This window comes from Mya arenaria, chromosome 12, assembly GCF_026914265.1.
Source record: "Mya arenaria isolate MELC-2E11 chromosome 12, ASM2691426v1".
NCBI classification, from domain to species: domain Eukaryota; kingdom Metazoa; phylum Mollusca; class Bivalvia; order Myida; family Myidae; genus Mya; species Mya arenaria.
In genome coordinates, this window is record NC_069133.1 from 45,057,968 (window position 1) to 45,117,618 (window position 59,651).

At 33.8% G+C, this 59,651-nt stretch overlaps 1 protein-coding gene and 1 long non-coding RNA gene across 4 annotated transcripts; one reads left to right on the forward strand and one right to left on the reverse strand.

The window, feature by feature from the left end:
* Nucleotides 1-20,232: 20,232 nt before the first annotated feature.
* Nucleotides 20,233-57,658, forward strand: LOC128210392 (protein mono-ADP-ribosyltransferase PARP12-like). The gene is made up of 14 exons (XM_052914733.1): nucleotides 20,233-20,333; nucleotides 39,786-39,934; nucleotides 41,467-41,584; nucleotides 42,340-42,570; nucleotides 44,716-44,876; nucleotides 45,560-45,656; nucleotides 48,725-48,870; nucleotides 49,625-49,679; nucleotides 50,317-50,433; nucleotides 51,027-51,226; nucleotides 52,099-52,311; nucleotides 53,275-53,480; nucleotides 54,986-55,210; nucleotides 55,528-57,658. Exons 2-14 carry the CDS (start codon nucleotides 39,863-39,865, stop codon nucleotides 55,952-55,954), a joined length of 2,268 nt encoding a protein of 755 aa, XP_052770693.1. The 5' UTR covers nucleotides 20,233-20,333; nucleotides 39,786-39,862; the 3' UTR covers nucleotides 55,955-57,658.
* On the reverse strand, nucleotides 23,313-30,364 carry LOC128210395 (uncharacterized). 3 transcript variants are annotated; one of them, XR_008257157.1, is made up of 4 exons: nucleotides 30,104-30,364; nucleotides 26,981-27,063; nucleotides 26,531-26,654; nucleotides 23,313-24,935 (listed from the first exon to the last, which is right to left on the reverse strand). It is a non-coding gene; the product is annotated as an uncharacterized LOC128210395 (long non-coding RNA). The 3 variants fall into 3 exon arrangements; XR_008257156.1 differs by having other exon boundaries at nucleotides 26,952-27,063; XR_008257158.1 differs by lacking the exon at nucleotides 30,104-30,364 and adding an exon at nucleotides 30,057-30,092 and having other exon boundaries at nucleotides 26,952-27,063.
* Nucleotides 57,659-59,651: the final 1,993 nt, after the last annotated feature.

Consider the following 59,651-nt stretch of genomic DNA (forward strand, 5'->3'; position numbering starts at 1 on the left):
TCTGTTTATGGGGTTATAAAAGTTACCCCTTTCTCTCGTGATTTCCCGAAAACATTTCTTAAGCATCAACTAATTAATTAATGACATTACGAACATTACATCATTCAACGAGTGTGATAGCACTATTAAAATAATCAGATTTAGTTTATATTTTATTGTTTCTGTTTTGATTCTAACCGGGTTTCTCCTAGTATTTTTATTCTCTTTTTTCAAATGAAATCGAAATATCGGATATATGTTTATTTATATTGTTTGTTGAGTGCTTAGTTTGTAAAAAACAACATACTATACATATTAAAATCTTGAGAACCTATTTAATAATGCGTACATGTTTTAGAAATAAGCATACATTTATAGTAAAATAACGTATGGATCCTTACCATAATTTCACTGTATGTTTCAGAATCTATTGTCAGTTTTAGTCCAATAACGCAAATAAAACGCAACACAAAATGAAAGCAGGTACAATATTGCCGTTTTATTTCATGGAATAGCGGGCTTTGCAAAAGACGTCTAAACATGAAGTTTCGAATGCACTTGTAGATAATAAATGCTATGTATTCTTTATTTGTACCAAATGGAAAAAAACTATGCATGCATTGCCTATCAGTTTAAACTTTCATGCTCGGTATTATATAAGTTGTACACAAATTTTCGGTTGTTTTTTTTTTCAAAATATTCTCCTCGATTGTTATTGTAAAAAAGAGCGCAACCGGTCGTCTGTTGTTGTTCTCCATGGTCGATCACTTTAATTAGTTAAGTAAAATTATGGCCCTTGTACATGCGTATCAAGTTTCGTTTGAATATATATTTATTTTGATCGGTTTCTGAGCAATGGCCAAAATTAAAGTTCTTGCACGCCGACGACTCCACCGACGACCACACAAAAGAAGTGAGAATACCTCGACCGATATTTTTCGAAAAAAAGATTAGCTAAGACTAACGACAGTTTGAGTCGTTTGCAACCTTTGAATTGTTTTCGTTCGAACGGAAGGAGTTTTGTACCCTGCATTTTGAAACATCTTTCGTCATTGAACAGTAATATATTAACAACTTTGAAACTGTCATTTTTTTATAAAATGAAGCTACTCATAGGACAGTGTTTACTATAATTCCTATCCTCATCCAATCTTAGATATGCATCAACGATTCCATTTAGTCTGTTATCCTGATATGTTTACAGTCCAGTGACAACACGCAGATTGTTATCTTTAACTTAAGTTAGACACGGACCCTAAAGTGGTACAGAAGGGAACTACTTCGATAAAATAAATGTCATCAAGTACTTCGTTTCATATCTTACTTTTTATAATTAACTTTTTCGAATACTTTTAGATTGAATTATACAACCAACACTATAGGGATAAGTTCAGTAGAAAAACAAGTATAACCCCTGTTTAGTATGGAAGGGCAGAGGTGTTATAATTCCAATCAACCTTTTGATTATTTTATTACTGTTGTTGGAAATTTCTTTGTGCGAAAAACTTTTTATTTATCAGATGTCAGAAAACCGTGCTTTTATGCTAATCTGTTTGTTGTTACATCAAACTTTCTCAACGCATATCGTTAACCTTTAAAACTATATGTGTTCGCTGCTTTGGGAACTTAACTTTATCTGCCTGTTAAATATATTTTCTAAAATGATTTTTTGGCATTTGAATTGTTATGAGTGAAATAACTTTGATAGTTTACTAAAGTCAAACTGCTAAGTGCAATGTGCTTTGTGCTAAATGCTGTTTCGCTATTTTTATTCCGCTTACAAACTTTCGGCTATAAATTATTTGCTCGCTCTGTCGAATGACGATATAATTTCATGTTGTGAAATTTGCTTTTTTTTTCACGTGTAGTAAAAGGTAATAAACAAACAAGTCATTCATATTGCCTTAATATTTTAACTTGAATTATAGCATCATGTGATGTTATTCAAACAATGTATTTTTACAGAGCACCACACCCCATGTGCACACGGTAATCTATAACAGAACAATCCTGTGGTTGTAGCTTTCATTCAATATTAAAAGGATGTTTTTAACATTGAAGTAAACCTAATTATTTTTGGAATAATCAATTACTTTAATATTGTAAACCCTGGAAAAACCTACTGATAATCAATAGCTTTCGGTTTACCAATGAAATTGCAAGCTCATGTATTCTGGCCAAGTCAAAGTCGGTACCTAACAATCCTTGATAAAAATACCTAGTTTTTATATAGTATATATGCATTGTGCTGTTTGTGGAGTTTTGTGCTGTTCTTCCATGTTTCTTGTTTGTGATATTTTGTTTTGTGTTCTATGTCTTTGGCGTTTACCCTGTGTCATTAAACGGGGTTTATGTTTAAACTTTTGGCTACTGAGCTTGTTCCTGTAGTTTTTTAAATAAGTTTTCACCAGAGATAATCAGCGATTGGTCTTGGCCACAATTCGTTTATTCCAGATGTTTATACAGAAAATAATTTTGATCAGCAAGAAACTTCTTAGATTTGTAAAATCAGATATTTTCCCCTATTTTGAGGATCTTTCGAGAGGCATATAAGTTATTATATGACATAACGTTTGTCCTATTATATTAGCATCAGAAAATAATATTTCTGATTCGGCCGGTTAGGTAAATAAGAAAAGATGGAAGTGGCATATATATCGTCCATTCAGTAAAAATAAGTTTACTTATCATATCCGTGCTTGTTTTTACTTATTTATGCAATGATATTGTATCATAAGGGCGAGAAGAGTGCAGCCATCTGCCATGGTGGTGTCATTTAACTAGACCATCCGTTGGCATATTCCATATAAAAAACTAACAACTAGTTATAAGGTCATGGGTTCAAGTCCAACATTGGGTGCATTTTTTCTCACAGATACTTCTGATCAATACACTACATACACACAAATAATTTAGAGGTTTGGATAGAAATACGCAGATACACATTCGATGTTGATGTTAACATAAGCAGAATGTGTATTTATGACATATCTGAAATAAAGAAATAACTGATTTGCAATAATCATTATATAATCAAACTATGTCCATTGTAACATTTGTTGCAAGTAACCGTGAAGGCCGCTGATATCACCAGATTTTTCGAAAATTTAAGCCTGTTTTCCTGAGGAAATTTATTGATTTGGCGGCAAATGTTTATTTTCAAGCTTTGCAAATACCTCAAGATATTGATTGCGCAGATTTTATGTTTACTCACGCGTTATCTGGCTGGTATGTTTTTGGCGTTGAAAACCGAAAATTTAATTCGGATATAAAAATAGCAAAGATAGGTGCATTTGCAAAGCTTACATAATAATTCAACAACTCTAGTGGTATATTTTCAACCATACACATGTCAGGTTTAGTGGTTCATTTACAGGCAAGTGAATATGTTTGTATATATATACTTTCGCGTTTTCACCATCGCAGTTTCGTGATTTCGCATTTTCATCATCGTTCTGTCGTGTTTTCATCATCGTACTATCGCGTTTTAACCATCGTACTGTCGTGTTTCTATCGTCGTAATGTCGTGTTATCATCATCGTACTATCGCGTTTTTCTCATCGTACTATCGCGTTTTCACCATCGTACTATCGCGTTTTCATCATGGTTCTGTCTTGTTTTCATCATCGTACTATCGCGTTTTCATCATCGTACTATCGCGTTTTAATCATCGTACTGTCGTGTTTTTATCATCGTACTATCGTGTTTTAATCATCGTACTATCGCGTTTTCACCATCGTACTATCGGATTTTTACCATCGTACTAGCGCGTTTTCATCATCGCACTGTCGCGTTTTCATCATCGTACTATCGCGTTTTCACTATCGAACTATCGCGTTTTCATCATCGTACTGTCGTGTTTTCATCATCGTACTGTCGCGTTTTCGCCATCGTACTGTCGTGTTTTCATCATCGTACTATCGCTTCCCGTTGCGCATGTGCATAGAAAAAATGTCTGTTTCAGGGGTGCTTATAATAAGTCATTGAATCATGTCTTCAACTGAAGCTTTTATCACGCATTTTGAATTGATCTGAATAAATGATAATTAAAAGTTTAAACAACAATTGACACAATAGTAGTAGTTGTAGCAATAGTAGTGGTTGAAGTAGCAGTAGTAGTAGTAGTAGTAGTAGAAGTAGTAGTAGTAGTAGTAGTACTAGTAGTAGTAGTAGTAGTAGTAGTAGTATCTTTTTAACGAATGATAATTCTACTACGACTTTTATTGCTTTTGCTACTGCCACTGCCACTACCACTACCACTAACACAACAACCACGACTACCAGTACCACTACTACCAATCACCACTACTACTTCTACTACTACTACTACTACTACTACTATACTACTACTACTACTACTACTACTACTACTACTACTACTACTACTACTACTGCTGCTGCTACAACTACTACTACCACTACTACTACTACTTCTACTACTACTATTGCTGCTGCTGCTGCTACTTCTGCTTCTGCGACTGCTACTGCTAACACTACCACTCCCACTCCCACTACCACTACAACCTCCACCACTACCACCACCACCACCACCACCACCGCTACCGCCACTGCCACTGCCAATGCCACTTCTACCACTACCACTACCACAACCACTACTACCACTACTACCACTACCAATACTACCACTACTACCACTACTACCACTACTTCCACTACTGCTACCATTTCCACTGATACCACCACCACCACCACAACCATCACCACCACCACAACCATCACCACCACCACCACCACCACTACCACTACCACTACCACTACCACTACTACTACTACTACTACTACTACTACTTCTACTACTTCTGCTACTACTACTACTACTACTACTACTACTACTACTACTACTACTACTACTACTACTACTACTACTACTACTACTACTACTATTACTACTACTACTACTGCTTCCACCACCAATACTACTACTACCACTACTACCACTACTTCTACTACCACTACTTCTACTACTACTATTTATCCATCGTTGTTTAAACTTTTAATGAACAGTATTTCAGATCAATTCAAAATGCGTGATAAAAGCTTCAGTTGAAGACATGATTCAATGACTTAATACAAGCACTCTTCTATGCGCATGCCCACCGGGAAGCGATAGTACGATGATGAAAACACGACAGTACGATGGTGAAAACGCGATAGTACGATGATAAAAACACGACAGTACGATGATGAAAACGCAATAGTACGATGGTGAAAACGCGATAATACGATGATGAAAACGCGATAGTACGATGATGAAAACGCGACAGTACGATGGTGAAAATCCGATAGTACGATGATGAAAACACGACAGTACGATTATGAAATCGCGATAGTACGATGGTGAAAACGCGATAGTACGATCATGAAAACATGACAGAACGATGATGAAAACGCGACAGTACAATAATACGATGATGAAAATGCGAAATCACGATATGACGATGGTGAAAACGCGAAAGTACGATGGTGAAAACACGATAGTTTATCGCATTATCATCACCGTACTGTCGTATTTGCGCGTTTTCGTTATCGTACTGTCGCGTTTTTATCATCGTACTGTCGCGTTTTCACCATCGTAGTTTCGTGATTTCGCGTTTTCATCATCGTAGTTTCGTGATTTCGCGTTTTCACCATCGTGGTTTCGTGATTTCGCGTTTTCACCATCGTAGTTTCGTGATTTCGCGTTTTCATCATTGTAGTTTCGTGATTTCGCGTTTTCACCATCGTAGTTTCGTGATTTCGCGTTTTCATCATCGTACTATCAAGTATCGCGTTACAGATCAATACATTCATAGGCGATGGCCCTAACGGCATTCCGTATATTTACACAATGGCATCTAAGTCATTGAATCGAAAGTAGATACGAACAAACGTCAGTCGGTCCGTATTACACGTCAATGCAATACTCCATTCGCAAATTTCTACAAATCAATTGAAAATATACATTACAAGAACATATAAAACGGTCGGAATGTTCGAGTATTTATTTTGATATAATTTCATTGTTTGACAAAACAAACTGACGAATCACATAAACTAAAAATAACATCAACAAATGACGAATCAGTTTTGTTTTTTTGTTTTTTTCAATTAGAAGATAAATTGAAATTCAAGTAGTTGAAACACCTGAACATCCGTCCGAATTTTAGATAAAATGTCGTGTGTAAATAATTGTTTTTACATTGATGATACCGTTTTTGGAACATGCTGGGCTGTTCATTTTCTCAAAAAAAATGACGTGACATAAAACGATGCATGGATTGAATCTTCCACGCACTTAAGAGGAGAAGTAGGGTCTCTGTATTATGAGTGCATATATAATGTTCGTCTTTTTTACTTATTATAATCACACTTGTTGTAGTATAATCAATTTCTAAACACTTCATACATTTGGTATTGATGACTACCTTTCACACTAGAGGTCGTGGGATCGATCCCCACCAGGAGCACGTGTTTTTTTACCTCCCATGAATAACGCATGTAAGTACTGGTTTCTACCCAAGAAAGAACTATTCCATGCAAAACTATTTATTGTATTGGAGTTGCTCATGTAAAGATATCGTTTGACTTTCTATTCCTTTACAGAAAATTTGTTTACGGTATTAGTTAAAAATACGATTTTGGGAGGAAACTAAACAAATCGCTTGCGGAAAGAATCTTTAGAATGCAGTAAATTGCACAAAGCAAAATCACTGATTTATAATACAATGATGTAAATGATTACTGACATATTCAGTCAGTTGAGATATACACAGTTCACAGGAATGAACTTTATCAACTAAGTAATTCACAGTCAGGGAGATGTGGCCACTTATTTGGAGCTCGCATATATGAAGCTGGATGATAGTCCGGAACACGCAACAGGGTTATACAGTTTGTATTGTACAACCAATTTCAAAACGAAACGAAAGCCTTTTTATGAATCACCGTTGGACGCATACTAAGCCGGGATACAATCCGAATACCAGACAGCCACTTGTTTTCTTTGTTTTGCGTAACAGGCTTAAACCGGCGCATACTTTGTTTAACGAACATAATCTTATCTGAAAACGGCCAAACTACAATAGATATAGCAAATAATAAAATACCATCAATTCCTTTTCAAGTACGTCTTCGGCGTACAAACGAAATAATTAATGTGTGGCAGTTTGATGGTTAAGCAACGCTAGCGTTACTACCTATAAAAATGATATTTCAGATGCTTACATCCCTCCACTATATATATTAATGAAATGGTGGAAATTTCTATTTGATTGAAATGCTATTTAACTGAATAAATATATAAAACAAAAGAGGTATATGAAAAAAAACAAGAACATCCGAGAGTATTATCTCTTAAAAATAAGTTAAACATTAATCCATGAAATGGCTGGTGCGTCAGAGGAAAACATGCTTCGAGTCAGATCAGATTTTCAATACTTGGGGTCGTGTCGTGTTAAATTATAAATCGTAATTGTCACTTAATAAATGATTTAGATAGGTAATGGCCATGCAGCTATGTTACCTATTTTAGATATGTATCACTGTATCAGGTTTGCCAAGCTGCCGTTGATGCTAGAAACCAAACAACAGGATACCTCATACATGATGAAAAACTACTCGGTTGCGTAAAAAAACATGGCAAAGGGAATTATCCCACTGTTGAAAATGGCTGCGAAATTTCATTGTAGTTGAAAAATTAGAAATGAGTCTCGAATTTCAGAAGTGCTCTATTTTGCTTCGATGTATCATTAATTGAATAACATTTGTTTAATATGGAAAGCATACATAGTTAAGGCAGGATTATCTACCTTACGCTGATGTTTAAAATCTTAGGGGGAGATGCAGTATGCTTTGACACATAAGAATCAAATTATATATCCAAGCAGTTTGTGATGATTTTTGATATATTTACTCAATCAACCAAATTGCAGAACGAACTTATGAAGAAGAAAGCTTTCAAACAAATAGAAGAGAATGTTGTTGTCATGAAATAGAAAACTAAGAAACTCCAAACAGGGTTTGAATGTAGTGGAACTAATTAGGCTCTGACCCTGGTAAAATAAGTGCTACAGCAGCGGATGATGGTTATAAAGAACAAATAATGAATACAAAACATGAAGCTGATGAGATATTCACTCACATGTTGGGATTTTTTTGAAACTTTTCTTATAAATGTTGCTAAAATATAAATAAAATAGTTCAAGCTACCAAAGTGAAAACTATCGGGCTGTACGTTAGAATGCGTTTTGCAACATTCACATAAAATTTGAACAAAGATGGATATACTATACATTGCTTATTAAACTCTCAGACAAGACAGTGTTTAATTGTGCTTAAGTAATGGCTTTAAGTATGTTATAGTCAATAGGGTTTTATTTGCATATTACCTTTCCACATCGTGAGAAATTAATCAAAATAAAGGATTATGGTCACCAAGCAACACAAGTGGGTTTCCTTCGGATACACCGGTTTCCGGCAGAGTACAAGCCCGTGCGCTCGGCAATGTTTTAAAACAAATTCGGGGTCGTTATGCGGTCCAATACCCAACGCATAACATATTAATATAAAACATAAAAAACATCAAACCGTTTTCGCGTTTATGGGAGAGTTTTATTCTTAAAGAAATAAACTTGAATACATTTTATTTTACTTTTCTGTCTATTTTTAAAGCATTCTCATTCATTTCAAGTCAAAATTTAAATCCCCAATTTTAACCAAATTGATGCATTTTTACCAGGCCCCATTCCAAAAAAATGGTGCAAAAAGACGGTGCATCCCATGACAATATCCCAACGAAATTTATGGATATAATGTTGTAATAAGTTGTTTTACAATTCAATCAGGTTTAACCACAACAAAAGAGAGATACAAAGGGATAAAGTTGGTACCGTGTGCTTACATGAAGACACATAGAGCAGGCTCGAGGTGGAAATGCACAGTGCTTTGGAAAAACTGATCTTGCGGAGAAAGCAGTGAAAGATCCTGAAATGATTGTAGAAAAATCAACGGAAAGAACGGGACAAAGCTTACAGGTATGAACGCCTGATGACATATGCAATTAGCTATAGTATTGTCATAACAGATGTTTTCTTAACGAATATATAAGTATTTAAAATGAAAACAACAACAACAACAACAACAACAACAACAAAACAAATGGTGTTGAACTAAACTAGATTTCAATAAAACAATAGAATCTAAAGGAAATAGTCTAGTAGACAACCATTTAACAAATACACTGTTTAGAGGCACAGAGCTCAGGCCTGACATACATTAAACGACAAACTAACAACGTCTCGAAACAACACAGACAGTTTACACATGCATAAAAATACCTTTAAAAATAGAAATTTGGGTATATTTTATTTTCTCAAAAGTAGTCTTAAGACACGATTCAAGATTGAGTACATCAACTGGCCATAAAGGTACGTACCTGCTTTCGTAATGAGTCGTTAGACACGATTCAAGGTTGAGTACAGCAACTGGCCATAACGGCACGTTCCTGCTTTCGTAATGAGTCCTTAGACACGATTCAAGGTTGAGTACAGCAACTGGCCATAACGGTACGTACCTGCTTTCGTAATGAGTCGTTAGACACGATTCAAGGTTGAGTACAGCAACTGGCCATAACGGAACGTACCTGCTTTCGTAATGAGTCCTTAGACACGATTCAAGGTTGAGTACAGCAACTGGCCATAACGGAACGTACCTGCTTTCGTTATCAGTCCTTAAACACGATTCAAGGTTGAGTACAGCAACTGGCCATAACGGTACGTACCTGCTTTCGTAATGAGTCCTAAGACACGATTCAAGGTTGAGTAAAGCAACTGGCCATAACGGCACGTACATGCTTTCGTAATGAGTCCTTAGACACGATTCAATGTTGAGTACAGCAACTGGCCATAACGGTACGTACCTGCTTTCGTAATGAGTCCTTAGACACGATTCAAGGTTGAGTACAGCAACTGGCCATAAAGGTACGTACCTGCTTTCGTAATGAGTCCTTAGACACGATTCAAGGTTGAGTACAGCAAGTGGCCATAACGGTACGTACCTGCTTTCGTAATGAGTCCTTAGACACGATTCAAGGTTGAGTACAGCAACTGGCCATAACGGTACGTACCTGCTTTCGTAATGAGTCCTAAGACACGATTCAAGGTTGAGTACAGCAACTGGCCATAACGGTACGTACCTGCTTTCGTAATGAGTCCTTAGACACGATTCAAGGTTGAGTACTGCAACTGGCCATAACGGAACCTACATGCTTTCGTAATGAGTCCTTAGACACGATTCAAGGTTGAGTACAGCAACTGGCCATAACGGCACGTTCCTGCTTTCGTAATGAGTCGTTAGACATGATCCAAGGTTGAGTACAGCAAGTGGCCATAACGGCACGTTCCTGCTTTCGTAATGAGTCGTTAGACATGATCCAAGGTTGAGTACAGCAACTGGCCATAACGGAACCTACATGCTTTCGAAATGATTCCTTAGACACGATCCAAGGTGGAGTACTGCAACTGGCCATAACGGCACGTTCCTGCTTTCGTAATGAGTCCTTAGACATGATTCAAGGTTGAGTACTGCAACTTGCCATAACGGAACCTACATGCTTTCGTTATCAGTCCTTAAACACGATTCAAGGTTGAGTACAGCAACTGGCCATAACGGAACCTACACGCTTTCGTAATGAGTCCTTAGACACGATTCAAGGTTGAGTACTGCAACTGGCCATAACGGAACCTACATGCTTTCGTAATGAGTCCTTAGACATGATCCAAGGTTGAGTACTGCAACTGGCCATAACGGAACCTACATGCTTTCGTAATGAGTCCTTAGACATGATCCAAGGTTGAGTACATCAACTGGCCATAACGGCACGTTCCTGCTTTCGTAATGAGTCGTTAGACACGATCCAAGGTTGAGTACAGCAAGTGGCCATAACGGCACGTTCCTGCTTTCGTAATGAGTCGTTAGACATGATCCAAGGTTGAGTACAGCAAGTGGCCATAACGGCACGTTCCTGCTTTCGTAATGAGTCGTTAGACATGATCCAAGGTTGAGTACATCAACTGGCCATAACGGCACGTTCCTGCTTTCGTAATGAGTCGTTAGACATGATCCAAGGTTGAGAACAGCAAGTGGCCATAACGGCACGTACCTGCTTTCGTAATGAGTCGTTAGACATGATCCAAGGTTGAGTACAGCAAGTGGCCATAACGGCACGTTCCTGCTTTCGTAATGAGTCGTTAGACATGATCCAAGGTTGAGTACAGCAAGTGGCCATAACGGCACGTTCCTGCTTTCGTAATGAGTCGTTAGACATGATCCAAGGTTGAGTACAGCAAGTGGCCATAACGGCACGTTCCTGCTTTCGTAATGAGTCGTTAGACATGATCCAAGGTTGAGTACAGCAACTGGCCATAACGGCACGTTCCTGCTTTCGTAATGAGTCCTTAGACACATGATCCAAGGTTGAATACAGCAAGTGGCCATTACGGCACGTATCTTATTCGTATTAATTCCGCCCGAAAGTGAGGCAATCAAACACGCATCGGAAGCTAACATATTACGACAATAAATACCAGCAGAACTATGCGGGTTTGTCGCCGTTTGCATGACAAGAGGTTTAAATACATATTACAACTTGTGTAATAATACAAGACAAGACAGATGTAGGCCAGTCCGGCCCCGAAACAAGAATACGTATATTAGAAAATACTGCACTGTGGATAACAGTATACTTATTGTGTTATAGACGTAGTTATAGAAGCATTCACACACTAAAAGTTATTTTATTTAATTGTAGGGTCTAGAGGTCTATACAAATTGAAGTCATTTGACGGATCGTGTTATATATGATTCATTTTCTTATCAAGTATGTTATGCCTCAAATGGGGTCAAAGATGTGTTGCTTTCTTGTTTTTAGGATGTAGGCCGCAGTCTTAGTACCGCAAATCGAAATCAAGTAGTTAAAGATCTATTTTTTACATGACATGTTTAAATAATTATTGCGTCGGGGTTACACATTGGAACGTATTGTGCTATGCGTTTTAAGATCATGGTGCAAACTAAAAACCATTTTATTTAAATACGTTGATAAGATTGCAACGTGAGGGTGAACTTGAAAGCAAGCCAAATAATCTGAAATAAAAAATTGGTAGACCGAGGGGAAAAGATACATATAAATACGCAGAAAATGGAAATGTGTTGACAAAAGACCACGCCTTTCTTAACGTAGTACAGATAGAACAAACGTCCTCATCCAATATCGGGTTTTATTGAATTATTTTTACTCTTACAATAAACTTGCGATATGAAAGAAATGTTCATATATCCAAGAAAATAGGTTTATCAATTAGCTAATTGTGTTAAAAACTATCAATGTACATCTCATATTCTTAAGTAATGACAGGCACTAATCGGTTGTAACCATACAATTTGGTTTTGTTTGGTCGTAACGCACTATCGGCAACTCTTGTCATTGAAAGGCGTGGTCAGGCCGTACAGGATCTCCATGGGCTCCATAGCCAATGCACTCCTCGGGTTTCACTGACAGCTTTCCCACTTAAATCAGAAATATGCGATCATATATTGTACGTCCAATCAGCCTGTCCAATCATTCGACCAGATTGTGTAACACGTATAACACACACACTGCTTTTTCTAGGATGTAAACCAAAATTCACAGAAGTGTGTAGCATATAGAAAAAGTAAGTCCGGTCAGCAGATTAAAGGGCCAAACTTTTGGAGTATATGTCATTTTTTCACTATTTTCTTCTTTTATGAAATGTGTGATATAGGTTGATAGTCACGTGTGCTAGTAAATAGAACAGGTATAATCACATCTATAGATTATGTAAAATGTCTAAACAGCTTATTTGGAAAACGACAACAACACAAAAGCAAATGTCGTCACAATGAGAGTGCACTTTGAACTTATAGTTCCTGCCAAATTAGTGGGGAAATTGTCTGCATTTGGCTTCGTTTAAAATACAATATTTTTAAATTATGTTTTCATCGAGTTTACAATATTTGGTACATATACTTTCTGTAGCTTGTACTCTTTGACTAAGAACGCCAAAGATCAACACTGTAATTAGAATAGTCATAGAGCGCATGTCAATGCAACAACTATTTCCAGTACATACGTAGAAAGGCTATACTCCACACATAGATTTGAATGTATGATACAGATCCCAACAGCTGCCCTTGACTTACTTTAAGTAGTTGCCTGTGGCCTCAGTTGGGTAAAATCAGTCTTGAGCCTGGAAATAAAAAATGAAACATTTTATGGGCTGCTTATCACGTCATGGGACACAATACAACTATTAGTCATGATGTTTCGACGATATTTCAACATATGATAAAAGCTAAAAATCCACCAGGTTTTATAATTGACAAGAAAAAAAAACTTTACAAAACACAATTCGTCATAAAAGATCAACGTCTAGTTCTGACATGAATTTTATAGTTAATATACCAATCCTAAGAAATCATTGCATTCTGCGCAAAGAATAATCATTTGTACATCGAAATGACATAAAGATCTTACCGATTATTCCAAATTGTAGCAGGAAACCGATTAAAAATATACACACTACCGGCTTAATTTCGCCATTACACACGACATTTCGATTAATTCTACTGCTGCCATGAGCCTGAAATGATCGCGATGATACGATGACACCATCGCGATCATTTATCTTTATTTTCATCAGATCTTTATAATTTGACCTTTACAAGCCGAACTATTACACTAGTATTGTTAAAACCCTGTCCTTGCCTGCGAGCCAACTACTTTACCACCAGTTTACAAATGTTTTAGAGCTAAGCACAACAGTTGGTTTGATGTCTGCATACCTGGGCATGTATAGTCTCAATAAATTGATGATTCATTGTGTCAAACTTAGGTTATTTAAACATAAAACCGGTCAAACCCTTACCGTTCCTGTGAAAATGGCAGTGTTTACGTCTCACTTCGGCTACTATATCCGATGTACGGTGAGCCACCGTGAGTAAGCCAAGAAACCATTTACATGGCGTACATTTGAAGACCTAAGCAAAGAGCAATATTCGATTTACGGTATAAATGTAAACGGTGTATACTCGTGTAAAGTATACAATCAGAAAAAAATATATAGTCAGATTTGGATTTTCCTTTTTGAAACATTGATGTTGTCGATACTAAAAGAAAAATGGATACCATTATTGATCCATGCTTCTTTATGCAAAATGTTAGAAACAGCGTAATTATGTAAGAAATGATATATGCGAATGATAGCGTGTGTGAATACATATGAAACTGCATTGCTCTTGAATACTATCCGAGGAAGCTTATTTGAATATTATAAACACTTACTTCACTCCATCAGTTATCATAGTTCCGTTCTTGTTGCTGTTAATGTTGTTGCGCGTTTGCGCATAGTGGAATTCGGCCCGCCAACGTTTATTATAAATACTAACTACAAAAAAGTGCTTATTTGCGATTTCACTGCCCGCCTTTTCTCCCTCTACAAAAATGGAGCAAAATAGAACTTATATGTTGAGATTGATTTATTCTAGGTAATTTTGTGTCCGTATGTATTTGTCAATATTATAACTGACGTAATTTTCGTCTTGATTAAAGTTAACTAGAGTACTATGTAGACACAATACACTAACTTGTCTTTCTGAAGCAAGAATTTACCTTAAAAGGAGAAATAAATAATAGTCAGAGAACAAAATCCGATGGCAGTATTTTTGTTTTATGTTAGGCGGAAATAATGTAGTAAGTCGGCAAAAAAACATAAAATAAAATTAATGAAAGATCAAATTTTCAAACACAAGAAAATAAAACATATTTCATAAAGGGGAAATATATCCTTCAAAAAAGCATATGTCGATGGTAACAATTGACGACAATATTTACAAAACAGCCGCTCACGTTAGCGATCTGTTTTATTTTATATCCCTGTTGCACGACGCAGCACATATATTGCAAACGTGGAACCAAATTGCAAACGTTATATATATTTTTTGAACTCATGGCCGGTTTATTGAAAGGCTAAACTGAAGTAGAAAAACGTTAACTTTATCAATGATATTGTTATGGCTGGTTTTTCTTTTTTTCTTAAACGAATTCATAGGTTTAAAAGGATTGTAACATTGTAATTCAACTTTTAGGTATTGAAGTATAAGGCTAGATCGGAAAAAGAAACAGCTCACGAACTGTACTAGTAAGGAAAATAGGCTATATGCTATATAGTTGAGTATAACCGCGCATAGCATAGTTCTTTCCCGTTGTTACAACATAACATGGTGTTTATTTAGGTCATTTTATTTTAAGTTCTTTATAAAGAAAATTTAAAAGTAAAAGGTAGATGACATGAAGTAAATTCTTCATGAATAAGGATGGACGGAGTAAGCATAGCATACGAGTCCTTCTTAATCATTAAGAAATTACTTCGGGTCATTTGACTTACAAAACAACCCCATTGGTTATATTGACAACGCAAAATCTGACGCAGGGTGTGTGTATCGGATCAGTGGCAGTAGGCGGACCTTAAAACACCAGCAAAAGGTGAAATTCTTAATGGTTAAGTCTAGTACTTAGTGATTGCCTAGATCTGCAATTTCTTTCCCTTAAAATGTAGGTAGTATTCTGTATGATTTTAAATGATTAAAATCAGATGCGTATGAGAAGTAAAAGAACAGTTAAATAATCGTGGTAACCATGCCTCTGATTTCGATTTACCTTAACACTGATATTTGGCTATTCAAACGACCTTTGAAACGTTACAAAACAATCCAAACCTTGGTTTAAAATAATTTCATCAGATTGACCCCTTTTCCCTTCGCAAACCTATGAATTAATTCAAAAAGATACACATGTTGTCTTTTCTCTTTATGCATCTACTGCATCTACTGTGATTCAGATACTCTTGCAAGACGAGATTAATCTTGACCCGTTAATAACGTCAAGGAAGTGCAAATTCACGACTCATTAAAACCCAAATGTAATAAACAGTGCAGATTTCAAGGCTGATACGTTTTCATCCTATCATTATATTTACGAATAAAGTCATTAAAACGTATGTTCTTTCATGCCCCCACCATTAATTGGAAGACTTGCTCAGGCATTATGTCTGTACGTCTGTCTGTCTGTCTGTCTGTCCTTCGCAAATCGTGTCCGCTCCATATCTCCTGAACTGCTGGAAGGATTGAAATAATTTGCCACAAATGTTCTCCACACTGAGGTAATTTCATCGCGGATGTTTCACCCGGCTCGGTTTAATGTCAATGTCACACTGAGCCATGGTCAAACATACTTGGTTCAAGGTTAAGGTCACACCTCAGGGTCAATTGTCGTATATATCTATTTTCGTGTCCGCTCCATATCTCTTTTACCGCTAAAAGGAGTTTTAAATTACTACCCACAACTTTTAACCATTTTTAAGACGATGTCCAGAGCGCGTGTCACACCTAGCCCGATTAAAGGTCAGTGCCACACTTTGTGGTCAAAGGTCATCAGTCTTTATTTTGTGTCCGCTCGATATCTCTTGAATCGCATAAAGAATTTTGGAGTAACTTATAACTTATATATATATAGAGCGCATGTTACAACCCGCTTGATTCAAGGTCAAAGTCACATTTTGTGTACGCTTCATATCTTGAAAGGTTTTGAAATGACTTGCAATAAATGTTCTCCATATTGAAATAATTTGCACTGAGCAGAGTGGGAAACGTCTGCTTTTTATTACAAATTAACCGTCTAGCTTTCCTATTTGTCAGTTAGCTCGCGGTTTTGATAGCAAAATGGCAGACCACGTGGCATCTGCATTCTTAGACGTTATATATAAAAATGTATTTGGCAAGTTTTGGAAATGTTACTCCACAATGAATACTATTTTTAAAAATGTGTTTGCACGATGCTAGAAAACATTCTTGTGTAACCTTCTATATTTTCCTTTATTTAAATAAATAGTGTCCTTATAATTGAGAGTGGGTCTCGATATTGTCCTTAGTACCATCACCATTATGGATAATCCTTGAGTAAACTTAACAACACACTAATGTCCATAAACTCTCTGTATTCAGCTAATATTCATAAAACGTCAACAATGCTTAAATAATTCCAAGAAGAACGTTCTGAAAAGATAAAAATTAACAATCATAATCATATGAATAAAAATATCTCTCTCACTCTCTCTCTCTCTCTCCCTCTCTCTCTCTCTCTCTCTCTCTCTGTACACTAAACACACATGTAATAGTTATGGAAATAGACTAAAATAGAGCTCCCTAGAACTGTCATTTCAATCCGAATAAAAAAGTAGACCTGTCACGTAATTATGTATCAGAACTAAATAAATACAGCTGATTGGAGAATTGATCATTCCAAAATATTACAAAACCATACAAACACAAAAGACAACAAATGCAAAGAAATACTGACCATTGTGTAAGAATTATCACTTAAAGCCATAAAAAGAGTAAAACATGTCTGACTCAACGATTTAAATTTTGCACACTATGAAAACCAGTGATCACATGACTACTTACATTCGGAACTGCTCGGCCATTTTTATCGAAAACAACCTCGGATGTATGCCGGTACATCAGTTGAAGTATTTTTTTTTATTATATCATTTATGAAATGTAGTGTTTTAGAATTGTATTTATCGTCTAAGTTTAAATTGATTGTCAGTGAAGTATATTACTTCAAACATAATTAAGATCTCCAAGAGTTAAGTCATAAAGTTTAACTGCTAAATAAAATTACTACGCGATCTATTTGCAGCGGACTTAAACGTACCTCTTTTTGAGTATGTAAACCGTCCATATACATCCGAGGTTGTTTTCGATAAAAATGGCCGAGGAGCTCCAAATGGACTACTTACCGTACAACAATCCTAATCAAAGGGAGATTTTGCCTGTTAAACCAACTTTCTCTTTTCACCAGAGTTATCGTTCTTATTAAAACCACTTTGCTACACTTGTGTAATATATTATGCACAAATTGAAGCGCAACCACTCAAAATATGCCAGAACTAGCGAGAGTTAGGTTTCAAAGATAATAGTTTTTTCGTGTGTGTTTTTTTCAACTATCGTATTTTATGCATTGAAACAATACTGTTACATTACTGTTGCATAAGTAGATGGCTAGTGACTCGATATATAAAATTGCTATCATTTTAAAGGGTATTTCCTCCTGGTATCTTATATATAAAACCAATGTCCAAAAGTACCTTGGCTCCTTATTTCAACCGAAATCGGACCCTTCTATGCAAAAAAACTGATCCTTATATTACTTTATTTTTTATTTTTTTCTTAATGCATAAACGTCTTCCAACTGATGCGAAACTAGTATGAGGTCTACAGGTATCAAACATAGACATCAAATACATCGGATACATTAAGTCATATTGTTAATACTAATGCAAATTTAAAGGGAATGAATTATTTTATATTTTGTTTTTATTCTATATCAATGAGACACGCTTAAATCCGATATTTGCTCGATATTTTATTGATATACAAACAATGTTTTATGTAAAAAAAATCCTAATTCAAGCATTTATGAGGTATCTTTAACTTTCAAGTCCTATTCAAATACAGGCGCTGTCTTGCTATACAGGAAAATAAACAAAGAAAATAAATCAAATTTAAATCAAATAAGCAATGGAAAATAGCTGACATTTTTACAGGTTATAATCACGTTCACTAAATCAACCGTTTTGATATCTTTTTCTTTGTCTTGAAACGATCCATTTTTTAAGAAAATGCGTGGAAACCGGTGATATAAGACTGCTGACAAAAATTCAGTATGCGGGTTATCTTACTTTGGTTAAAAAAATGATGTTTTATGCATATTTTTATATATTCACGCAAACATTGGCTCATTCCTAGACATAAAGATAAACAAAAAAAAATTCAAAACGGTAAATCTGTGAAAGTGCAGCTTTAAAGGTTTATAATACCATTTAAAATTGAAAGACAACGTAATTTTCAATGACCCTGTACATGTTCGCAAAGTGAGATCAGGTAAATACAACACATTTAGAGATAAGCAGCACCAACAGCATACAGACATAGTTTTAAGAAAGTAACAATTATAATTGCCTTATTGCAAAAATAATAACACTTTACAAGAATAACTTTAAAAAAAAACTATAAGTAGATCTACAGCTATTGTTGTCCAAATAATTGTCCATTTAAGGATTTTTTTTACGATTTTTGATATGGCAAATCATTCGCGTACAAATTGTTTTCTGTCAAAAGTGGGTAGTTATTCCGATCGGGATTCAGGGTTAAAGCATATTGCATCTAAAATATCATTTAAACAAGAAATATTACCTTAAAATGCTAGGTCCGTACACAAAAAAATAAATACCAAGCACATCATTGTTAGTTTTATGTTTTTGTATTTTTTTCATTTCATTCTGTCAAAACATAACGATAAATACATGAAGGGCACCTGCAAGGCTGCGGTTTACAGTTTAACAACAATCGGAACACTTCGGCCATGGCCGAGTTGTTACGGTTGTACTTACGAGGTTTATCTTGAAGCTTGCCGAAGATGGTCGAGTTGTTACGCTTGGCATAATTCTTGTCTGTGTCAGTCAAGTTTCGTTTTCTTTGAAAGGTAAATTCTGTGTGTTAATGCATTTAATACTTGTTTTGTGCTAAATATCTTTGCACTTACATGGTAAAATATAAATATAAACCTGTATTATCTATTTTAGACATATAATACTTCTCTTAATACCATTTCAATGTGCTAAATATCTTTGAACTTACATGGTAAAATATAAATATAAACCTGTATTATCTATTTTAGACATAAAATACTTCTCTTAATACAATTTCAATATTTTTCACCCCCCCCCCCCCCTCCTGTTTTTGCACAAACCCGATTAGACGTTAGGAAGAGGGAGAATACCGTATAACACGTCTATTATTTTAGACATCTGCTAATGCTACTTAATGTTTTATACAGTGTACATATTTCATACTAGGTACGTTTTTAGTAATCATGAATCAGAATCAGAAATCAGTTTAAATAATACCATTTCAAATATAACGTACTTTTCAATCCCCCTTTAAGTATTTATTGTAAATATCTATACATGAATACTGCTATTGGTAAATGGCTGTGTATAGGCAATCGATGAGTTTGAAGTAGGTTATCATACGTATTGTTACGGAAGCGATATCGAAACTATACTACATGCACATTTTCTGAAAATGATTCACTGTTTACATACACTTGTAACGGGAACAAAACAGGGTTTATAACATTACAAAGAGACGGTTTTAAGTAGTTTGGCTTGTATATATGTGAAAAGGATATACTAAGTGAACACATTATTTAGTAGGTCAGTATATTTTTGTTTGTAAAATATGTATATGTTATAGCTATTCAGAATCAAGAAAGAACAGTGTTTACAGTAAATGTAGTATATCGTATAGAAAGAACATTTGCAGGCATTATTTTAAATCACAATTTATCAGACATTTTAACACTTTGTTTAACTATATTAAACTGAAATAGGTTTGTAAATATTCTAATACGACTATACCCCCAGCACAGCTATTGAAAAGTGTCTTCTTACGGTTGTAAGCAGACCGTGCACGAGAATTTCGAGTTCCATTTCCATTTACTATCTCCGAAATAATGACAAACAACCAAATTCAATTACTAATTTGTAATTTGTATATAGCACTCGGGCAACCGACTAATAGATGTACATTTAACAAAAATAAATATTTATCATAAATATTTCATATAAACACTGCATGTATTTTATAATACTTTAACATGAAAACACATACTTTCTATACCTTCGTTTTATCATGTTCAACCATTTCAAAATGCAACAACAAAATCTTAAAATTTACGTTCGTGTTCATCGGCTGCCCAAAGCTGAATGAGCCTAAACTGAGATTTGCACGAAAACCTCGTGCACCTATTTAACTTGCGACACCTGACGGAGATATTCATCGATACAAAGGGAAATCAATTTTCTACTAATTCATTGCATTCAAACATAGAAAATTACATTTATCCCACTAGCTGATACATTGTATTTAGAAAGGCCATGAAAATAATCTTCTGTTTACCTTTCGAAAATAATATTTATATTCACCTATTAATAAATCTACATTTATTTAATTTTAATGTATTTATATGATCACTGATATATATGCAATACGTACACTAATCGTCGTATAAGTCAGATACAGTTACTCATTTTTCTTTAAAAAAAGTCCTTTTACATCTACGTAAGAAACCGTTTCGCTAGGACAAACACCTATATCATCCTCGAACAGTGAATTATTTGAATCTAGAAAAAAATATTATATCTAGAATGCTTAGACCAAGTTGAGATTGAGATCTTAGATGTCAACGCAGTGCATAGACCTATACACTATATGGATATGGACGATATACCGTGACAGTACGTACATTGGCGTTATATTCTATACCAGTATATACTGTGCACTATATTCTATTCATTTTCAGAGGTGTTGAGTGCTTCAACACCCCTGTTCTCTATACAATGTATACAGCCAGAGATTTTGAAGATTTACTTCAACTCCTCTGTTATAGTCTATAGACATTGTGGAAGCGTGCACTATACTCTATTCATTGTCAAGAGGTGTTGAAGCAGTGCTTCAACACCCCTGTTCTCTATACAATGTATACAGCCAGAGACTTTGAAGATTTACTTCAACTCCTCTGTTATAGTCTATATACATTGTGGAAGCGTGCACTATACTCTATTCATTGTCAAGAGGTGTTGAAGCAGTGCTTCAACACCCCTGTTCTCTATACAATGTATACAGCCAGAGATTTTGAAGATTTACTTCAACTCCTCTGTTATAGTCTATATACATTGTGGAAGCGTGCACTATACTCTATTCATTGTCAAGAGGTGTTGAAGCAGTGCTTCAACACCCCTGTTCTCTATACAATGTATACAGCCAGAGATTTTGAAGATTTACTTCAACTCCTCTGTTATAGTCTATATACATTGTGGAAGCGTGCACTATACTCTATTCATTCTCAGAGGTGTTGAAGCAGTGCTTCAACACCTCTGTTCTCTATGCAATTTAGATTTTGAAACTTTACTTCAACTCCTCTGTTATAGTCTATATACATTGTGGTAGCGTGGACTATTCTCTATCTGTAGATTTGAACCCCTGTTATAGTCTATATACATGGTGGTGACGTGCACTATTCTCAATTTGAATAGAGAGGTGTTGAAGCAGAGTTTCAACACCTCATCACCTCTATTTATTCTTTGTCCAGTGAAAATGAAAAATGGGAGAAAAATGCTTAGATTTTTTTTTGTTGGTTTTGTGTTATATCAGACACCACATTTAATATACTATAAGTATAATACAATCACATTGTACAAAATATAATTTTTGTGCAAAATGTTTTAAAAGTTAAATGAAAATGAGAATTTCTGGACTTAGCATCAACTCTGCCAAATTTTGCAATAAAATTACCAAAATAACTTTTTAAAACAGATATTATATAACATTATAAGATACTTGAAATATACAAACTATGTATTTTGTAAAATATGATTTTTAGGTAAATTTGTTAGAAAAAAATGAAAATTTCTGCATTTTGCCAATTACTTTGTCAAATTTTGCAATAAAATTACCAGAATTACTGTTTTTAAATATATTTTATATTACAGTATAATAGACCTTAAGTAAAGAAACTACATACTTATGTGAAATGTGCTTTTGGGGCACAATGTTTGACAAATGAAATGAAAAAATTTGAAATTTGGTCACCTAGGCATCAATGAATTTTAAGTTTTTATATTGCAGATATTTACCAGTCGCGCAAAATACACAATTGCAAACAACATGCAAAAGCACTTTGTAACCAATATAATGAGACAGGCGCTTTGGTTTGCCAAGCCTTGCCTTGCAAACATCTACATAAGCCTAAAAATGTCTGTCTGAGATACCAGGCGTGAAGCTGCATATAACACTAGCATGCGGATGAATCCACATGATTCTGATAAAAACATAAAAAAATCAGCCAAAGTTGCAGTATGCGTACTTGACTACATGATCCTTTAAATGTCATTATTATTTTCCAGTACAAAATAAAGCACCTCAAAACGCCCAGAATGCACCATGTTTTTCAAAATATTCTGAGGGGGCATGCCCCGAGACCCACCTAGCAATTATGAATCCACATATAAAGGGCTAGCTAAGCCCCTTACTTCTGTATGCAAAACAAGACTACATGCTCATCTTTTCTTTATCTATTCTGCCTGTTAATTTGCTTGTAAGCTTATGTTAGTCAACAATATAATAACATTAACAAGAAAATACGATATCAGGAATGGTCTGAAACAGCCCTAAAACACACAAAAGCCTTAAATGAAACAAACATATATTATATATTAAAGAGAATTGGAGTACTGTCTATAAAACATACACCTTAAAACACAATCTATGAACAGTTTTTGCCAATGTCTCTTATAAAAAAAAGCTACAACAAAAATATCGCTGGAAGTGATGGTACTTCCCATATGCCCGTTTTCTTTGAAAAAGCAGAACTTGTAATTCAATGTGCTAGTAGAAGGTAAATTGTTGTTGCATTATTATACACAGTTGGAAATACCATCATTGTTAATGCTGCACTCTCACAGATATATGAATTTTTATTATTTTTAACTTGGAATGAAAAATTTTTGTGCACATGTCTGATAACAGTTATATGAGACTGCATACAAGATCACAGTTTTTCCTATTACCATTTAAAACTCTATGTTTAATGGTTAGTAATGCTTGAGAAGAAATGAAAATTTTGGCAGTTTTTCAGACAATTGAATTCTGTTTCATTGAGAGTTATCTTATATAACTGGATTGAAGGCATTCATGCAAAAGTCAGACTATTTTAATTATTTTTTTCAAAGCAAATGTGAAAACTCTTAATCAGTGACAGTGCAGCTTTAACATCCTTTTAGATTTAATCACTATGATTTCAAAATTATCAGACAAACATGATACTAGATGTATACTGTCTTGTTTGGAATTCTTGCCCTTATTCAGTATTGGTTCAATCATAGCAGTATTTATTTGAACTGCCTCTAGGTTAAAGTGTGATAAAATTCATAAGATGTCAAATACATAATTATATAAGATTCACAATTCTTTGAAGGAATGAACTCCTGCTTACATGTCATATGACAAATTATGGACAAATACAGAACCTAATCCTAATAGTTTTTCTCCAGAATTATCAAAGGGGTCACTCTTAACAAAGATCTAGTATAAACTTAATAATAATTTCTTTAGTTTAACAATGTTATAAAATCTTGAAAGGCCATAGGCAGGTAGTTCTGACATTCATACCCTTCAAAACCTTTGACAAGAGGCATGTCTATCAAATATAATTATGAATTACTGGTGTAAATGGGTAGTGGGTAATGCACATGTCAATTGTGACCACCACCACCCCCGTCCGGGGGTATACTGGGTGTGAATGCGGTGGTTTTGTCTTACCTATGGTATGTTGGATATGGGGGAATTTGGCAGGGATTTTAGTTCAGGATCAGTTCAGGGAATTTAACCTGGGGTAGGCTGGACCAAAAGTCCCCGGACCTGGGGGCGGGATGTGGTTACAATTGACTGGTGCATTATGCTATTCATTTTGTTGCCCACTCTTTTGTTTTTCTTTGATAATCCATTGCACACAACTATAGATCAGGATCTCAAATACTATATATGTTGAAAATTGACAACTTTTGACATCAATGTTTTAGTTATAGTTACGAATAATGAGCGTTCATTCATTGCTTTTTTATCAAATCACAATCATAAGTGTTAGCAAAGCACACCACTTTGTGCAGTAATGTTTAATGCTGTGGCTCCTCTTATCAACCAAGCACTTGGGCTGTTGGTGGATAACCATTTCCCTAGTTTCCTCCCTGTCTGGTCACCTGTTTCAAAATTAAAACATTGATAATATGTAATAATGACAAAACTTGAAAGTATCCAGAATTGTACACTATGTTTATACATTTGCTGAATTAAACAAATAAGCTAAGGAAATGTACATTCAAAACAAAAGGGCCAGCATGGCCCTTAATTGATCACCTGATTAAAATGACCATGAACAAGTCAGTCAGGTAACAACTGGTTATGAAAGGTGTTGCTATTTGCTTAGCAGGTTAGTGGTTGCTGTGTTATTTGATGGTTGATAAGGACTCCTCAAAGAAGGCTGCTCTTTGTTAACAGAAATGAGAAGTATGGTAAGCTGGTTGTTCCCATGGTCAATGGATGTTACGGTAATGAACCAGAATGTTGCTATGGAAGTAAATGATTACTAAGGAAGTAATTGGTTGCTATGGATGTTGGCTGTTGCTCAGGAAAAAAGTGGTTGCTAAATAAGGCATTGGTGCCTATCAAGGTAGTTAATGGATGCGTTGGAAAGAATTGGATGCTAAGGAAATCATTGGTTGAATGGGAATTCATTTGTTGCTATGTATGAAGGTAGTTGCTAAGGCAATCATTGGTTGATAAAGAAGCCAAGGATTGTTTAGGAAGTCTTCATTTTTTTATGGAAGTCATTGGCTGCTGTAAATGAAGTATTTGATAAGGATATCATTGGTTGCTTATAAAGTGGTTGTTAAGGAAGACATTGTGAGTTTGGATTGTAGTCACTAAGTCAGACAAGTGGGTTCCTTAAGGGTACTACGAGGTCTACGATTTCCTCAACAAGGCAAAACCTTGCTTAACATCCTGCCAAAAGGTGATTATAATATTGTTGTAACAACTTGTTTCATAATCTTTGAAACTAAATACCTTTTAGTTTAGACATCAGTTTCTAAGGAATTCATACATTACTGCAGAAGTCATTGCCTGATTTGAATGTGTATCAATTTTTGTTCTAGAAGTCTATCAGTAACAGGGGAACTCTGGTTGGGACAACTTTGACCCCAAGGACGAAACTTGAACAACATTCATAAAAAAAAACACTTAACAACAATCAGTGATTTTTTTATGAATTCTTTTTACTGCCTGTACAATGTACCTCGCAAATTCGGTAAAAAGTCAACTTTGGGAAAAATACAAAATCAGGCCAAAATTGCTTATATAATGGCAAATATACATTTTTTAACTTTTTCATGCATACCTTATGCTGTGAAAGAGTAAGACTTGTCAAGATTTTGTTTATATTTCAAGAAATTCATTGCTATTTTAATCCGGAATGTAATGTAATTTTTTTTTAATTTTGGGGAAAATGGAGTTTTTCACAATAAAAAAATCACTGACAATGAACTACGGTACAAACTCCAACATATAAACACCACATACACAAAAACAAATTGATTACATATATAAATTACTGAATATTCACATGGTCTTATGATATTATTGATGAATATTATAATGTTATTTTTAGATACCAGTTACGGGTAGTAGTAATGAAGAATACCAGATCACAAAATCAAAGTGGAAATTGGAACTATTAGAGAATCACTTTATTTGTGGGTAGGTCACTTAAATATTCATTGAGGTGAAAAGAAATTACCATATGATGTATTGCATATGTTTAACCGCTGTTGCACAATCATCATTTCCAAGTGACTGTCTTCATGTCCAGTACTAGCTTACAAAATCCCTTTCTAGATAGTCAAAGACTTCATCTGATGCATCTTAAAAAGGAAGAATACAACACAATCATGAACACAATAAATGCAAATAATGTTGGGTATGCTTTAAACATGATTCAAATGCAAAACATCTTGGCAATTATTTCTAGAGCAATCTAAATGTCCTACATGAGATTTATTCTCTTATGAAAAAGTGATGTTTATGTACAAGCCAAATATACTAGAAATGTGTCAAGTGGACATTAAGTCTTGTGTTGCTTGGTGAATTGCATATACTGTGAATGATCATAATTAACAAAAAAACAGGGATTTCTCATATTATGACAAAGGTTTTTTTACCAAGTTTGGTAAAGATTATTGAGCCATACAATGTTTTTATCTGGACTGCATCGTCTTTTATTCTGGGCAGCATAATATGGAAATCCAGGCCATGTATACATCTGGGTTTTATCTGTAATGGACCACATTTTCCAAAATGTATGTAGGCAAATGAGTTACATGGAAATAAAAACTATCTATACATAATAATAAGTGATTTGTATACATGTGTTTACCTTGGTATTATATTCCCATAGATATATTATATGACATAATATTGGGTTAATACAAAAAAAATGAAATAATATATAATTAGGTTAATGATAAATCAAGCAAATTTAAACTAACACAAACAATTATATGTATATATTTACACTATTTCACAGTAAAATATAATAGAAATTTATAAACATTGGCATAATGCTTAAATCAGGTATCTATTTCAAGGCAGTTGTCATTAAATCATAAAATTTAAAGCTGCACTCTCACAGATATACCATTTTTACAACTTTTTTATTTTTTGTCTTGGAAAGAGAAATTTTTTGCATAAATATCTGCAAACCAATGATATATGATTGCTGCCAAAAAATCAGATCGTAGATTTCCATATTTCCGTTCGAAAAATAATGTTTTATGGCTTAAACCGTTACTAATGGTTTAAGAAAAATGCATAAAACATTACTTTTTAAACTTAAATATAAAAATCTGCTATCTAATTTTTTGTCAGCTGTCTTAAATAACTGGTTTCCATGGATTTTCGCAAAAATTGCCTCATTCCAAGACAAAAAAATTGTCAAAACGTTCAATCTGTGAGAGTGCACCTTTAAGGTCAAAACAACTAGAAAATGGAACTTTAAACAATAAACTTAAAAACCATGACTTATGGTACAAGTATTTCCACATCGGAGCGGCTGGTTCTTACACACTGACAGTGACACACAATACACTCCACTCCTCTCCATTAACCCTTTATATATATATTACAGTCGAAACTCGTTGGCTCGATATCTCATGGCTCGATATCCTCGTTGGCTTGAACCAGATTAAAAGAACTGATTTTGTTTAACTCTTTGTTCATATAAAATTTGATCGGATGGCTCGATATATTGTCTCAGGGTCGATATTTCTCCACGCTCGAAGTCATTTCGCGGTTCCAAGTAAGAATTTCACAATTTTGTTTGCTTGGGTCGATGTCATTTTCGCAGGTTCAGGTAAGAACCTCACACCTTGATTTGTTTTGTTGGCTTCATTTAGCACACGGTGCTAATCGATAAAAATTAATTCAATTTATTATAATTATTATCAAATTTGAATGACTTAACAGTTTGAATAAACATGCCATCACTTTATCTAAGTTCTTTCCCTAATTGTTATACATGTATAAATTTCAATGCATCCTGATATAACTAATAAGCTATGTTTTTGTTACCCACTGTTTAAAATTACTTGTTTGTTGTTTTCGCATAATTTTTATAATTAATAAAAACAATCAAATAATATTTTCTAAGTATCGAATAAGTGATGTTACGAACTTTACGACGTGTAACTATGTCCAATTAATACTCTTCTCTTGCGGAGATAGCATAGCCAATAACAAACGAGGTAAACAAGACTTTTTGTAACGAATAATAAAAAAATAACATTCTGTAAGCAATCCCGCTTGGCTCGATATTCTCGAGGCTCGAAGTATTTTGGCTGGTCCCTAGAATATCGAGCCATCGAGTTTCGACTGTAGTTTAAAGCTGACGGAGGCACTCCTGCCATGTACCGCTGCCACCATTTAAGTAAACCTGGGAGGAGAAGTGCCCCAGTGTGGAGCTTGAACCAACAACAACTGCTGGAACACTATCATGGCGCTGTAACCAACTGAGCTAACTGAACGGCTGGTTCTCATCGACACGATCTACATCTACAATAACTTTACAATGTACATGAATACATAAATAACTAAAGTATGAATGCAATGTATTTAGTACATTGTAAAGTTGATGTATACTGTTCTACTTTAAAAGACACATGCATGTACCCCAAAATTAGTTTTGACAGGCATGACTCACTAATGCCAGTTGTGAGCTTGTTCCTAGCTTCGATCAAGATATTTCTGTCTGAAAATGACATTGAATACACTCTAAAGCCTAAAAGGCTGTAAAATATGCATTCAACATCTTGATAAGCAACTATCTTAAATAAATTAAAATATTAGGATACAGAATGATGTGAAAGAGACTTTAAAAATATCGCTGCATTGTTGGATGTTGGTGCTGTCATCTGATGATCTGTCAGCGGCAATGATTGAGGCAAGCATCAAGTATATTTAAATAAACATTGCACTTTAACAGATTAAATGTTTTGACAACTGTTTTATTTTTTGTCTTTATACAAGCCAATTAATGCATAAGTGCAAGAAAAACAGTGACACAAGACTGCTTAAAAAAACATTGGATTGCATATATATCTAAGTTAAAGCTTCACTCTCACAGATATATACCATTTTTACAACTTTTTTATTTTTTGTCTTGGAAAGAGCAAATTTTTGTATAAATATCTGCAAACCAATGATATAGGATTGCTTACGAAAAACCAGATCATAGATTTTCATATTTCCGTTTGAAAATTAATGTTTTATGGCTAAAACCGTTAATAAACGTTTTAGAAAAATGAACAAAACATCAATTTTTGAACTGGTATACATAAAAATCTGCGATCTATATTTGTCAGCATTCTTATATAACTGCTTTCCATAGATTTTCGCCAAAATTAGTACATTCCAAGACAAAACATTAAAAAGTTGCCAAAATGTTCAATCTGTGAGAGTGCAGCTTTAAGAAAATGATGTTTTATGCATTTTTCTTCCAACTGTTAGTAGCACTTTTAGCCATAAAACAATTTTTTTAACGGAATATGTAAATCTGCGATCTGATCTTTTGTCAGCAGGCTTATATCACTTATTTGCACCAGTATATTTACACAGAAACTGGCTCATTCAAACTCCAAGACAAAAATAAATATAATAACAAAGTTGTCAAAATACATGTGAGAGTGCAACTTTAAGTAGTACCTCGTTATATCAATAAAATATACTCGTTAAACTGTCAATTGTTTACGTATCTACATAAATTCAATTACCTTTTGAACTAGAAAGTGTTATATTTTCAAAGAAAATAGCCATTTACCTCTGTTCAGTGTCGGTCAAATTCGATGTTTTGAATCACTCTAGCGCGTGCTAAATACTAAATGACGCAATGTTTTGGACTGGTCTTCATTTTCTTCGATACAGGCACAACCGAGCGTAAATATTAAGCGAGAAAGTCTAGTGGAACGATGCAGGGTTCATTGGGTTTGTTTACAAAAATTCAAGCATCCGGTTAAGAAGACGACAAATAAGAATGGTATTAAGTTGGTAGAATGGAACTCCTTCCTGATTCCTGCACATGTAAGTTGTAAGTATTGACTATATCGGGATACCATACAGGACACTCTAGTGTTATTTTATATTTTCTTAGTTATCATGCAAATGAAAATAATCACTATCAGTTAAAAGTTATTCAGGGATAGTTGCAAATGGTTTGTTTACATTAATTAATTTTATGAATTTAATTGAATACACAAATTTTTATTAGAGCTTTGCACCAATTAAATTAAATTCAGTTCATTTTACGGGAGTAACCCACACTAGCGGATCCAGAAAGGGGGTGGGATCCCCCCCCAAAAAAAAATATTCTGTAAAGAATCTCAGGACAATTATTCAAAAAATCTTTTGATCTTTGATATCATAATGGTAAAAAAAATTACCAAAATGCAAAAGGTAAAAAAAAAAATCAAGTCAGAGAATGGGTTGGAACCGGTGTCGCCAAAATTGCAGTCCAGTGTTGTATCCACTGTGCTATGAAGGCTTATCCTAAACAGTTGGAATATTTAATCTATATACCTAACTTGTAATATATTGGCGAAATTTTTTTTATTGTAAATTATGTGGTACTTCAGTTAGTACTTAATGCATTGTACACATAGATACCAAGTTTATGTCAGTTTTCATCAATTTTCTTTTTTTCCGCTATTTCATTAAACAGATTACAGCCCCTTTTAAACAAGTCTTTGGGATGAACTATTGGGGATTGTTATTAAAGCTGCATTTTCACAGATTTACCATTCTAACAACTTTTTTTTTCATCATGGAATGAATCATGCAATGTTAGTGCATAAATTATGTCCGCGAACCATGATTTAAAACTGCTGAAAAAATATCAGATAGCTGTTTTTCATATGTACGTTCATAATTGTTGTTCTGTGACTTAAATTTGAACACTTTCAGAAAAATGAAATAATAAGCAGATTTCTCAATACATGACATCTGTTTTATTGTTAGCAATTAAAGGCATTGATTTTCTGAGATAATAATAATGTTAAAACAGTCAATCTGTGAAAGTGCAGCTTTAAGACTCATTTTTCCTAAGATCAGCCAAGTTAGTATTATAGCTAATTTTAGCTTAAAAGTAGGTGAATTTTATATTTATTTCAGACCAGATACTCTTGAGGGACCAATTTAAGGGCAAACAGACAAACGTTTTGATGCAAAGAAAGCATTGGATTTGAAAGGTAGATTTTTAACACATATTTACATGTACTCAATGTCATTTACTAGTATAACATAATGTATTCAAGTATAAGATATTTCAAGTATTTGGTCAGGTTGTTAGGTTTAATTGAAACTGTTAAGCAAATAGATGAAAGTCCATACAATTTTGCATGCACATGTTTGTTGCATGCAGATTTTACTCAGATGGCATAGGGTACAGTTACTCTTGTAACTTGCTTAAAATAAATGCAAATAATTCTGCATGTGTCTGAAGTCATGTTTTATTTTTCTCTACAAATTGTTTTAAAAAATGCAATTGTTTGATTTCTTTTCTTATGTGTTATGCATTGCAGTTCCCATGGAGAAGAAAAATGGAGAGATTCTAAAAGTATGAAGATACTCCTGTGTATAATGAGGAAATCTTGTCAGTGAATGGTAAGTTCTCTTTGGATTAATTCTATGTATAACAATATAAATATGAGGTAAGCCAAGAAATGAGAATTAACATAATTATTCTGTTCAAACATACATTGACATATTAAATATAAAGACATATGTATAATTTGTCTCTGCTATTATACTCCTACCACTTGATGGTTAGGGTTCATTTGGACAAGTCTTCTTTTATCCATAATTCCAAATGCTTCTGAGATTTCTAACACATATTAAATATGTTGAGGAGAAGTGCTGTGCAAAAAACATTTTTGTTTATGGTATTTTAGAGTTATTGGCCTTTGATTATTTTTCTTTCACTTTTCTGTGTTTTTGAGGTATAAACTTCAAACTTCATGCACATATTGGACGTGATAAGAAAAATAGCTGTGCATATGAATCATTAAATTGTGTATGGTAGTCAAAGAATTGTAAACCTTTGATTATTATCTTTATATTTTTTTATTTTTTTTCTTCTCTTCATAACTTTTTTTCATTTTTATGCCCCCACAAAGTGGCGGCATATAGGGTTGCCCTTGTCCGTACATACGTACGTACGTACGTCCCGAAGATTGTTTCCGATCTAATTTTTGAAAACCGTTTGTCCAATCCTCACCAAACTTTAAACACATGTTTGTGACCATAATATCTTGATCAAGTTCGATAGTCATGGAAATCGCTTTAGTCATTTAGGAGTTACGGCCCTTTTTTGCCAAAAATACTTCAAAAATATATGTTTCCAATCTAATTCTTGAAAAGTATGTGTCCAATCCTCACCAAACTTTACATACATGATTGTGACCATAATATCTTGATCAAGTTCGATAGCCATGGAAATCGCTTTTGTCATTTAGGAGTTACGGCCCTTTATTTGCAAAAAAAGACTTGAAAAATACGTCCCGAAGATTGTTTCCGATCTAATTCTTGAAAACTGTTTGTCCAATCCTCACCAAACTTTAAACACATGTTTGTGACCATAATATCTTGATCAAGTTCGATAGTCATGGAAATCGCTTTAGTCATTTAGGAGTTACGGCCCTTTTTTGCCAAAAATACTTCAAAAATCATTATGGCTTATTTTCTGTGACAAAAAAACGAAGTGGGGGCATCCGTGTCCTATGGACACATTTCTAGTTTACTTTAATTTAACAAAACACTATTCTGTTTTTGGTATATTAAGGATTATTTTCTTATGTTTATTTTGTGCTTGGCAGTTTTAAAATTATTGCCTAATTGGTTACTGTATGCTTAAAAGGTGATAGCTGTAGTTTTTCATGGAAACAAGTGTTTGACAGTATGAGTCATTTTTTAGTAGCAATATATTATGTACATTTAAGGTATAAGTTCTCTTTTGCTAATTGTTCAGTTGTTTTTCAGTTGTTGCAGTTGTGGACCAGGCCAGAGTTGTACTAAACCAACTAAGACACAATGAGATACAGGAATGACACAATGAGAAACAGGAAAGTGATCGCCACCTGTTAAAAATTCATCTAGGTACAGTTTTTATTCCAGATTTGATACAACTGTAAACTGTTTTATGCATGCTATGATTATGTTCATCATGTTTGTTTAAGACCATGATGATGAGGACTAATCTATTGATTATCCCTTGCCAAAAGGCAAAGTGGATACAGTAATTGTGTAATTGTGCACGTGTGTGTGCGTGTGCACGGAATGTAATCTTGAGCATAAATCCCCCAGGTATTAACTTCAAACTTCATATACAGATAGATCCCTATTGAGAAGAAGTGCAGTGTTGAGGGACCATAACTCTGTTTACAGTTCTTTTTGTAATAACCCTTTGTTATATTTCATACTGAGTTTTTGTCTGCAGCAGAACTTGAAAAGTCTTTGAGGTGTTGATCTCAAACTTCAGATATGTACAGATAGATCTCATTTAGCAGAAGTGCAGTGCACAGAAACCATAACTCAAGAATTTTTTTGTAGTAGTTGCCCTTTGTTAGTTTTCAATGTTATCCTTTGTTGTAATGCACAGTTGTGATCATGCTCAAATATGCTCATTCACATTAAAATTAATTGTCCAGGTTCAAATCCTGTAATAGAAACAATTATTTTCTTTCTGTGTTTAGCAAAGTTTATATGAACTATCTATCAATGTAAAATAAACTAAGATTTGTGTGTTTTTATCATTTCTTATTTATTTGTATATTTTTTGTTACATATTTTTATGTGCATATATATAAAATCTATATCACAAGTGTGGCTAATTTTTAATATTAAGATATAATATGTATAAGAACTATCATATTTCAAAATCAACCATAGAGCTTTTGCAAGATAGATAATAACTTAATGTATCTGATGAACAATAATGTGATTTTGGGATGCCAGCAATAACTTTTCAAGGTGAAAATATGTTCTTGTCATTGATTTTACATATAAGTAATCAGTATGCAAAGCCCTTTCAAATAATACTTATATGGGGTAACTATCAAATTTTAACATTGAAGCCAATGACACAAATGAATGAAAAGCTCCTTAATAGTTCAATATTTGAAGCCAACAATGGAACTGTGTTTATGTATTGCTTAATGTTCCTTTTTCTTTCAGAAAACTCCCCACATCCAACAAGAGACAGTCTGACTTCAAAATCTTCATTGAAGGCAACTTTATGGACAAGACATCCGTCACATAAAGATTCACTAAAATTGGAATGATATACCAATTTTAACTTTTAACAGACAAATACATTATAGATTTGAAAATAGATTACCCTTAAATAAGTTGGATGATTAACATTTACCTCAACACAGTACAAAGTGCTCATGTTGAACTATTGTGATTGATCATAGTCTGTCCTTCATTTTTATGAACAGTTTCATACAGTGTTAACACTTTAGTATGGGGACTCATTTTTAGCTCAACTTTTCGAAGAATATGGAGAGCTATACTACTCACCCAAGCGTCGACGTCACCCCTTGGTTAAGGGTTTGCGTGCAAGCACACATAGGTTAATATCTCAGCAACTACTTGAGGTATTGCATTGAGACTTTATACAATGGTACTCAACCATCCAACCTACTTAATTAACCAAGTTTGATAACTCTACTTTGCATTTAATGCCAATAATAGGCCTTTATTATTTGACTTAGAAATTCTGGTTAAGGTTTTGCATGCAAGCACACATAGGTTAATATCTCAGCAACTACTTGAGGTATTGCATTGAGACTAGATACAATGGTACTCAACCATCCAACCTACTTATTTAAACAAGTAAGATAACTCTAGTTTGCATTTAATGTAAATAATAGGCCTTTATTATTTGACTTAGAAATTCTGGTTAAGGTTTTGCATGCAAGCACACATAGGTTAATATCTCAGCAACTGCTTGAGGTATTGCATTGAGACTTTATACAATGGTACTCAGCCATCCAACCGACTTATTTAAACAAGTAAGATAAATCTAGTTTGCATTTAATGTAAATAATAGGCCTTTATTATTTGACTTAGAAATTCTGGTTAAGGTTTTGCATGCAAGCACACATAGGTTAATATCTCAGCAACTGCTTGAGGTATTGCATTAAGACTTGATACAATGGTACTCAACCATCCAACCTACTTAATTTTCCAAGTTATATAACTATAGTTTGCATTTAATGCAAATACTTGCCTTTATTATTTCACTCAGAAATTCTGGTTAAGGTTTTGCATGTAAGCACACATAGGTTAATATCTCAGCAACTACTGTATGAATTGCATTGAGACTTTATACAACCACCCAACCTAATTGAATAATCAAGTTAGATAAAAATTCTGGTTAAAATTTTGCATGTAACCACATTTATGTTAGTATCTCCGCACATCATGTATTGCATTGAAATCTAATCTAACAGTGATCCATGCATGTTTCGCCAAAACTTTTCAATCCTTACACTGAAAAGCAGCGGAATAGTCGAGAGCGCTGTCTCTGTGACAGCTCTTGTCTCTTTGGTCTTTATTCATACTGGCCAGAATATGTTTACCAAAAAAATCTTAGTAGAGATTGATAACTTTTCAGGTTGGACAAAAAGCATGTAGGTTGTTTGTTCTAATAATATCAACTGTAAATGCTTCAGAAACTATATATATAATTTTTCATGATATTTGTCAGTATTTATTCTGGTCAACATTTAAATAATATTAGGTGAAACTTGTTTAATGGTCAAAATGTGTTTGATTAGAGTGGCCTCAAGTTCCACTTTATATGAATGAAATTTGGTCAAGTTTTAGAAAAAAACTATGTTCTAGTTTTATAGGCCATATTCTCTTCCCAAGCTTTCCTTAAAGAATGAATGTAGGTAATATGAAACAGGAGTCACTAAGTCAAGTATTAAAAACCTTAAAAATTGCTATTCATAGAGGTATTGTTTCCTCATCATAAATCACAACTTAGCCAGCAAGACTTTTCAACAAATAAGGCATAACATGTAAAAAGTTAATAATTAGGCACATATTTTAGTGAATAAAATCTTGTGAACATATTATTGAAACAAATAATGTGTCTGGTTCTGAGGTGAGCAATAAAGCACATTGCTTAGTAACAATTGAGCTAGCTCATTATTAAAAGTTTGTTTTAAACTTGAATTAAATGAATGCAAATCATATATTATTATTTTTAATCTATATATTTTTTTTAGTTACCTTGTTCTGTTGTTAATTTCCATACTGACTTGGTCAATTATGGCTAATTGTCTAATTATATTTTAACTTCTAACCTAAATGTTTCATTGTACTTTTGAGTGTTCTGTTAACTATATTGCACATTACCCTATATGACAGTATAAATTCAATAAAACCATGGTTATTAAGTTCCATACATATTGGAGCACATGGTAAGCCTCTAAAAATGTCACTTCTTAAACCTAGATTCTTGATCTGTTCGCGACATTGTTTTGTTATTTTTTTGTTTATAAAAACAAATGATTGTTTAATGTCAAGGAAACCTTTTTAAAGTTAAAATGTAGATGTACATAGATAACTGTCAAATATTATTTACCATTTAATAACTGTCTAAAGGCAAAATTTCCATTCATTTTTATATTTGATTTGGGTCCCTAGGGTCATGGTCACTGTAACTAAAAATAGAAAAATGCTTGGTACTGAATAACTTCAGTTTTAATACATTTAAAACTGAATCTCATAATAAAGGCTAAAGTTCTTGTTGCATTGCAGCATTTCTAGTTAACTTTTTAATTTGACTCTTTTTATTGCTTTCGACAGGCACATATTACATCATTATTGTATTCATTTTTAAGACAAAGCCTCATTTAATTGAGCGTGCTGTCCAAAGACAGCTCTTGTTGACATAATTATAAGACACCTTATGTTATGGTTTATATGAACAATAGCTGTTTCTGTGTATGTTTTAGAAGAAACTTCCATTTCTTATCATATTGATGGACATAGATATACATACATGTACGGGATTATTGACATCAGATTCTTAGGATTAAATTTACTAATGTTCTGTTCATGTTAAAAATAGATACAGTTATGGTAAATGCATAGTCTTGTTTGTTTATAACATAGACAACCATGTCTTTTGGTTGTCCTGGTCTCCTGTCCTGTTATGTGAATTGGGTTTTATGGACATCTTCGATATTGTAGGTCCAATTCTAGTGTCTAGCTGGAAAAGTATTTAGCCTAGGGAGACCTTAGTTTGGGTTATCATGTTGGATATGTCTAAATGTTGGCATGTTGGGAAATGACAATTTTAGGCTATGATTTTAGGCTATGACAATTTAAAAATGTAGACGTTGCTGGGCAAGGCTCCACACCCAAGTGACTGTCGCATTATATTCTTGAAAAAATGCCTTGGGCTTTTGGTTTGTTATGAATTTTGCGAGTCTGGCAAATATCTGCATTATAAAATTCATCGACATACAGGTGACAGAGAAAAAGGTCAATTTTCAATGATTTCAAAAGATTTATTAACTAAAAGGGGATCATCATAAATGAATACAGAGAACAAGGTTAATTGATTTGACAGAGGATTGATGCAGAGCTTCAAAAATTAAGGAGACAATTTCAGAAAAATGCACATAAATGATTTTTGTTTATTTGTGTTGTTTGATAACTGCTGTGTGTCGATTTTCATTTAATTTCATTTTACCCCCCAAATCACACTTCACACAATACATGGTTTCTACACTTTAGGTTTGTTATACTGTATTATAGTATCTATTGAATACAGTAAAATTTCTGGTCATTGTATTGCAAAATTTGTGCTAATAATTTGCAATTTCAGAAATTCTCATTTTTATTTAATTTTTCAAACATTTTCCCCAAAATTCACATTTCACAAAATTACATAGTTTCTTTACTTTTGATATATTAAACTGTAATATTTATGAAATACAGTAATTCTGGTCATTCTATTGCAATATTTGAAAAAGTTATTGGCAAATTCCAGAAATTCTCATTTCCATTTAATTTTTCATACATTTTACCCCGAAAATCATATTTTAAAAAAAACTGTGTTTCTATATAATATATAATAATGTTAAATGATATATATTAGCTGCAGTAGTTCTGGTGTTTTTATTGCAAAATAAGGCAGAGTTATTGGCAAAATTCATAAATTGTCATTTTCATTTAATTTTTCCAACATTTTACCCCAAAAATCATTTTTTGCGCCATATAATTGTTCTATGATTTAAGTATATTAAATATGTTGCCTGATATGACATAAATTCATCAAAATTATTTTTGTGCAGTTTTCTCCATTTTTTGTTCAAAAATCTCCGTTTGACATTGAATAGAGAACAGAGGTGTTGAAGCACTGCTTCAACACCTCTGAGAATGAGTATAGTATAGTGCACGCTACCACAATGTATATAGACTATAACACAGGTTCAAATTTACAGATAGAGAATAATGCACGCCACCACAATGTATATAGACTATAACAGAGGAATTGATGTAAAGTTTCAAAATCTCTGGTTGATACATTGCATAGAGAACAGGGGTGTTGAAGCACTGCTTCAACACCTCTAAGAATGAATAGAGTATAGTGCACGCTTCCACAATGTATATAGACTATAACAGAGGAGTTGAAGTAAATCTTCAAAATCTCTGGCTGTATACATTGTATAGAGAACAGGGGTGTTGAAGCACTGCTTCAACACCTCTTGACAATGAATAGAGTATAGTGCACGCTTCCACAATGTATATAGACTATAACAGAGGAGTTGAAGTAAATCTTCAAAATCTCTGGCTGTATACATTGTATAGAGAACAGGGGTGTTGAAGCACTGCTTCAACACCTCTTGACAATGAATAGAGTATAGTGCACGCTTCCACAATGTATATAGACTATAACAGAGGAGTTGAAGTAAATCTTCAAAATCTCTGGCTGTATACATTGTATAGAGAACAGGGGTGTTGAAGCACTGCTTCAACACCTCTTGACAATGAATAGAGTATAGTGCACGCTTCCACAATGTATATAGACTATAACAGAGGAGATGAAGTAAATCTTCAAAATCTCTGGCTGTATACATTGTATAGAGAACAGGGGTGTTGAAGCACTGCTTCAACACCTGAGAATGAATAGAATATATACCGTGCACAGTATATACTGGTATAGAATATAACACCAGTGTATGTACTGTCACGGTGTATCGTGCATATCCATATAGTGTATAGAGTCTATGCACTGTTTTGATATAAGATATCAATCTCAACTTGGTCTAAGCATTCTAGATTTAATATTTTTTTCTAGATTCAAATAATTCACTGTTCTCGGTTTCGCCTCTTACTTACTGTATCTAATACATACGTTAAATAGATCTAGATTTTCGTTTACGGACATCATTTAATGGTTTGTTTTTGTTTTGTTGTTGTAGACACAGTATCCGTTTGGATCGTCAATATAACATAGACATGAATATACACAAGTAATAAATAAAAAAACAAGTAAAGAATGGAAGAGAAGACTCTGGAAGAATTCCAACCACAATACAGAAATGGTCCAGAGATCGGTGCAACAGAGAAGGTCAGTTATTGTGTATGTCGTATACTACAGCCTAAGCAAGTTTTTCTCTATAATCGGTCTTTTTGCAATGCATTTTGAAGACAGTACCTTGAATTGTACGTTGAAATTTAGATTTTAAGCAAGAAATCCATTTTGATATGGATTCTTTTCCATTTTTATAACATTTTAAAACTGATTTAACAAATTGATAAAAACTAAACGACTTAAATTAATGAGATATCATGGGAACTTAGAAGTAGCTCGGTCATTTTCGACCTAATGTATTTTCACCCAAAAATCGTTCACATTACCATTCAAGGGATTCAAATGAAACAAATGCAGATGTATTGCAAGGCCCATAAGTTATATTTATTCTTGTCCATTTAAGCATTTTTTTACAAAAACACGAAGAGACGGTATGACCTTCGATCCGCGGCGCTTTTGTTTAGTTGTACTATTCAAAATAGGACCTGAATTTACAATGAAAATTGTGATAACATTTGAATGAAGAGAAAACCATACTTCTAAACATCAAAAACATTGATTCTACATTATTTAACAGACAATAATTGTTGTTATTATTTCACATGAAGTCAACTGGTCTTATAATAAGATCAAGACTCTATATTTAGAAATTACGATGGAAAGGCGACATGGAATATACACACATTTAAAGCTAACAGGTAACATGCAATGGTAAAGTGTTATTCATGTACGCGAAGCAGATAACGAAAAACATATCAAGGCGATTGTATACGAGTTTATAAATATGCTATATTGCATATACAGGAAAATATAACTTGAAGATTAAAAGTATTCGTATTATCATTTGTCTTATCATTCTGTATTGAATCGTTTCATTTTTAGCAATTAATATGTCGATTGATTGACAGTCTATAACATGAAATGATTTGCACACCTTTATGAACATAACCTAACCATTTTGATTGATAACTCTTTTTGATTGTTTTGTTGATAAGTTTGTCGATATGTTCAAGTGATATGTGTAATAAACAAATCAAATTTTAAAACCACAATGGAGGTTTTTCACATCAGTATTTATCTTACACAAAACATACCTCATGCGCAACACATTTGGTAGGATTTTGATTTTTGTATCATTTGGTCGTCGTTTACTTTCTGATTTTATATAAAATAATCTTTTACCCCAAATTACAAATGTTCATTTAGGCAAGTGTTTCAAACATTTGAATATTTGTTAAAAATTAATGCACCCGTATACAGAGGAAGAATAGTTCTACTGCAAAATAAACAATATATAGGCAAACCTCCTTAAAAAAAAATGTGTTTCGTTTTTGCAGTATCTGCATTTTACTCTTTTCAAAGACACTAAATTGTTTGGGTTTTTTGTGTGTGTTTTTTCAAAACAAATGTTTGTGTCTTATATTTAAACGCATCATAAACCAAAAATTGAAAATATTATCAGTTTTATTAAAAAGTGAAATTACTTTCACGTATAACAAAGATGATATCCGTATAAGTAAAGTTAACAATGAAGTGTTACCTTATTTTTTTAAATAAAATATTTTAAGACAAAAGAGGAGAAGATACAGGAGATGATAAAGGACGATGAACATGACCAGGAAATACAATGCTCACGGGGCAAGAACTTGTTGGAACAGGTGGACCAGACCTTGGAGAAGGAAGAAAGTAAGAGTAGTGTAATGTATATGATAATAGAAAAATATTAGAGATATATGATAAATGCCATGATTGTAGGAAAAAAGTAGCAGTAATGCAATGTCGTTTCTTGATTATAGGAATAAATCAGGAGTAATGTAAACTTTCAATAAATGAAGAAAGAAAGAGAGATGCGATCACATTCTATTATTAAAGAAAAGATGTAAGAGTCATTCAATGAAATTATATGATCATAGATGAAAGTAAGCGTTATGCAATGAAATTTCTTTATGGGAACTAGTAAGAGAAATGCATTGAATTTCCTTTCTAAGAGAAGAAAGTAAGGGTAATTGTAATGGCATTCCATGAGCATATACAAAAAGAAGGAGTAAAGAGATTAAATTACATGAAGCCAGTAAGAGAGATGCAATATAATTTCAGTCAAATCAGTTAAACATAATAAGGCGTTAACATTTATACTTTCCTTTTGTGAATCTGTCTAGACTTTGAACGTTTAAAATGAGACAGTGAACCTTTAAAATGAGACAGTGTAAGTGTCGCTATATACATATCGAATATGGGGCTAAACTTCTAATAATAGGATCTTTATTATTAAAGCTATCAGATGAATGTCGCGTTCCACTGTACTAGTCCATATTATATCATGTTAAATACGTAGATCCAAATTCAATAAATGGTTTACCATGTCGGCACGATCAGAACAAAACAATACATAGTGAAAAGACCGAACTGAAAAACTATGTTCTTTCGTTTTCAATTGGCAGATATTCGGAACAACGCTGTTTTGGATGAGTCAGGAATCGTAGACTTATTACACAGCATGAACGTTGCTGCAGACTATCCCCATGTTGGTCGCTTTGACATTGGCGTCGCACCTGACAAAGAAAAAAAGGAGAAGAAACGTCATCGATGGCACATTGAACTGCACACCGACGTCAGGCGGAGGCATCCCATCGTAAAATCTGAACCAAGACACGCCCGTTTAAGTGTTTCAGGTAGTGTCAATCTTATTGTATCTTCGTAGATGGGAACGCTTATATAAATTCATGAATAATCATTAAGAAGTTCTGATCATCTTAGAAGTTTAAAGTCAGTATATTTTACGTCCATTGGTCGTTAGGTTATCATCTCGAGAAAAACTTTTCCGATCCATGGTTATTATCATGAGTCGAGTAACATATATTCGTATGACAGTTGTGAGTAAAAATGAAACAAACTAGACAAACGGACACTGGCTTTATCAAACCTACCCAGGTATTATTAGATAGATAAGTTGATTGTACACAATATGAAGCATTATACATGAAATAAAACAACAAGCATAAGTAAGAGAATGTCACGATACACAAAGGTTATCACAAAACAGAAATTGCTTATCTCTATTTTTCCATTGTAGTCTTTCCTGAAAAAATGGTTTGACATACAGTTAAACATATATTACAGTAGCAAAGAAAAAAAACATTTATTAAAAAGGTAATCATCAATCTATATCTTTTATCATTGCACGGACAGATGAAATAATCGCAGATACTAAACATTGAAGTGTTATGCTGAAAGGTGTAAAATTGCAAAAACTTATTAAACCTAACACAGTTTTACCACAGAAAGTGTGTAACAAATAATTCCTACGATAAAAACACTGAAACTCTATGAAAAGAAACCAAATTAAAGCAAATATAATAAAAAAAAAGAATTGCCTTAATCCAACATTGCGTTTTTACAGAGGACTTTTACTATATATTGACTTAATATTACTCGTATATTGCGGCAACCCATTCCACAATGAACAACCACGATAGGCAAATGACTTCTTACCAAAACTTTTGATCTTTAGGTAGGTAAAGCAACCACTTTATCAATGTATCATCTACACAAGTTGATCTGGTCTCTCTAAACCTAGTGCTACTATCATGAACTGAAGTTGCAACGTCTTTTAAAAGGAGCTGTTTTCAAAGATATATTATACCATGACAGAGAGCAATACAAACACTGTACTTGACACAGGTAGCCAATTTAGATATTAAGTGAAAAGCTCCATACAATTTAAAACGAATCCAATTAGCTGATTTGGGGTAACGTGCAGCTTTTTTCAGTTCTTGAGTTATATAATAAAACTAAACAAATGAGACATAGTAAAGGACATAGCCGGATACTTCATGGTATGTTGTGTAAGGAAATCACGTTTTATATACAGAAGATTTAAGCTTCATAACATGCATAACCATAACATAAAAACATAGACTCTTATCAAATGTTGTACCTGAGTATTTAACCGAATTATTGGGCTTGTTTGTTGCTGATGAGCCACCAAGTAAAAATTAAAGCTGAAAGCGTAGACTCTATCTCATTTTAATGTTTGCCGGATCCTGAAAAAGTAGAATCATCTGCATATAAGAGTAAAGAATGCTTAACATAATTTGGTATATAAAATACATATATCAAAAGAAGTTAAACGGTATTAAGATCATATTGCCACACACAGTGAACACATGTAACAACTATTTGATATGGTATTCTATAATAGAAGTCCAATTTCACCATTTAACATATTAGAACGTCATTTCGGCCATCTTGGCCTTCATCGGGTTGAATATAAAGATAGGATATTATATTCACATTATATTACACCGAACAATACAATGTCACGGACACGCCCAGTAGTCAAACATCAAATACAAACGCGTCTTAGAGGCATTGAAGACCCAAAAACATTGATATAAATACACAAACCATAACTTGGAAAGAAACTTGTAAATAAGGTAGTATTCATACAACATTTTAAGTAATTTCATAACATAAGTCGGTCTCGTATTCAAATTAAAAAAGTAAAGATATTTTCAATATAATAATATGTATTTTCAATTAATTCAACGAAAATAAACTATATAATAGATCGTTATATCATTTGACCAGTGAGATTTTAAAGGAAAAATAGCTCAAATTAGGAGTTGCCCTGATATATTTTATGAAAACCTGCCCAGTCCTGCTACAGGAGGAGAGTTTTTACCTACCCTTCAATGTAATCTGCAGGAACAAGCTTAGGTGCAAACATTCACAAAGGTCAAAAGCTAAGAGACGATCAACGTTAAGGCACATGATTGTTGTACAACAAGTTAGTTTAAACATGCTGTATTTGTCAGACCTGGCGACAATCTTAAGGGAGGAAACCTCTGGAACCACGTCAGAGTTTGTCCCCGTCACTGGATTATACACGTCAGTGAAGAATGGGGTGCTTCAAAATGAAAACGTATCGTATCAGTGCATTACAATGATGGAAGACTATAAAGAATTATCCTTAGAGGTGAGTATAAACATTTATTCATTGAGCTTATCGTGGCTTATGAGCTGTTGTACGCCCCCCCCCCCCCCCCCCCCCCCCCCCCACAGACACTCACTACACTTCGAAGGAGCGGCGTGTGTTTTGCTTTGCACATGTTGGTCCTTCTGATACCTAGAAAACGCTTTGGACTAAGGTTGTCAAATTTGGCAAGGTAAGATGATTGCCTTACAGTCGACCCATATCATTTAGAGAGCAGTATGTGAAAGATAACGTTCGCACTGACCTTGAACACAAAAAAGCATGTACACTTCATAACTAGACTACAGTCCTCAAGCTATTAAGGGTGGTTGGTCATGACAAACAGATGGACCCTATTCATGGAGGTCAGTAGATCAAAGATCACGGCCACAGTGACCTTCAACACAAAAGCTTATCCTATGAAAACTAGAGTATCCTAAGTCACGTGACTCTAACAGCTTTTTCGTTTGTTTTTGCTCATATGGAGTTATCTATTTAAGGATTAAACTTATAGTTATTGGATTATTCTGAGATATTTTTTTATAAGAGATTTAAAAAAGAAGTTGCTCTGCAATGGTTTGCTGCTCAAATTGCCACAAAAGTGAGCATTTGAGAGGGTAAACATTTTTGTGTCTGACAGTTGTTTGTTGACTTGTTTTTAGCTGTATACAATGTATTTGTTACAGGAATTGCGATCCGAGGACTACTTGTTTAACAGAGGGAAACCAAAGCCGCCGACGGGAAGAGAAACGTCGTTAATTAAAAGGCTCCAAGAAGGACGTGAGTTTTGTCAATCTTAAGCTAATTTCATAGAGACATAGTAAATTAAGGCCAATGTTCATAAAAGGGACTCATTTTCATTTTAAAGGGTCGGACATTGACAAAAATAAATCCATGTGGAATGTGAAAAGATGATGGTAACAAACAATATGCTTTTTTGCCGTTAGCTTTAATTACGCTGATACAAATTGAATATATTGATGCTTTGATATACAAAAATATTATCAAATTAGTATTTGTCAGTTGCTGTGTTGTATATGTTCATAAAAGGAAATTATCTAAATTGACATATAAACAAGTTTCGAACATTATCTATTTGAACGAGACCCTTTACTATAAAATCCATATATAACGATACTGCGTTAATTGAAATTGAAATTGAATTTTTCCAGAGCAGTAAATATTATAGGGTCCTCGAGTGCCGATCTTTCTATTACAATTTACCTTCAGGTTTAGACAGTCTGAGCTCAATATATATATCGCGATCACTTTAGAATGAATCTCATTCGGCTGACGATTATTTATATGTTTAAATTATACTGTCTGTGGACTTTTGTGCTGTTCTTCCATGTTTCTTGTTTGTGATTTTTGTTTGTTTTTATGTTCTATGTCTTTTGCGTTTACCCAGTGCCGTTAAACCGGTTTATGTTTAAACTTTTTGCTGCTGAGCTTGTTTCTGTAGCTTTTCGCATAAATATTGCATCAACATAAAGCTTTTTTGATGTATATATTCTGTAACATAAACTATCTTTATTCCAATTTCCACTTATGCGTCAGCTTTATTTTAGTAGAATTACGCTTAGCTGCATACGAGACAATTGAAAACAGCTGGTTTCTGGAATGGGCGATGATTGAGCAAAGATAAAAACATATCCGATAATTCTATTTTACGAAATAACTGTTTTCAACATTTTTTTAGGATTAGGTTTCTTGGATCAAAATGACATGTTAAATGATTTGATTTTTCAGTTTTATATAAATCTGATTTTGTGTCCTTGTGTGTGTTACCTACCACTTGAAATTTCAACGCTAAGTCAGATTCAAATATTTTCTTTGACACATTGTTTTAAGAAATCTTTGAACATCAAAACTTACGAATTATTATGATATGTGGATATATAAATATGAGATGTGATGTTTGTTGCGATAACTTTGTCGGTGTATGTCAAATACCTTCAATGCATAGATTAAAAAAAACACTTATGGGGACCATTGTGTTTGATTGATAGCTAAATCTGTATGTTAACCGGTAGACATTTTCGGAACATTTTTTATACTTTAGTGAATGGCAAAGGTTGTTCTGTTTTTGCTTACTACTTATTGAGTCGTGATAATTTAAATTATTTTGAGAACTTAAATATTTATTTAAACTAAGAATAAGCTTGACAAACTGTATTAAATAATATCTACAATAATTATTTAGCTTTGCTTTTTAAGAGCTGCAATAAAGGTGTGGATATTGGAAGAAAAAAATATACTGTATGCTGATGATTCAGTTTTAATAGCAGAAACTGAGAAAGATTTACAATACCTGAAGCATTTATTGTGCAATAAGTGTTTGGCAAATAGAAAGGTTGTAATTTTTGATAAAAGTAAAATGGTGCATTTTAGAATACCATCAGTGTCAAGACATACTTTTAAATTTACCTTTGGTGATAAATTTACCTTTGGTGATAATTCAATTCAATGTTATAAGTAAAACATACGTATATGTGACTCATGTTAACTAAGCATTTAGGTTACAAATTGTGTAGCGCAAAATGCTAGACGGGCGCTTGGACTACCTATTGCAAAATATAAAAAGTGGGGATTATATTTTAATGTGTATTAGCTAATAAATAGTACTTGTGTTGTACATGTCATTAACTATGGAGCGTCGATTTTGGTATAAAGTTCTATAGTTGTATTAACGCAACTAATAGAAAAGCAATGAGGCATGTCCTCGCACTGGTAAAATCGCCAGATATAACTGTTTATTGTGAAACTGGTTGGTTACCACTATAGTTAACCAATGGTAATCTGTATGCAATTATTTGAATATGTGTTTTGGTATACATCTAAGTATAATTGATAAGAAAATCTTTAACTCAGGGAAATAGATAGAAATGCAAGAAATTGTAAAAACTACTGCTATAGAAAAACAAACTATTGTATTCTATTTTTAATATGTATACAAGCAATCACATGCACCTCCATTGTAAATTTATGCAGGATGAAGTAACTAATGCTTTGGATGGTGCTCAAATAAATCAATGGAAAACGGTCTTAAAAAGCGAAAATATTGTTAGTGTGTGAGGGCGGAATAGGTTGCGATCTTACAGCTATGAAGTTTAAAAATATTGTTCTCTCCTACTACCAATTTCGTATAGATTTGTTTCGCCAAATTAAGATGCGGGGTTTCACTTTTACATGTGGAAACTACGTAGATCGAGCATTTGCCGGAAGACGAAGACTTAGTCCGCTTTGTTAAGATACTCTGGAAACAGAATTACATTATATGATCTTGCTCAAAGTATATTATGTTTCATTTGCAAGGTATGCCAAAGATGGCCAAATTTCAAGTTCCTTTTTGCTCAACTTAAGCCCTATTTAAAAGCATTTCAACATGCACTTGCAAAAAACCTGCTGTAAAATACTTCAATGCAGAAATAATGTTCTATATAAGTTATAGGTTAGTGTAATACAAAACTTTAATTTCAGCCTTTAATGATAAAAAATATTTTGCTCTTATTCAATCTTTTACGTACTTTTCTTAAATTTAAACTACATCAAAACCGTTTATCAAAGGCATGCACCTTTTTGTAAGCAATTTGTGAATGTAAACATGATGGTCTTAAATAAAAACTGTTACTCAGAAACAAGTAACTGTTTCATTGTTTTAGTGTTTGTACATGAGAGTTTATGGGATAGGCAAGACTAATGTAACTTCCAATCCGTCTCTTATCATTATTAAATAAAATGGCTGTGTACATGTAATTTGCATTGTAATGAATTTGTATTTACATGTTTGAGCCGTATGTACATTTATATATACGAGCATAACTTCATTCGAGTAGCTTACATTTCAGGCATAACACTGAGACGTTTCCCAGAAGTTGTGAAATTTGATCCACTAACTGGCCAGGGCACCATGGTTATAAATGGACAAACAAAGCTCATCAACACACAACATTACTGTATCACTGCCATGGCGGAGTATTCAAACACAAGTTTGGAGGTAACACATATACAACTTGTTACATTTATAAAAAAACATTTAAGCAATTTATTTTGACGAACAGTTTGTTTTATTATAATATGCAAGAAAATTCTAAGATATTTAAAAAGTGTTCCGTTGATTACTAAAACACATTAACACCGCTTAATTGTTTTTAGATTAAAATATCCCCAAGCTCAAACGAGCGGATAATGAATGCATGTTACACAGACGTTGTTTTTTTTTTTTTCTTTATTAGAGTGATCAAAGTCACAGGAAAATGTGTTTAAATGCAATAAGTGGCATAGAAATAACTGCAATACCCATTCAAATACAGATATTTAAATACTTGAAGAAGCAGAGAGAGATACAAGAGATCCTTGGCGATACGTCTTTGCGAAGAGACCTCTTGGTTCTTAAGGTTGCTTTGTGTATGACACCGATACACTGGATACAACTTTTCCTGGGTTTAACCAGTACTGAGTTAAACATTACCAAGAACTAGCCCTTTTATGCCAAGCGCTGGGCTAGTGGGGTACTGGTTCCATATTTTAGCGTTTTTAGGTTTTTAGGTTTTAGGATTTGGAACTCCGACTCTTTGCAACCGAAGCAAACGCTCTACCACTGAGCTATCTTTTAAGGGCATATATATATATTAATTGGATTTTTCAGTTACTGGCATGCATATGTATATATTTGAGATATTTGAGATTTTTCAGTTACTGGCATGCATTTGTAGGCAATGTTCGTGTAATTTTGAAACATCGCAATTCAGGAGCTGAGAGTCAAAGATTATGAGCGATGGCTAGGTCAACCCTATCTTCCGCAAGGTAATATTTAAATTTCATATTCAAGCGCACGTTTTATTTCATTGCCATCAGTGATACCAAAACATCACATTAATATCTGTTCGATTGATTTGACTTTCCTTGGTGCAATATCAGTCCTAATTTTAAGTCTACTATATGAGACACGTTGTCTGACTGTATAACGTCATAAAATATAAAATAGCATTTACTTATAAAACTCCATATTGTAAGAATCGTTTTGGGGAGAAATCGAAGTAAAATGTAGGATTTGAACAGTGTTTGAAGTATATACTCGGATCATTTATTATATTGTTTATTTGAATGGCATTACCTTGGTCCGTCAAAATTTAAGTATAAAGGCCCAAATTCTCGAAATGATTTAAGCAAAATAAGCTTTAATCTCTTCTATAATTTAGACAAATACTAATATTTTGTGAAACATACAAAAATAATTTATCGTAATTTTTATCAAAATAATTTCCTTAAAACGTGTTAACACATTTTAAAATATGAAAATTACAGAAATTACTAGTATACCAAAACAAAATAAGTTGGCTTAACTTAATCCTATTATAAGACACTTAAACTTGTTCGAGAAATTCAGCCAATGTGCAATTTGTTTTTTAACTTAAAAGTCAAATCACTCATCTTATTTTAGAAGAGACGATATGGCCTCGAACTGAAACAGAAATGGCAACCGACACAGAATGTTTGCCGAATACATCGACATCAGTGGCACCATCGATGATACATTATGGAAAATCAGGGCAACCTGGTTTGTTTAAATTTTGTCATCCCTGTATTCTACATAACAAGTGGAAATACTGTTAAAAAGTAATAGCTGTAAAACATAATGTGTATGGATACATGTACCTGGGTGAACTTTTTGGTGCACTACTTCACCCAGGTATGTGCACATTGTACTAGTTTAGTATATCTTGCATGAATACACTAGTCCAACATACGCAAGTATTGAAAAATATGCAAATGCATGTTAAACTTAACTGCAACTTTTACCTACAGGTGCAGCTACCCGTACGCATAGAAATAGAGTTGATTAGAGTCAAATTATCCCCTTGCTTGCCTTTTAGTTCTTCATTAATAGACGTATCACTTATTTACCATACATAAAATATTTCATAAAACTATAAATAGTTTACACTGAAATTTAACGATGTCGTGGAAAACATGCAAAGCAGTTGTTGTACTGAAAGGTGATTAATTGAACGCACATGATACTACTCAAAATATGAAGATACAATTTTAAGACTGTATTAACAGTGTCAATGCTACCTAAGGACCAACTTTTAACTGGTTGTTGTTTACAAAGTATAATAAATGAATAAATAATGAATGTTTTTTCTGTAGATGGCGCGGAAACCATTTGCACAAAATATCTTGAAGATCGCTGTAAGGACCCAACCTGCCAATTTCTTCATCCGGATCAGAAATTGCCGTATATGTGGCAAATAAATTTGGCAGATAAAAGTTGGGCTAGTTTGCCCATGAATGTGAAAATCGAGGATAAATTTTGTGCCAGTGCAGATAGAACGGAAATATATAATATCGTGAGTAGAATGTTCACATGTTCTGAATCCCTACTTTGTATTCAATTCAAGTACAATACAATTTTGGCTAATGAAATTAAACAAGTAAATTCGAGTTCAAATCATATTTAGGCTAATGAAATTAAATAAGTAAATTCAGGTGCAGCTTTAATAAGTTATAGCAGTTTTAATCTTATTTTATTTCAACTGAAATTGTACATGAAGCGACATTATTTGTAATCTTTAGAGATCTTGGTCTTTCGTCATGCTTCTTCCCTTAAGTTTAACACATTCTCTGTTTACACATTAAACCATTGCAAATGGTGCCAACATAATATGGGGGGGGGGTCACAAGGTATCTAAATTTCAAATCATTTTGCCTTAAAATGATATCATAAAACCCTAATAACAGGATAAAGCTACGCTTTCTATATTTATTTTGGCACCAATGGGTGTCATTTCTACTTTTGTAAGAGTTTGGATTTTATATGTCCATCACAATAAACCTATTTTCAATTAAATAGATCAAGAATAAGTAACAATTTAACTTAATGAAATCAGCTACTTATTGGGGCTAATTTTATAAAAACGTTACAGTCTATTATTTACATAAGTCAAAATACTTATATAAAATGTACTTTAAACAAATATAAAACAGTATTTTGTTACTAAAGTCAAACTTATTTAAAATAAAAAAATAGAATATTACACATGTTACACCGGAACAAAAATTGTGCGCTTAGCAGGGGTTTGAGTCTTTGGAAACTCAATATTTTCCTTCCATTTGACTTTGGAAATTTCAGGAGAACGACTTAATTTCAGACATGACTTATAATGTATACAGGCACAATTTTGATGATAAACAATTTATCAACCGATTTACACTTTTTCAGAATGTATTGAACAAGGAAGTAGTGTTCCAGATTCAATTCAAAGCGAACCTCTTTGCCGTTCAGGCTGGATCTAGCCTGCCGGTTGCTGTTCGTCGTTTGTCAACACAAGATTACACCCTTGAAAAAGACGTTTGGGAAACCCCAAACAAATTTGATACACAATGGAGATGGTTTTGGCAGGACGACGAGGACGAATGGAATAAGTTTACACCTGTAGGTTTTACAGAAGATGCAATTTAATATAATCGGTTGACGAACAAAGTCATCGTGTCTTGCTGTTAAGTTAGTATAATTCAAAGCGAATTGTTTCTGATTGCATTATGAACATGGCGGCAAAGTTGGGAGGTATTTGATGAATCGAATATCCAAGTAACAACCAGTTGGTAGTTAGGGATTGAGATATTGCCTTGTTTTATGGTTGAAATGTACATATATAAAGAAATAACACGTCACATGTAGTTTCAGGCATGTACACAGATGGCTGTTTGTGTGAAACATTTGTTTTATTTGAGTATTTTATTCTTTATTCGCCAGTTGTATATTCGAAAATCGCCGGTTGATTATTCGCGAATATCAAACCACCGACCAGGTATGCGTTTGAGATGCAGATCATGTATATTTATATGGTCTAACGCTTCACATATGAAGAAATCACTCGCTCAGTTAAGGTTTATGCAAGTACGCATACGTATTTTCCTGACAAACTCTGTTTTAATTCACTCTCGTTCGTTAATTTGCCAATCATTTAAACATCTACAGTTGGATATTCGCGAATAACCAACTGGAAAATTTTATTACACCAACTGGCAAATGTACGAAAAACAGGATGTGCAACGAAGATTAATACGTGTTCATGCCTAAAAAGACAACATACGTGATATTTCTTTAAATTAACAACTTTTGACTGAAGAAAAAGGTATCATCTGAATCCCCAAAGACCAACTTGGTATTGGTCGAATAACCAACTGGCGAATGCACGAAAAATAGTGATATAAGCCGTGATTGGCACAAAGATTCATACATGTATATGCATAAAAATACATTAAGTGTGTGCTTCTTCACATGTGTACTATATCAATAGACAAATTAAATCATTATGCCAAACTTTAAGGAATGAATGCTCCTATTGTTCATATTTGATGAATTTAAAATTGAGTTGCACACAAATCTTTGCAGGACTTGTTACAGCAAACGTTAGAGATAAGATATCGAACTCAACAAACTGAACAACGATACTATAGCTTCTTTCTTGAAGATGGGACCTACTTATATGATGTGGACTTGCAGCAGATGACACAGACAAATATTGTCACCAGCAAGACACGAGAACTTCGAAGACGTCCTTTGCTCGTTATGCCTAACGACATTATTTATCAAACTGGGTATGTATTATTGATCAAATGTTTGAAAAATCATATTTTATTTCAGCGTGTAATTTGTTTAACAATTTTTAGCTTTTGTTACTCATAAATTATTCCGAGTTTATTACTCCATTTTTGCGTGTTTATTAGTTTGTTTCATTTCAAAAACACTATATAATCCAACTATATTAAGTTCTTTGTAGTATTTTCAATCAACGTACATATGGGCGTAAAAAACAATAGCGCAAATAGTGTTAAAGAATTGTTTTCTAAATTTAAAGACTTTTTTTGAAAACATAGTGTTCATACCTTAGCCACTTTCACTACTTAATCCCCTAATCATCCTTATTTCTTACCTAAGCCATTTCCACTACTTGATCCCCTTATCATGCTTATTTCTGATCTGAGCCTTTTCCACTACTTGATCCCCTAAGCATGCTTATTTCTGACCTGGGCCTTTTCCACTACTTGATCCCCATAATCATGCTTATTTTTGAGCTTGGCCTTTTCCACTACTTGATCCCCCTAATCATGCTTATTTCTGACCTGAGCCAATTCCACTACTTAATCTCCTAATCATGTTTATTTTTGACCTAAGCCATTTCCACTATTTGATCCCCTAATCATGCTTATTTCAGACCTGAGCCATTTCCACTACTTGATCCCCCTAATCATGCTTATTTCTGACCTGGGCCTTTTCCACTACTTGATCCCCTAATCATGCTTATTTTTGAGCTGGGCCTTTTCCACTACTTGATCCCCTAATCATGCTTATTTCTGACCTGAGCCATTTTCACTACTTGATCCCCTAATCATGCTTATTTTTTACCTGAGCCATTTCCACTATTTGATCCCCTAATCATGCTTATTTCTGACCTGAGCCATTTCCACTACTTGATCCCCTAATCATGATTATTTCTGACCTGAGCCATTTCCACTACTTGATCCCCTAATCATGCTTATTTTTGACCTGGGCCTTTTCCACTACTTGATCCCCTAATCATGCTTATTTCTGACCTGAGCTATTTTCACTACTTGATCCCCTAATCATGCTTATTTTTTACCTGAGCCTTTTCCACTACTTGATCCACTAATCATGCTTATTTCAGACCTGGGCCTTCTTTTTACTACTTGATCCCCCTTATCATGCTTATTTCTGACCTGAGCCACGTCCACTATTTGATTACCTTATAATGCTTATTTCTGACCTAAGCCACTTCCGCTACTTGATCCCCTAGTTATGCTTATGTCAGACCTAAGCCACTTCGCTACTTGATCCCCTAGTTATGCTTATGTCAGATCTAAGCCACTTCCGCTACATGATTCCCTTATCATGCTTATTTCAGACCTCAGCCTCTTTCACTTCTTGATCCCCTAATCATGTTTATTTATTACCTGAGCCACGTCCACTACTTAATTCCCTATCATGCATATTTCAGTCTTGAACCACTTTTACTACTTGATCCCTAAGCACGCTGATTTCAGACCTAGGCCAATATCACAACTCTTGATCTTGCTTATTTCAGACCCGAGTCACTCTCACTTATTGAACCGATGCAGGCAGATATTGAAACACCGCACCACTGGTCACCACAGGACAGTATCCACTCCTTTGAGCTTGTAAGAGTGTCCCAAGGTCAAGAATACACAACTGTGGCAGCCAAGTTCTTTGAAACTATGTCAAGGGATGACATACATAAACCTGCTATCTATAGAGTTCAAAATCTTGACCTATGGAGTCAATACATTAGGTCAGTTGGGTTTTATCTTTTTTTTAAGATTCTGATAGAAGATGAATTGTCTTCATATTTGGTGGCATGTTTTTTTTGTAAATCTGAAATTATCATATTTCGGCGTTGCGTTAAATGTGTTTTGTTTATAAATCTTATAATTGTTATTTTACAATTTCATAATTAGTATGTTTACGTATCATGTTCTAATTAGCTTGAAGCTGAGAACGTTTTACTCGTTGAATTTCCTGACTGACTACCATTGTTTCTATTAATTTTATCAGTTTTCGTGTTTAACATTATCATTATTATATTAAACCGTTTGATTTCTTGCGTAGCAAACGAAAAAGTATGCAGATCAAGGCAAAACGACGTGGAAGAGATAAAGATCTTGAAATACGAGAGCTGTTTCACGGAACGGACACTTTAGAAGCAGCAAGAGGAATATGCATCCATAACATTGACCCCCGCGTTTCAGGAAAACACGGCACTGCTTTCGGACACGGTGCCTACTTTGCCAGAGACGCTTCCTACAGTGACAGATACACAACGGGAGGGTCAAGATTCGTGTTTCTAACGTCAGTTCTCGTCGGAGATTACACAAGAGGAAATAATGACCACAGAAGGCCACCGAGCAAACCAGGAACCATGCATGACCTTTTTGATACATGCGTTGATTCTATTACTGACCCCGCTGTCTTTGTTGCGTTTGACAGAGCGCAGTATTATCCGGGGTATCTAATTGTGTACAAACATTGGCGATGAATTTAAATTACTGGAATTTGTATTTCCAACTCGAACGCTTTGAACAGCTAAGGACTGAATGTGATACAAACACTTTTACCGCTTGAACAATACTGTATATTATTCTATTTTTTTTTGTCATGTTTCTGATTTGAGTGGCATTCTTCGTTTGATCTGATAACATTTAAATGGTAGCTTTTCGGTTATATTAGTATCCAAACTGGTTTAGTAAAGTACTCACAATGGGTGAATGCAGTTTCGCATCTCAACCGGATGTTTTGACAAGTAACATTTTGCAGCGGGATGTGTATATAATAATGTAAAGGTAAATGCTGCTGACCCATAGTTTCAATGATTCTACATAGTTGATGACCCGAGATGACCCAAATTCAAACTGGCCCTAAATATCATGAGAAATATACTGAATTTATTTCCTGAAGATTGGAAAACCATTGTTGAATTTGTAATAGAATAAAAAAAAACCTTGAACACAAAGTTTTTTCTTAATATTTGACCTAAAGATCTAGTTTTTGACCAAAGAAAACCTATATTTACATTGCTCTTAAACATCATATTGAAAAAAATTCTGACTGGGTTTCATGAAGATTGAATAAATGCTGAAGAATACATGAAGCATTTATGTTTACCTAGTCGTTTTTTTACCTGTCGTGAGATAAACCATATAAACACTGGACCTTAATGCTTCCAAATAATATCCAGGAAACAAAATCAAAATTTTCTTTACCTCTTAAAGGATATGGAGAAATCTGAGCAATCTATTTTTGTGTATTTATAAATTTTGGTTATTGAATAAATATAAGTGTTCTTTTCAAGAACTTGCTCACTTATAAAATAATTTGTAATTTAATATTTATATTTTTGTGTAGTTTTTCAACAACTATCTTTTGGAAAATATCCATCAGAAATGACATGTTGTAAATATGCTATAATTATGTGGTTCTGATTATAGTGTGAATGCATATAAAAAATCGACATATCTAGGTACATAACATAAATTTCGAATAATTCGGTGTATACTAAATAGTATTTGATTACAGCTCGGACAATGAACACGAACGCCGTTGGAAATAAGAACCTGCACCTATGCAAAACTAAACGGGTTATCCTGCGCAAATGTCATCAAAATTGTTAAAATGAATTTGTTACTAAATCATTTAGCTTTATCATTTATATATCATTCATCTAAAGTAATTCATATTCTAGTAGTATGTTTTAATTTATGTTAACTTTCTGTGATATAAGTCATACAACTGCAAACTGGTATTTGGTTGTTTTGTTGTAAAATGTACTGTTATACTATGATGTAATGACATTGCATGCATAAATCTACTCACTGCTTATGCTAATCTGTTATCATTTACCAGGTTGGTGCCTCATGGATACAAGTAAGTCGGCCGAACACGAGATGTTCCATTTAAAGGGGCTCAAAATAGGTTGACGCTAACATTTGTTTTTGATTTTAATGCAGTAGTATGTAGTACTCCTGTTATAATCAAAACCATGTAAAGTATATGATTTGTGCACAGATAAAATTATAAGCGATAGGTTGGAGTTTTTTTAGCTGTGAATATAATGTCGACGTAGCTATAAAAGATATCAAAGAAGTACACAAATCATATGTTTTGTGTATTTGGTTTTGTTTTGATCATTGAAGTGAAATGTGTTTAACATGATTAATTCATTAAAATAAAAAAATAAAGATTTTATCAAACTTTATTATGACTCTTCAATCGAGCATCTGTGAAGCATCAAAAGGCAGTTAAGTTATAACTCTGGGTAACGTTGCAATCCAAAGTTAGTATCTGTTGAAAGCTGCACGTTCACACATATACCATTTTTACAACTTTTTTTTATTTTTTTTGTCTTGGAAACAGATTTTTTTTGCGTAATTATCTGCAAACCAATGATATAAGATTGCTGACAAAAAATCAGATCGTAGATTTCATATTTCTGTTCGAAAATTAATGTTTAATGGTTAAACCGTTACTAACGGTTTAGAAAAAAATGGATACACATCCATGTTTTTTTTTTAAATTAAATGTAAAAAGCTGCCATCCAAATTTTTGTCAACAGTCTTATATAACTGGTTTCTATGGAAATTCTCAAAAATTGGCTCATTCCAAGACAAAAAAAAAGTTGTCAAAACGTTCAATCTGTGAGAGTGCAGGTTTAAAGAACTTATGATAAAAGAAATGTTTCCATTAACAACACTCATTCATTACTCGATACCTGTCATTATGGAAAGTATTGAAGAACAGTTAATGATTAAACATTCGTCGAAAATTATAAATGTCAGGTTATTACCAACGGTCGATTACTTGGGCCTGTAATTCCCTTTCTCTTTTGAATCTTACAACATAAATGTCGCATAGAAATTAAGCAATTACATATTTTAATTTAACATGCTGTTGCAAGTCGAAACATTTTGTGTATATTATATGCTAGTGCCGTCCGGTTTAAATCCATAGCTTGAAATATGTTTTCTTCAAGATCACATTCTACTGTACAAATGATCCAATTGTGTTAATCGGGTATCGGCCGTAGTATCAAATATCAAGTATTTTGGATATAAATAGTAATGTCAGGTTTTGAATATAGGTCATGACTTGATCGTTGACCAAAAATTAAAATAGGTCATTACATGTCATGAAAATATTTTCTTCAGAGTTCGAAGACTGTATGATTAAACGCTCTGTACATATTTCAATACCATTACGCCTTTGACCTTGGACGGAGTTATCTTAATAATGAATAGGAACTATCTACTAGTCATGGTCAATAACCATATCAAGTTCGCGGAATGTTCGGTCAATTATCTTAGATATGTTCATTCAAAACAAATTTTACCACGTCAGTGGCCTTTGACCAACTGACACCAAATTCAGTAGGGATCTTTGAATGACCAAGGCAAAATGAACATTGCCAATATTCATTGACAGTTAGAGGACTCCACAACAAATCGTTCCGAAGTTATTAATTTCATGGTGAAGGTAAACATGACCATAACCTTTGGCATACTGATCATTAGTGATCACCTACTGACCATAACAAATGTGCCTTCAATTCCAAGTCGTTCAATTTTAATTGATAAGAAACTAAAGTGAGGCCGACGACGACAACGCAAACGTCGACGTCGGACATGTCATCGCTATGTTTTTGCCATGGCGAAATCACATTTTTAAAAGCTACAGATTTTGAAAAAAAAATTGCAAGCGGTTCCCGTCGCACGGTGTTTTCACAATTATGACGTCACGCATTCAGCGTATTTCTGCTTCAAGATATTCTTAAAAGTAACCAAGTGCGTTGTTTTATAATTCCCTATTAAATTAATAGACTTTTTAAAATACTGACCTTTACCTTATATCTCATAACAAAAGTAAAAGTCCATAAACAAATAAAGGTTAAAATATAGAACCCTTTTAAACGCTTTGCAGATATGCGTCAAGATGAGGTATGGAAATATGAATACATTTAATTTATATTATTTCATTGATGTATACGTTACGAAGGGAATCGAGACACCTTAAGACTGGTCCCGACCTCCCCGCATTCGTGGTTCCGGTGACATCTCCTCATTAAAAGGTATGGCAGAACCGGCTGAAAAGTAACGTTTTGGACGCACATTGCGGCCTCAGAAACCGGTGACCGAATAACGTCCCAGGCACGCCGAATGTAGAGTAACGTAGGTTTAAGTGTA

What these genes read in the sequence shown, in the direction of transcription:
- LOC128210392 (XM_052914733.1), top strand. Translation starts at nt 39,863, where the DNA reads ATGGAAGAGAAGACTCTGGAAGAATTCCAACCACAATACAGAAATGGT. An exon ending in AGATCGGTGCAACAGAGAAG is followed by an intron (nt 39,935 to 41,466) that starts GTCAGTTATTGT and finishes AAATATTTTAAG; the next exon opens with ACAAAAGAGGAGAAGATACA. An exon ending in GAACGGAAATATATAATATC is followed by an intron (nt 51,227 to 52,098) that starts GTGAGTAGAATG and finishes ACACTTTTTCAG; the next exon opens with AATGTATTGAACAAGGAAGT.